Here is a 72,089-nt window from a genome sequence, read left to right as displayed (position 1 = left end):
CTGGGCATAGGAGTTGCATTGTCAGACTGTACTTAGTTTTCGAAAGTGTGGTTTGGCGGAGGTGTATTGACCATGTTATCACGGCAATATTTTTTATGTAAGTAGCTTATAGTCGCAATTACCTCAACATTATCTGGAATAGGATTAGGGGAAGCATATAAAGCCATAATTTCAAAAAGGGCAGGAACACATGACCATTGTCTTCCTTCAGGGAGTTTGCGCAGCCTTTCAGACATTGTATATGTGATATGATCCCAATGGTCCTCCGCATCTACCCTTTGAAGCATTGCTATTGCCTCCCTTTCTACTGTGATTGGTCGCCCCCTACCCTGAACGGCCACCTCTGCGACTGCTACCAGCATTAGTATTGTACCCATCATTTGCTGCTCGTCTACTTGCCAAGTCTACATTTGGCTCAGATGGTCCAGCAACATCTTCTTGACTTCTTTCTTGATCTTGTGTGGACCCTGATGATTGTTGGCTTTCGTTGTCTGGTTCCAACGTCCGAGGATTTGCAATGTTGCCACTAGAACTAAAAAGAAAAAATAACAATCTCAACATCGTTGACATGATAATTTTCAACATAACAATCAATATTACTTTTAATTTTTTTGATTAAATAATACTTAAAATTCTCAAAAAAATTTCATGTTAAAATTTAAAACATTACATAACCCCCCCAAAAAAACATGGACAAGAAATAACTTACACATGTATGTTTGAAAACAAAACAAAAAGTAGACATACCGTATTTATCGGCGTACAACACGCACTGGCGTATAACACGCAGCACCATTTTAACCGTGAAATTTAAGGGAAAAAAAAATAATTAAATGACTTGGACTAAATGCCACATCATCCCTCCAACTTTGTTTTCTTCTGCACCTCAGTTTGGACCCATCCCCTCCAGTGCCACATTATTCCTTCCCTTTTATCAGTCCCTGTGCCACATTTACCCATTTCATCGCCACCCCCAATGTCTAATCATCCCCCCATGTCTCATCATTTCCCTCTGTCATAGACCACCACTAGCCATACAGACATTAAGCCTTTAGTGCCTCCCCCACCATCATTTCACCCTGTCTCATCATCCCCCCACCCTGTCTCATCATGTCCCCCATCATTGCCCCCTTCATCATCCCCCCACCCTTTCTCATCATGTCCCCCATCATTCCCCCCTAATCATCCCCCCACCCTTTCTCATCATCCACCCCCAACCTGTCTCATCATGTCCCCATCATGTTCTTCCTATGCCAGTGGTCTTCAACCTGCAGACCTCCAGATGTTGCAAAACTACAACTCCCAGCATGCCCGGACAGCTGTTGCTGTACGGGCATGCTGGGAGTTGTAGCTTTGCAACATCTGGAGGTCAGCAGGTTGAAGGCCACTGTCACCTATGCTATTCTTCCCCTCCCTCATCATTCCCCCTTTTCCACTGCTTTTCATAGTTTTTTTTTTTTTTTTCCTTACCTGGCTGCGCTTTGGCTGTCTTGTGGGCTGCAGTCAGTGAAGCAGATGAGTGACGTCCTCTCCTGGCTTCTCTGCGCGTCATCAGTGAGGTCACTTTTCATTTCCTGTAACCGCCGCTAGTCAGAGTTCAGACAGGAAATGAAAAGTGACTTCTCTGATGCTGCGCAGAGAAGCTGGGAGAGGACGTCATTCATTTGCTTCACTGACCGCAGCCCGCGAGACAGCCAAAGCGCAGCCAGGTAAGGGAAAAAAATCATGGGAAAGGGGGAATGATGAGGGAGGGGGAGGTAAGAAAAATTACAAGTAAAACTGTAACTTGTGTTCTCCCGCACTATCCACCAGTAGCTGTGGATAGTGCGGGAGAAAACAAGTGACAGTTTTCAAGAGCGGGGAGTAGACGCCACTGTTCACTCATTTAAAGTGGCCGCGGCTGTGCTGCTAATACTTAACAAGCAGACGCTGCTGCGGCCGCTTTAAATCAGTGACCAGAATCTTTATCGGCGTATAACACGCAGGCAGGCTTTTTGGCTTAAATTGAAGTTTTAAAAGTGCGTGTTATACGCCAATAAATATGGTATATTATTTTTAAACAGGATAATAAAGATAGTACACAAAGAAATACTCACTTGCGAACAATGTGGCTGGTTAGAAGAAACTGTAGTTGCTCAAAATGGGCAACTTTTTTTATAGGCGCAGCAGACCCACTTTTGCCAACATCATTCATATATTTTCTAAAATGATCTTTGGTTGACCGCCAACGGTTCTTGACATCTTGCACTGCAAAATACATTGAATTTGTGTTATCAAAACAATATAAAACATTATGTTAACTCAAAAAAATACTGTCACGATGCCGGCTGGCAGGTAGTGGATCCTCTGTGCCAGAGAGGGATGGCGAGGGCCGCGCTAGTGGACCGGTTCTAAGCCACTACTGGTTTTCACCAGAGCCCGCCGCAAGGCGGGATGGTCTTGCTGCGGCGGTAGTGACCAGGTCGTATCCACTAGCAACGGCTCACCTCTCTGGCTGCTGAAGATAGGCGAGGTACAAGGGAGTAGGCAGAAGCAAAGTCGGACGTAGCAGAAGGTCGGGGGCAGGCGGCAAGGTTCGTAGTCAGGGGAGATAGCAGAAGTTCTGGTACACAGGCTTTAAACACACAAAACGCTTTCACTAGGCACAAGGGCAACAAGATCCGGCAAGGAAGTGCATGGGAGGAGGATAGATATAGTCAGGGACCAGGTGGAAGCCAATTAAGCTAATTGGGCCAGGCACCAATCATTGGTGCACTGGCCCTTTAAGTCTCAGGGAGCTGGCGCGCGCGCGCCCTAGAGAGCGGAGCCGCGCGCGCCAGCACATGACAGCAGGGGACGGGAACGGGTAAGTGACCTGGGATGCGATTCGCGAGCGGGCGCGTCCCGCTGTGCGGATCGCATCCCCAACGGCCATGACAGAGCAGCGCTCCCGGTCAGCGGGACTGACCGGGGAGCTGCAGGGAGAAAGACGCTGTGAGCGCTCCGGGGAGGAGCGGGGGCCCGGAGCGCTAGGCGTAACAGTACCCCCCCCCTTAGGTCTCCCCTTCTCTTTATCCGGTAACTGCCTCCCCTGGGATGAGGACACCGGGAAAGGATGGAGGGATTCCTCAACGGCAGGCAGAACAGCAGGAGTAGGAATGGGGAGAGAGGGCAGAGGGCGAGACCTGGCACGGGGCAGTGTGACACCAGGACGAGGGCCATGAGGGGACACAGGGGCTTGCCTGATGGGACTGGGAGGGGGGGAGAGGCATTTCCTGTGGCAGGCAGAGTCCTTAATGACCTTAGGGAGACCGGATACAGGAGGAACCACAGGGTCACGGCAGGGAGTACTGGGAACCGGTTGAAGGCAGTCCTTGGAACAAGAGGGACCCCAACTCTTGATCTCCCCAGTGGACCAATCCAGGGTTGGGGAATGGTGTTGAAGCCAGGGTAGTCCAAGGAGAACTTCAGAAGTGCAATTAGGAAGGACAAAAAATACAATTTCCTCGTGATGAGGTCCGATGCACATTAGGAGGGGCTCCGTGCGGAAACGCACGGTGCAATCCAACCTGGCTCCGTTGACCGCGGAAATGTGGAGTGGCTTGACAAGACGGGTCACCGGAATGCGGAATTTATTCACTAAGGACTCCCGAATAAAATTCCCAGAAGCTCCAGAGTCCAGGCAGGCCACGGCTGAGAGGGAAGAGCTGGCTGAAGTAGAAATCCGAACAGGCACCGTGAGACGTGGAGAAGCCGACTTAGCATCAAGAGACGCCACACCCACGAGAGCTGGGTGCGAGCGTGCGTTTCCCAGACGTGGAGGACGGATTGGGCAATCCACCAAAAAATGTTCAGTACTGGCACAGTACAGACAAAGATTCTCTTCCTTACGGCGATTCCTCTCTTCCAGGGTCAGGCGAGACCGATCCACTTGCATGGCCTCCTCGGCGGGAGGCCTAGGCGCAGATTGCAGTGGAGACTGTGGGAGAGGTGTCCAGAGATCTAAGTCTTTTTCCTGGCGGAGCTCTTGATGCCTCTCAGAAAAACGCATGTCAATGCGAGTGGCTAGATGAATGAGTTCATGCAGGTTAGCAGGAGTCTCTCGTGCGGCCAGAACATCTTTAATGTTGCTGGATAGGCCTTTTTTAAAGGTCGCGCAGAGAGCCTCATTATTCCAGGATAGTTCAGAAGCAAGAGTACGGAATTGTATGGCGTACTCGCCAACGGAGGAATTACCCTGGACCAGGTTCAGCAGGGCAGTCTCAGCAGAAGAGGCTCGGGCAGGTTCCTCAAAGACACTTCGAATTTCCGAGAAGAAGGAGTGTACAGAGGCAGTGACGGGGTCATTGCGGTCCCAGAGCGGTGTGGCCCATGACAGAGCTTTTCCAGACAGAAGGCTGACTACGAAAGCCACCTTAGACCTTTCAGTAGGAAACTGGTCCGACATCATCTCCAAGTGCAGGGAACATTGCGAAAGAAAGCCACGGCAAAACTTAGAGTCCCCATTAAATTTGTCCGGCAAGGACAGGCGGAGGCTAGGAGTGGCCACTCGCTGCGGAAGGGGTGCAGGAGCTGGCGGAGGAGATGGTTGTTGCTGCTGTAGCTGTGACTGTACTTGCTGTAGTTGTGACTGGAGTTGCTGTGTCATGGTGGTCAAGTACGACAGCTGGTGATCTTGTTGGGCGATCTGACGAGCTTGCTGGGCGACCAGCGTAGGGAGGTCAGCGACAACTGGCAGAGGAACTTCAGCGGGATCCATGGCCGGATCTACTGTCACGATGCCGGCTGGCAGGTAGTGGATCCTCTGTGCCAGAGAGGGATGGCGAGGGCCGCGCTAGTGGACCGGTTCTAAGCCACTACTGGTTTTCACCAGAGCCCGCCGCAAGGCGGGATGGTCTTGCTGCGGCGGTAGTGACCAGGTCGTATCCACTAGCAACGGCTCACCTCTCTGGCTGCTGAAGATAGGCGAGGTACAAGGGAGTAGGCAGAAGCAAAGTCGGACGTAGCAGAAGGTCGGGGGCAGGCGGCAAGGTTCGTAGTCAGGGGAGATAGCAGAAGTTCTGGTACACAGGCTTTAAACACACAAAACGCTTTCACTAGGCACAAGGGCAACAAGATCCGGCAAGGAAGTGCATGGGAGGAGGATAGATATAGTCAGGGACCAGGTGGAAGCCAATTAAGCTAATTGGGCCAGGCACCAATCATTGGTGCACTGGCCCTTTAAGTCTCAGGGAGCTGGCGCGCGCGCGCCCTAGAGAGCGGAGCCGCGCGCGCCAGCACATGACAGCAGGGGACGGGAACGGGTAAGTGACCTGGGATGCGATTCGCGAGCGGGCGCGTCCCGCTGTGCGAATCGCATCCCCAACGGCCATGACAGAGCAGCGCTCCCGGTCAGCGGGACTGACCGGGGAGCTGCAGGGAGAAAGACGCTGTGAGCGCTCCGGGGAGGAGCGGGGGCCCGGAGCGCTAGGCGTAACAAATACTTTAATAAATCATAATGTTTATCACGCTCACACACACTAAACACGAGACACATGTTTGTAGTGCATGAGACCAGAAGACTGATGCCTGCTGTTTCAGTGTTCAAAATACATGCAGTGTGACGGCTGGTCCCTCTGATGACGATTGTCTTCCTCATGGGCTGAATTGCGCACATGAGGTATTGTCCAGATTGGAATATTCACCAGAATGTGCAAAGTGAGTGCTTGTACATACTGAACACTCACATGACCATCACACAGGAATATCCAAATTTTAGACACTGGGAACACCTACAGCACGAAATTCAGCACAGGAGTAAGACAAGCAGCATTAGACGGTCCATCCGCCAGACTGCAGGGATGTATAACAGTCCAACACCAGACATCATACTCCTTTTCCTGTTACAACATTTTACCATTAACCCAAAAAAAAAAAAAAAATTGTGAGCCAAAACTTTCTAGATTGTTGTTATTAGACCAAAAAAAAGACAAATGTTAAAATAAGGAGAAAAATAACTTACATATGTAAGTAGCTTTTGGTCAAGCCCATCCCATTCGGGATATAATGTTCGACAAATTTTGGTCCAAATCTCGGATGTAACTTGACGATTCTTAAAATCATCACTAACAGGATCCCATAAAGCATGATTCTCTTTAACCTAGGTACACAACAAACTCTAAGTAAATGTTCTATCATATATGTTTAAACAATTCCTAAAAAATTTATGGCCACAACACACAAACACAAATTATGGCCAAAAATAGATTATATCACATAAAAAATACAATAGGCCACATGAAGAAATACTAACATGACTTAAAACATGAGGTAATCCAAAGGCCACACAAAAACATGATTAGTCATAGGAAAATAATACCTATACAAAGGGCACACAGCACAAACTGCAAAGGGCACACAGCACAAACTGCAAAGGGCACACAGCACAAACTGCAAAGGGCACACAGCACAAACTGCAAACGGCACACAGCACAAACTGCAAAGGGCACACAGCACAAACTGCAAAGGGCACACAGCACAAACTGCAAAGGGCACACAGCACAAACTGCAAAGGGCACACAGCACAAACTGCAAAGGGCACACAGCACAAACTGCAAAGGGCACACAGCACAAACTGAAAAGGGCACACAGCACAAACTGCAAAGGGCACACAGCACAAACTGCAAAGGGCACACAGCACAAACTGCAAAGGGCAAAAATGTAAACAAATGCAAACAAATTACTTACCAAGGAAAAGAGCCGCGAGACGTTTATACTCATCCTGCTGTAACCGGCCATGGTGCTGAAAATGACCGACCGCTCGGCGCTGTCCACTAGCTGAATCTTCCAGGAAGTGACTGAATTACATCACTTCCGGCAACGGCTGATGTAACTTTAACTACGCAGTAAAAGTTTAAAAACGCACTAAAATACGCAACAGAGAATAAACACATGCGGAATTCAAGAACACCCATCGACAACCATAGAAAAAGAAAGGAAGAAACACTCAACTCACTAAAGTTAAGCACGCAGCGGAAAATACGCAGTCCGTAAAAAAACACGCAAGACGACTAAGAAATACGCATATAAATTTACGCAAAACAAACACGCAAACATTTCTAAAATAAAATGACACTGCGGATTCACGGAAAACGAAATACGCAGAGGAAAATCCGCAAAAACAAATAGCGTGTGAACGCACCCTTATACAACAGCCCTGCACTTTGTAAGTAAGAGCAGTTTGTGCCGTAATCTTTCCAGAAAGCTTTTGTTCTCCATTGTAATTTCTTGCCAAAACACTTTGTTCACCATCAAGCAGATGCATTCTTTTAAAGGGGTACTCCGGTGGAAAAAATTATATATTTTTTTTAAATCAACTGGTGCCAGAAAATTAAACAGATTTGTAAATTACTTCTATGAAAAATTTTAATCCTTCCAGTACATTTTAGCAGCTGTATGCCACAGAGGAAATTCTTTTCTTTTTGCATTTCTTTTCTGTTTGGCCACAGTGCTCCCTGCTGACACCTGATGCCCGTATCAGGAACTGTCCAGGGCAGGAGAAAATCCCCATAGCAAACCTATGCTGCTGTGGACAGTTCCTGACACGGACAGAGGTATCAGCAGAGAGCACTGTGGACAAGGCAAAAAAGAAATTCAAAAAGCAAAGAATTTCCTCTGTAGCATACAGCTTCTAATAAGTACTAGAAGGATAAAGATTTTCTAATAGAAGTCATTTACAAATCTGTTTAACTTTCTGGCACCAGTTCATTTAAAAAAAAAGTTTTCCACCAGAGTACCACTTAAATTTAAGGGTGGATCTGTCCATTTGTTGGAGCTGTTTCTGTTGTATAGTATGCCTGGTCTAAGAAGATCCAATCTAGAACGTCAAGGATGACCTCAAAACCATTTAGCTGGAGGATGATTTGTAGTAGAATGATTTGCATTCTGATAAGCGAATAAAAAATAGTAAGCTTCTAATACAGTGACCCCCTGACCTACGATGGCCCTGACATACGATAATTTCAACATGCGATGGCCTCTCAGAGACCATCGCATGTTGAAGGCAGCATCGACATACGATGCTTTTGTATGTCGGGGCCATCTCATAAACGGCTATCCGGCAGCGCAGACTGCTTCAGCTGCCACCGGATAGCCATTTATGGTGCCCCATGTGGTCCGCTGATGATCACTTACCTGTCCTCGGGGCTCCGGAGCGTCCTCTTCGGGATCCCCTCCATCGCCGGCGCTCTCCATCGTAGTCATCACTTCGCCGCCGTGAGATCGACGTTCCTGGCCAGCAGAGATGTTCCAGATCGGCGGGGACATCACGGGGACGCGGCGACAGCGATAGAGGGCGACATTCAGGGGAGCTGTGACGAGCGGTGACAGGTCCGGAGCGGCGGGGACAGGTGAGTACAACTTCCTATACTTTACATTGCACGGATCCCTCAACATACGATGGTTTCAACAAACGATGGTTCATTTGGAACGGATTACCATCGTATGTTGAGGGACCACTGTACAAAGTAAGACTGTCCCTTGTCATAGCTTGTAAGACCTTTTTCATACTTTGGATAAATCTTTCAGCTGAACCATTGGTAGCTGGATGATGTGATGCAGATGTAATATGCCGTATTCCCTTTAAAGGGGTACTCTGGTGGAAAACACTTTTTTTTTTTTTTTTTTTTTATCAACAGGTGCCAAGAAGTCAAACAGATTTGAAAATTACTTCTATTGAAAAATCTTAATCCCTCCAGTAGTTATTAGCTGCTGTATACTACAGAGGAAGTTGTGTAGTTATTTCCAGTCTGACCACAGTGCTCTCTGCTGACACCTCTGTCCATGTCAGGAACTGTCCAGAGCAGGAGCAAATCCCAATAGCAAACCTCTGCTGCTCTGGACAGTTCCTGACATGGACAGAGGTGTCAGCAGAGAGCACTGTGGTCAGCCTGGAAATAACTACACAACTTCCTCTGTAGTATAAAGCAGCTGATAAGTACTGGAAGGATTTATATTTTTAAATATAAATCATTTACAAATCTTTTAAATCTTCTGGCACCAGTTGATTAGAATTTTTTTTCTACTGGTGTACCCCTTTAACCTTCAAAACTTTTGAAATGGTGCTAACACAAACTGTGGGAAATTGAGAGGAATTTATCAAACAATTTAGACAGCTTTTTTGTCTACATTTGTCACAGGAAAAGTTGCAGACTGGTCCCGTGCGACTTTTCCTGCATCATTTCCTTTACACAGTTTAATTTGATCTGATTTAGATCACTTTGTGCAGTGGTCACTAATTTATCATGTACAAATTTTCAGCGAAAAGTTGCAAAAAGGTCTCACGGACCAGAAATAGAAGAAATCACAGGGTAGTTCAACCCTGGCCTATATCACTCCATGCAACAATTATATTAAGGTCCGTGAGACTTTTAATACAATTGTCACACGGGTCTACGACAATTAATCAGAGCATCTAAAGTGAACAAAAAACAAGTTCACTTTTGATAAATGCCCCTCATTGTCACTGACAAGCTGTTCAGGAACACCCGTTCTAACAAAAAGTTCCCTTAGTACATGAACTGTGTGTGCTGCTGTGGTAGAGGAACCCCTGAAACACTTCTGGCCATTTGGAATGGGCATCATTCCCGTGAAGGTCCTGCACAGTCAACACAAATTCTTTGCCATGGTGCAGTTGCCCGTTCTCAGGGAGGCAGTGTTACTGTTTCTGGCATGTTTTGTAATGTGCAGGCTCTGCAGGCAGAGAATAAGTTGTAGCAATTCTGGCACAAATTTTGGAACTACAGCTCTTGCTATGCACATGAAGGGGCATTGTTAGGTCACAAGACAAAACAGAAGTGGCCACAGCTGCGAGAAAGACCGTCCTTATCCTCATCCCAATTATCATTCTAGTATTCAGGCCAAATCCACATGTAGTTCATGGACACTGTTGTCATCATCATCTACTGATTCTCTTGCTTCCCCTCCTACTCCTCCTCCATTGATTAAAAAAACCATTGCTTCCTCCCTTTTCAGGAAGATCAAGAATACTCCACTGGGACATGTACTCATGGTGGTATAAGTGCTTGATAATATCTATATATTTTTTCTTTAAAGGGGTTCTCTGCCCCTGGACATCTTATCCCCTATCCAAAGGATAGGGGATAAGATGTGTGATTGCGGGGGTCTCGCAGCTGGGGACCCCCACGATCTTGGCTGCGGCACCCCAGATGACTGGTGATGCGGGGCGGGGGCTCATGACGTCACGGTCACGCCACGATCGTGATGTCAAGGCCACACCCCCTTAATGCAAGTCTAATGGAGAGGGCGGGGCCGTGACGTTACAAGCGGGGCATGGCCGTGTTTTAACCAGTTCCCAGCACTGCACCTGACGCTCCTAACAAACACCGGGGGCAGCATGGAGATCACGGGGACCCCTGGGATAAGATGTATGGGGGCAGAGTACCCCTTTAATAAAACCAAACCTGTTAGACGCTCTCCAAAAGGGATAGTTTTTGATGACTTGTTTATATGCCGTTGCCTCTTCTGAAGACATTTGGCCTCCAAAAAATAATAATCATTTTGGGCGGTTTTTATTTTCTTTTATTTTAAAGAAATTTCCTAAACAAATCTGAAAGTACATATATGTTGCTGTCACTCTGACATTACTAATAATGTATTGCCATCAAGGAACTTTAAAAGGGGAAAGGGGTTCTCAACAGTCCCAGGAGACCTCAGAGTGTCATTAGCAACTTTCCTGATCAATTGGGAATCTGGACCAAAATGGATAGGCAGTAAGACAGAAATAGGCTCGAAATGAATTTTTTAGAAATCCGCCCATCGGTTACTATAGATGTTAGGGAGCTTTGGATTAGGCACAGCTCTGGTGAGGTACATGCCCTCAAGCCATGAGAGCTCTCAGAAACTTTATTCGTTTTTATAGCAGTTTTACTGCTTTGTTGAATCAGCTCCGTCTATTGAGTTGAAGATAATCTTGTGTAAGAAGACTGAAGTCATTTAGTGCTATGTAAGTGAAGAGACTTTAGATGTACTCTCCTGTTTTTTAACCTATTACCTTCTTGAACCAGAGTTTTACAGCGGTATGGAGATTGTGCCGCTGCATGAGTGGAGATCTTTTAAAAAGAGGTATAACAAAGTGGAAATCTCCCCAAAGGGTATTTTACCTGGGGGGGGGGGGGGGGGGGGGGGGTTGCTATATGTAAAAAAAAAAAAAAAGAACAAAATGTTTATCTGCACTGAAAGTTCCCAGGAGCACAGTGACCTCCATAATTCTTAAATGAGAGACGTTTGGAACAACCAGGACCATTTCCAGAGCTGGCCCCCAACCAAACTTAATAATCATGGGAGAAAGGCCTTAGTAAAAAAAAAGTAAGAACACAATAGATCAAACAACACAATAGAACATAATAGTCTGGCAGAGCTTTATAAGAATTACTGTAATTGAAAGCAACTTTTGACATGTCGACCAGACATGTCAAAAGTTATTGATGGCACGAGTCAAACTCAGACAGTTTACAGTGTTTATATAAACCTACAATACGCTAGAGAAACCGTAACCCTTATACCCCAATAATGAAATACAAGTAATGTAAAAATATATATGTAAATTTTATTATATGCAAAGACATAAATTTCAAAATATATATGCATATAAGATGGGAAAAGAAAATTCATACACAGTCAATATAAATCCGTAGATATTATTTGATAAAAATTCATCTCAGTTTACAACATACAGGGATTAATAATAATAAAAGCAGGATAAAGAATATATGTATAAAGGGAGAGTCAAGTCCAGTAGGTAGATTGTAAAGATATATATCTATATATAGCGTAAAAGGTGTATATATATATATATATATATATATATATATATATATATAGTAAAAAAAAATCTATATATATATATATAATAATATATCTATATGTATATATGTACAAAAAGTAGGATTAAGTATACAGGGGTAAATGTATACAAAAACGTATTGCAATAGTATGGCCCAGACTGCAAAACTAAAGATAAAGTGCAAGTGCTAAAAACTATAAACACTTACTGAGCAAACTATAAACTATATAACTGAGCAAAGTGCTACGTGCTAAAATAACAGTGATATTAAAAAACATAACATGTGATTTGCTTAATACAAGAAACAAAAGTGCACAAAAGAAGTGGCAGTTGAGCAAAATAGAAGACAAAGGACATATAGATACCGGACTGAACCCTACGCCTGCTTTGAATCTCCGACGCGTTTCGCCCGCAGCCGGGCTTTCTCGTGGAGTGTGGTTTGTGGTCAAAAACTAGAATATTTATATGGATGTAGACCAATAAGAGCAGAGTAACGCACCTGTCTTGTGTAAAGGAAAAGTAACGTGGAGCGGAAATAAGGTAGGACGCCGCGGCACTAATGGTGTTGAAAGCGAGGCTGGTAGTCTAAGTGCTAGAGTGTAGGGCTACATATAGATGGCGCCTATGTCAAATATGGCATAGGATAATAAACTCCCCCAAAATGGCTGCCTCGGCGCATACGCGTGCGCACAAGCGATTTCGGCACTAGAGGGAAATGAGACTACACAAAAATGGCCACGATCGTTACTAAACAAAACGGGGAAACACAAGTATATATATATATATATATATATATATATATATATAAAAGGAACTGCCCACTTGTATATATAGAAGAATACAAGGCTGATTAAAGTAAATAAACTGTGTGAGTGAAAGAATGGATGTAGGTGAATGTGAGGACAATATGGGACATAGAGGGGTATACATAATAGGACAGGGGACGGTGTGAACAGCAGGGGAGATAGAAATGGTGGAAATGCTGACAGGTGAAATACAGGTGAAATACAGGTGAAATACAGGTGAAATAATGTAGTAACATAATAGGACAGTGTAAATCCACCATTATTGAAGGTGATATACCACAGTGAATGTGTGGATAATTAGACATAGTGTGTGATATAATATATAAGTGCACATACAATAACAACACCTGTACAAACAAATACATATATATAAAATTATGCATACATAGGCGAGATGGGGGACCCCCCCAATAGAATACATAAAATAATAATAGTAACGTAGCACATGCATGTGTGCAAAAATCATTGCACACAAGACAAAGCATAATATATATATAGGTGAAAGACGTGGATAAAAATAATAATAAAATATTGATAATGAACATAAGTTGAAACTGGGGGGGGGGGGGGGTCGGGGGAAAAGGGGGGGAGGGGGAAGTGGGGGGGGGGGGGGGGGAGAAGGGGTGTGAGCCGGAAGAAGTGAATAGACATCAATCAGCCTGGACAGTGGTTCCGAATACCTAAAAAGACAAAAAATAGTGAAAGTATCCTTACATGAATATGTACTGGATATCAAAGCGGCAAAAGAGGGCCCTGACCCCTTTTACCAGAAATCTCTGGCTAGGCATTTTAAGGAGTACCCCAATAGTGATCTATCTCTGTTACTTTTTAGGGGCATAGACAGAGCGTACACAAACACACGAGGAGGAGATTGGAAGAAGCGTTTAGCACAAAAAGAATGCAAATGGGTTGAGATATTAGGAACAAAAGCATCGGCGGGATTGAAAGAAATCAATAGCTTTGCATCTTTCTTGTAAGTATCTATTTATTCCTCTGTATGTTCTGTGTGTTTTGCATGTTTTATATGCTTTGTATGTTATTACTTAATTTTTCCTTTTTTTTTCCTTCCCCCCCCCCTTTCTTTTCCCTTCCACCCACCCTCTTTTTCTTTCTTCCCCCCTCCTCTCCTTCCCCCCCTCCTCTCCTTCCCCCCCCTTTTTCCCTTTCCCCCCTTCCCCTTCCCCTTTTTTTCTTTTCCCTCCCCTTTTTCTTCCCCCCCCCCTCCCCAGACCCAACCACCCTTTCCCACCACCTCTTCACCCCCCTACCATCCCCCTTCCCCTTTTTTTTATTATTTATTTTTTACTTTGAGCCCATATTTGCCCTACACATTTATTATGTATATTCTTTTCTCCTTTTTGTTTGGTATATCTGCATCCCAACCACTTAATTGTTTATTATAGTGTATACTTGCATTATCAATCATTGATTTAGGTATATTTGTACAATCATTTTTTGTGTTCGCTCCCTTACTGCTATTCTATATACCCTCTTTATTCCTACACTTACACATCATGTGTTGTACATACACTTTATATTGCCTGTGTTTTCAATATCTTTATTTCCTATATGTATTTATATACACTATTCTTTCCACACTTCTCATTTTTTCCACTTTCATGTCTTGGTTCTTTTTTTCATTATTCATTCCTTTCATATCTCTTTCATCTCTTGTTACGTTGTGGTCTGTTTTTTCTCTCTTTTTTTCTCTCTATTCATTGTACTAATCTATCATTTATTCTTTACAATGCTGTATCTATACATTTCTTGTCTCTGTCTTTCACAATTTTTTGTCTTTTTAGGTATTCGGAACTACTGCCCAGGCTGATGGATGTCTATTCACTTCTTCCGGCCCACACCCCTTCTCTCTCCCCTCCCCCTCCCTGTTTCAACTTATGTTCATTATCATTATTTTATTATTATTATTATTATTATTTTTATCCACGTCTTTCACCTATATATATATTATGCTTTGTCTTGTATGCCTAGTCATGCGTGCAATGATTTTTGCACACATGCATGTGCTACGTTACTATTATTATTTTATGTATTCTATTGGGGGGCCCTCCATCTCACCTATGTATGCATAATGTTTTATATATATATATATATATATATATATATATATTTGTTTTTTACACAGGTGTTGTTATTGTATGTGCACTTATATATTATATCACACACTATGTCTAATTATCCACACATTCACTGTGGTATATCACCTTCAATAATGGTGGATTTACACTGTCCTATTATGTTACTACATTATTTCACCTGTACGGATACCTGTCAGCATTTCCACCATTTCTATCTCCCCTGCTGTTCACACCGTCCCCTGTCCTATTACGTATACCTCACTATGTTCCATATTGTCCTCACATTCACCTACATCGTTTCTTTCACTCACACAGTTTATTTACTTTCATCAGCCTTGCGTTCTTCTATATATACAAGTGGGCAGTTCCTTTTATATGTATATATATGTATATATATATATATATATATATATATATATATATATATACACATACACTTGTATTTCCACGTTTTGTTTAGTAACGATCGCGGCCATTTTTGTGTAGTCTCATTTCCCTCTAGTGCCGAAATCGCTTGTGCGCATGTGCAGTATGCGCCGAGGCAGCCATTTTTGACATAGGCGCCATCTATATGTAGCCCTACACTCTAGCACTTAGACTACCAGCCTCGCTTTCAACACCATTAGTGCCGCGGCGTCCTACCTCATTTCCGCTCCACGGTACTTTTCCTTTACACACGACAGGTGCGTTACTCTGCTGTTATTGGTCTACATCCATATAAATATTCTAGTTTTTGACCACAAACCACACTCCTCGAGAAAGCCCGGCTGCGGGCGAAACGTGTCGGAGATTCAAAGCAGGCGTAGGGTTTAGTCTGGTATCTATGTGTCCTTTGTCTACTTTTTGTACATATATACATATAGATATATTATTTTTATATATATATATATATATATATATTTTTTTTTTACTATATATATATATATATATATATATATATATAATATATATATATATATATACGCGTCACTTCCTCCCTGTTACCTGTTGCCTCGTTGATGTGAATAAAGCCGTATCTTCCTGAGCTGAGCTAGAGTTCTTCTCTTTCTTCGTGATATATATATATATATATATATATATATATATGTATATATATATATATATATATATATATATATATATATATGTATATATATATGTATATATATATATATATATATATATATATATATATAGTTTTTACGCTATATATAGATATATATCTTTACAATCTAAATACCGGACTTGACTCTCCCTTTATAAATATATTTTTTATCCTGCTTTTATTATTATTAATCACTGTATGTTGTAAACTGAGATTAATTTTTATCAACTAATATCTACGGATTTATATTGACTGTGTATGAATTTTCTTTTCCCATCTTATATGCATATATATTTTTAAATTTATGTCTTTGCATTTGCATTGTCCTTTTGCATTGTCCTGTTAGAGGAAGTTGTACTCACCGGTCCCCACCGCTCCGGACCGTCACCGCTCTTCACCGCTGCCCGGGATGTCGCCGTCCATCACTGTCACCGCGTCCCCGACGCTCCGGCAAGGCCTCTGCTTCCCCGGCATCTGCGTGCTCCGTCGCCGCCATCACGTTGTTACGCACACTGCTCCTATTAGGTGACGGGACGGCGTGTGCAGCGACGTGATGACGTCGATGGAGAGCGACGACGATGGAGGGGATCCCGAACGGCTATCCGGTGGCAGCTGAAGCAGTCTGCGCTGTCGGATAGCTGTTTATGAGATGGCCCCGACATAAAAAAGCATCGTATGTTGATGCTGCCTCTGAGAGGCCATCGCATGTTGAAATTATCGTATGTCGGGGCCATCGTAGGTCGAGGGGGGTCACTGTATACAGTAATTGGGAAGGCAGGGAAACTGTTCTTGTTCACTGTTATTGAACTGTTCTTGTCCTGAGAGCTCGGCTGTCACTGACAGCAAGATCTCCACTCATGCAGCGGCACAATCTCCATACCGCCGCAAAACTCTTGTTCAAGAAGGTAATAGGTTAAAAAACAGGAGAGTACATCTAAAGTCTCTTCACTTACATAGCACTAAATGACTTCAGTCTTTTCACACAAGATTATCTTCAACTCAATAGACTGCTATAAAAACGAATAAAGTTTCTGAGAGCTCTGAGAGGTCTCCTGGGACTGTTGAGAACCCCTTTCCCCTTTTAAAGTTCCTTGATGGCAATACATTATTAGTAATGTCAGAGTGACAGCAACATATATGTACTTTCAGATTTGTTTATGAAATTTGTTTACAATAAAAAAAATATAAAAACAGCCCAAAATGATTAATATTTTTTGGAGGCCAAATGTCTTCCGGTGTTTATACACACATGATGGTATTAGAAGAGGCATCGACTTATAAACAAGTCATCAAAAACTATCCCTTTTGAAGAGTATCTAACAGGTTTGGTTTTATTAAAGGGGTACTCCGCCCCAAGACATCTTATCCCAGGGGTCCCCGTGATCTCCATGCTGCACCCTGTGTTTGTTAAGAGCGTCAGGTGCAGCGCTGGGAACTCATGACAACACGGCCATGCCCCGCACGTAACGTCACGGCCACGCCCTCTCCATTAGACTTGCATTAAGGGGGCGTGGCCTTGACATCACGATCGTGGCGTGACCGTGACGTCACGAGCCCCCGCCTCGCATCACCAGTCAACTGGGGTGCTGCAGCCAAGATCATGGGGGTCCCCAGCGGCGGGACCCCCACAATCACACATCTTATCCCCTATCCTTTGGATAGGCGATAAGATGTCTAGGGGCAGAGAACCCCTTTAAAGAAAAAATATATAGATATAATCAGGCACTTATCTAGCAAGAGAATCAGTAGATGATGATGACAACAGTGTCCATGAACTACATGTGGATTTGGCCTGAATACTAGAATGATAATTGGGATGAGGATAAGGACGGTCTTCCTCGCAGCTGTGACCACTTCTGTTTTGTCTTGTGACCTAACAATGCCACTTCATGTGCATAGCAAGAGCTGTAGTTCCAAAATTTGTGCCAGAATTGCTACAACTTATTCTCTGCCTGCAGAGCCTGCACATTACAAAACATGCCAGAAATCGTAACACTGCCTCCCTGAGAACGGGCAACTGCACCATGGCAAAGAATTCGTGTTGACTGTGCAGGACCTTCACGGGAATGATGCCTATTCCAAATGGCCAGAAGTGTTTCAGAGGTTCCTCTACCACAGCAGCACACACAGTTCATGTACTAAGGGAACTTTTTGTTAGAACGGGTGTTCCTGAACAGCTTGTCAGTGACAATGAGGGGCATTTATCAAAAGTGAACTTGTTTTTTGTTCACTTTAGATGCTCTGATTAATTGTCGTAGACCCGTGTGACAATTGTATTAAAAGTCTCACGGACCTTAATATAATTGTTGCATGGAGTGATATAGGCCAGGGTTGAACTACCCTGTGATTTCTTCTATTTCTGGTCCGTGAGACCTTTTTGCAACTTTTTGCAGAAAATTTGTACATGATAAATTAGTGACCACTGCACAAAGTGATCTAAATCAGATCAAATTAAACTGTGTAAAGGAAATGATGCAGGAAAAGTCGCACGGGACCAGTCTGCGACTTTTCCTGTGACTAATGTAGACAAAAAAGCTGTCTAAATTGTTTGATATATTCCTCTCAATTTCCAACAGTTTGTGTTAGCACCATTTCAAAAGTTTTGAAGGTTAAAGGGGTACACCAGTAGAAAAAAAATTCTAATCAACTGGTGCCAGAAGATTTAAAAGATTTGTAAATGATTAATATTAAAAAATATAAATCCTTCCAGTACTTATCATTATACTTAGCTTTATACTACAGAGGAAGTTGTGTAGTTATTTCCAGGCTGACCACAGTTCTCTCTGCTGACACCTCTGTCCATGTCAGGAACTGTCCAGAGCAGGAGAGGTTTGCTATGGGGATTTGCTCCTGCTCTGGACAGTTCCTGACATGGACAGAGGTGTCAGCAGAGAGCACTGTGGTCAGACTGGAAATAACTACACAACTTCCTCTGTAGTATACAGCAGCTAATAACTACTGGAAGGATTAAGATTTTTCAATAGAAGTAATTTTCAAATCTGTTTGACTTCTTGGCACCTGTTGATTTAAAAAAAAGAAAAATGTGTTTTCCGCCAGAGTACCCCTTTAAATGGAATATGGCATATTACATCTGCATCACATCATCCAGTTACCAATGGTTTGGCTGAAAGATTTATCCAAAGTATGAAAAAGGTCTTACAAGCTATGTCAAGGGATAGTCTTACTTTGTACAGTGGTCCCTCAACATACGATGGTAATCCGTTCCAAATGAACCATCGTTTGTTGAAACCATCGTATGTTGAGGGATCCGTGCAATGTAAAGTATAGGAAGTTATACTCACCTGTCCCCGCCGCTCCGGACCCATCACCACTCGTCACCGCTGCCCTGGATGTCGCCCTCCATCGCTGTCGCCGCGTCCCCGTGATGTCCCCGCCGCTCCGGAACATCTCTGCTGGCCGGGAACGTCGATCTCATGGCGGCGACGTGATGACGACGATGGAGAGCGCCGGCGATGGAGGGGATCCCGAAGAGGACGCTCCGGAGCCCCGAGGACAGGTAAGTGATCGTCAGCGGACCACATGGGGCACCGTAAACGGCTATCGGGTGGCAGCTGAAGCAGTCTGCGCTGCTGGATAGCCGTTTATGCGATGGCCCCGACATACAAAAGCATTGTATGTTGATACTGCCTTCAACATGCGATGGTCTCTGAGAGGCCATCTCATGTTGAAATTATAGTATGTCAGGGCCATCGTAGGTCAGGGGGTCACTGTATTAGAAGCTTACTATTTTTTATTCGCTTATCAGAATGCAAATCATTCTACTACAAATCATCCTCCAGCTAAATTGTTTTGAGGTCATCCTTGACGTTCTAGATTAGATCTTCTTAGACCAGGCATACTATACAACAGAAACAGCTCCAACAAATTGACAGATCCGCCCTTAAATTTAAGGGGTACTCCGGTGGAAAACTTTTTTTTTAAATGAACTGGTGCCAGAAAATTAAACAGATTTGTAAATGACTTTTATTAGAAAATCTTTATATATTTAGAGATCAAAGACCAGAGCTGATTAATTAACCTCTTAAGGACGCAGGGCGTATCCATACGCCCGTGGGAATTCCGGTTCCCACCGCTAGCCGGTTGGGGACCGGAGCCGGATGCCTGCTGAAATCATTCAGCAGGCATCCCGGCATATCGCCCAGGGGGGTCATTATGCCCCCCCCCCCATGTCGGTGATGGCCGCAGATCACTGGACAATTCAGTCCAGCGATCTGCGGCGATTCCGGGTCAATCGGGTCTCCAGTGACCCGGTGACCCGGAATTACTGACTCCGAACAGCCAGAGCCAGCAGGGGTGAGGTGGCACTGATTCGTCGGTCGGTTTACCGGCCGACCAATCAGGGCGCCTGCTGTGGGTGTCACTCTCCCTCCGCCCCTCTTCCGGAGGACGTGAGCGGGTGCGGGAAGAAGACCCCGGGTGCTGGGGACCCCGATCCCCGGCGTCCCTGTTGGGATCGGGGCCCCAGGAGTGACGGCGGCGAGGGACTGTCCTGCGACGGAGGAGCAGCAGGAGGTGAGTGACAGCCTCCTGCTGTTGCTTAACAACAGCTCCCAGCTTGCAAAAAGGGCATGCTGGGAGCTGTAGTTATGCAACAGCAGGAGGCAGACCACCACAACTCCCAGCATTCCCTTATGGGCATGCTGGGACTTATGGTTTTGCAACAGCTGGAGGCACATTTTTTCTATGGAAAAGTGTACCTTCAGCTGTTGTATAACTACAACTCCCAACTTGCAAAAACAGCTAAAGTGCATGCTGGGAGTTGCAGTGCTGCATCTGCTGGTTGCATAACTACAACTCCCAGCATGCCCATTGGCTGTGGGTGACTGCTGAGAGTTGTAGTTTTGCAACAGCTGAAGGCACACTGGTTGTGAAACTCAGTTTTTTTTACCTAACTTAGTGTTTCACGACCGGTGTGCCTCCAGCTGTTGCAAACTACAACTCCCAGCAGTCACCTTACACCATGCACCGTACATGCTGGGAGTTGTAGTTTTGCAACAGCTGGAGGCACACTGGTTTTGAAACACTGAGTAAGGTCACAAACTCAGTGATACATAACCAGTGTGCCTACAGCTGTTGCAAAACTAAAACTCTCAGCATGTACAGTCTGTCAGCGCATGCTGGGAGTTGTAGTTTTGCAACAGCTGGATGTCCCCCCCCCCCCCCATGTGAATGTACAGGGTACACTCACATGGGCGGAGGTTTACAGTAAATATTAGGCTGCAAGTTTGAGCTGCGGCAAATTTTCTGCCGCAGCTCAAACTGCCAGCGAGAAACTACTGTGATCCCCCGCCCGTGCGAATGTACCCTAAAAACACTACACTAACAAAAAATAAAATAAAAAGTAAAAAAACACTACATATACACATACCCCCTCCCCAGCCCCCCTCCCCTCCCCAATAAAAATGAAAAACGTCTGGTACGCCACGGTTTCCAAAACGGAGCCTCCAGCTGTTGCAAAACAACTACTCCCAGTATTACCAGACAGCCACTGACTGTCCAGGCATGCTGGGAGTTTTACAACAGCTGGAGGCACCCTGTTTGGGAATCACTGGTGTAGAATACCCCTATGTCCACCCCTATGCAATCCCTAATTTAGGCCTCAAATGCACATGGCGCTCTCACTTTGGAGCCCTGTCGTATTTATAATTTTTTTTACATATGCAAAAGTCGTGAATCACCTGTGGGGTATTAAGGTTTACTTTACCCCTTGTTATGTTCCCCGAGGGGTCTAGTTTCCAAAATGGTATGCCATGTGGGGGTTTTTGCTGTTCTGGCATCATAGGGGCTTCCTAAAGGTGACATGCCCCCCAAAAACCATTTGTCGCTCCTTCCCTTCTGAGCCCTCTATTGCGCCCGCCGAACAATTAACAAAGACATATGAGGTATGTGCTTACTCGAGAGAAATTGGGTTTCAAATACAAGTAAAAATTTTCTCCTTTTAACCCCTTGCAAAAATTCTAAAATTGGGTCTACAAGAACATGCGAGTGTATAAAATGAAGATTGTGAATTTTCTCCTTCACTTTGCTGCTATTCCTGTGAAACCCCTAAAGGGTTAAAACGCTTACTGAATGTCATTTTGAATACTTTGGGGGATGCAGTTTTTATAATGGGGTAATTTAGGGGGTATTTCTAATATGAAGACCCTTCAAATCCACTTCAAACCTGAACTGGTCCCTGAAAAAAAGCGAGTTTCAAAATTTTGTGAAAAATTGGAAAATTGCTGCTGAACTTTGAAGCCCTCTGGTGTCTTCCAAAAGTAAAAACACGTCAATTTTATGATGCAAACATAAATTAGACATATTGTATATATGAATTAAAAAAAATTATTTGGAATATCCATTTTCCTTACAAGCAGAGAGCTTCAATAAATTAGACATATTGTATATGTGAATTAAAAAAAATTATTTGGAATATCCATTTTCCTTACAAGCAGAGAGCTTCAAAGTTAGAAAAATGCAAAATTTTCAAATTTTTTCATCAAATTTTGGGATTTTTCAACAAGAAAGGATGCAAGTTACCACAAAAATGTACCTCTATGTTAAAGTAGAATATGTCACGAAAAAACAATCTCGAAATCAGAGTGATAACTAAAAGCATTCCAGAGTTATTAATGTTTAAAGTGACAGTGGTCAGATTTGCAAAAAATGGTGAGTCCTTAAGGTGAAAAAGGGCTCAGTCCTTAAGGGGTTAAACATTTAATATGATGAAAGGTATCACAGTGCTATGCATAAAAATAAAGAAATGGCATGCAGTTACAAAAATGTATAAAAGAGTTTAGCAAGGCAAGTTCAGAAAGCAAAAATGAAGTTCTTACAGCATGATAGTATCAGTCCATGAGAGCGAGAGTCCAGCTGTTCTTAGGATGGTCTTGTCAGCTTGTTCCACAGCATTGAACTCACAGAGTCTAGCATTGTTAAATATTATGTATGCCTTTTTTGGAGGGAGACTCCATTCCCCCCTCCCCTCTGATCCCACAAGGGGGTCTTCTCTCTTCCTGGCCCTCTTATCTGGTTGATTATATGATGGGACCAGAGTGCATGACTTCAAAGGAGATGTAAATACACAGCTAGACCCCCCCCCACCCCAATAAAATGCAATACACAAAAGGACACAACGTCTGAATGACCTCTCACCCATGTCCTGGACAATCCATCACACACAGTTATAATTTTAATACACATATAGGATTTTAATAATCAGGCCTTGGGCCTGACACCTCCCTCTTAAGATGGAGACAGAGAGATCTCGCCTCTTCCAGGCTGATAGATCTGTCTCCATTAACCGTCTATTTCTCCCTGACGTGATAATCTATCTGCATTTTGATGCAGGCTTCCTTTCCTGTGTTGGATAGTGAAATTATATTGTTGGAGGATAAGACTCCAGCGAAGCAGGTTGCCATTGTTACCTGACACTCTGTCCAACCAATGTAGAGGGTTGTGATCAGTTATGACAGTAAAATCCCTGCCGTACAGGTATGGCTGTAATTTTTGCAAAGCCCAGACCATAGCTAGACATTCCTTCTCTATGACCGCATAGGCCACTTCTCTAGGCAATAGCTTCCTACTCAGGTAGAGAATGGGGTGTTCTTCTCCATTGGAGTTTACTTGGCTAAGAACAGCCCCCAGACCAAAATTGAAAGCATCCGTTTGTACCACAAACCTCCTACTGAAATCTGGGGCCTGGAGGACCGGAGATTTGGACAGTGCAGTCTTTAGGGCAATGAAGGACTTATCACAATCCTCAGTCCAGGTAATTTGCTTGGACATCTTCTTTTTTGTCAAGTCTGTGAGAGGTTTTGCTATCTTACTATAATCTGGGACAAATCTACGATAATACTCTGCAGTCCCCAAAAAGGAAATGACCTGTTTTTTGGTCTTAGGAATTGGCCAGGCCATAATAGACTCCACCTTACTGGGCTCAGGGTGTAGGGACCCTCCTCCTACTCTATGTCCTAGATACTGCACTTCTGTCATGCCAACTTTACACTTTTCTGGTTTTATGGTAAGCCCTGTCTCAGCTATTTGCTTTACCACCTTGCCCAGGTGACTCAGGTGCTCCTCCCAGGTCTTGCTGAATATGGCAATATCATCTAAGTATGCCGCGGCATATTCCCTGTGGCCCTCTAGAAGCTGATCAACCAGTCGTTGGAAAGTGGCTGGGGCATTTTTCATCCCAAAGGGCATGACACAGCACTCAAACAACCCAAAGGGAGTGATCAAGGCTGACCGCACCTGGGCCTCTGGGGTCATAGGGATCTGCCAGTACCCTCGGCTTAAATCCATGATAGTCACATATTGGGAACCTGCTAGCTGATCAAGTAGTTGTCACGATGCCGGCTGGCAGGTAGTGGATCCTCTGTGCCGGAGAGGGATTGGCGTGGACCGTGCTAGTGGATCGGTTCTAAGTCACTACTGGTTTTCACCAGAGCCCGCCGCAAAGCGGGATGGTCTTGCTGCGGCGGTAGTGACCAGGTCGTATCCACTAGCAACGGCTCACCTCTCTGGCTGCTGAAGATAGGCGCGGTACAAGGGAGTAGACAGAAGCAAGGTCGGACGTAGCAGAAGGTCGGGGCAGGCAGCAAGGATCGTAGTCAGGGGCAACGGCAGGAGGTCTGGAACACAGGCTAGGAACACACAAGGAAACGCTTTCACTGGCACAATGGCAACAAGATCCGGCAAGGGAGTGCAGGGGAAGTGAGGTGATATAGGGAAGTGCACAGGTGAACACACTAATTGGAATCACTGCGCCAATCAGCGGCGCAGTGGCCCTTTAAATCGCAAAGACCCGGCGCGCGCGCGCCCTAGGGAGCGGGGCCGCGCGCGCCGGGACAGGACCGAGGGAGAGCGAGTCAGGTACGGGAGCCGGGGTGCGCATCGCGAGCGGGCGCTACCCGCATCGCGAATCGCACCCCAGCTGGAAGCGGAATCGCAGCGCCCCGGGTCAGTGGAACTGACCGGAGCGCTGCAGTGGGGAGAGTGTAGCGAGCGCTCCGGGGAGGAGCGGGGACCCGGAGCGCTCGGCGTAACAGTAGTTCATCTATTCTGGGCATAGGGTAAGCATCAAAGGTAGTCACAGCATTTAACCTTCGATAATCCACACAGAACCTAGTGGATTTGTCTTTTTTGGGCACCAGCACCACTGGGGAGGCCCAGGGGCTTTTTGACTTCTTAATTACCCCTAGCTCTAACATGTCCTCGATGTCCTTCTGTATATGGGCTTTTACCTCTGGGGATACCCGGTAGGCTACCTGTCTTAGTGGTGGCTGGGCCCCCGTATCAACATGGTGGGCAGCTAGAGTAGTTCGCCCGGGCCTCCTAGTAAAGGTGGCACTGAAGGGGCCTAGTACCTGATTAAGCTGCCTCCTCCTTTCATCTGAGAGCTGTGGATTGATCTCCACTAGATCAAGTAAGAGATCACTACCCAGCCCTTCCTCTGGTGCACTACATACACTGAGTACCACCTCCTCAGGGTCATAGTATGCCTTCAGCATATTAATGTGGTACTGTCTCTGCCTCTGACCTTTCTCATCAAGGGCTACTACATATGTGGTGGGTTCTAGGCACCGTAAAATTGTAAAGGGACCCTCCAAGGCAGCCTGCAACTTATTCTGCCTGATGGGGTTCAGAACCATTACCTTCTGTCCCACTTCATAGACCAGGTCCCTTGCATTGTGATCATACCAGTACTTCTACCTGAACTGTGCTGCTGTGAGGTTGTCATGTACCAGCCCAGTCAATGCCTGCATCCTGTCCCTTAATCTCAGAACATACTCCACCACAGAAGTCTCAGGGGCAGGTAGCCCCCCTTCACATTCTCCCCTAACTAAATCTAGGGGTCCCCGCACTTTGCGACCATATAATAACTCAAAGGACGAGAAACCTGTAGACTCTTGGGGTACCTCCCTGTAAGCAAATAACAGATGGGGTAAATACTTTTCCCAGTCTCTGCCCTCAAATTCTACAAATGTTTTTAGCATTTGTTTCAAGTTGCCATTGAACCTCTCACAAAGACCATTTGTTTGGGGGTGGTATGGGCTTGCTACCAAGTGCTGTACATTCACCTTCTTACAGAGACATTGCATGAGATTGGACAAGAACTGGGTGCCCTGATCAGTGAGCATTTCTCTGTGGAACCCCACCCTGCAGAATATACTGATCAGAGCATCTGCTACCTTATCTGCCCGGACAGAGGATAAGGCAACAGCTTCAGGGTACCTGGTTGCATAATCTACAACAGTAAGAATAAATTGTTTCCCTGTGCTGCTGGGTATAGCCAGAGGTCCCACAATATCCACTGCCACACGTTCAAAAGGTACAGATATAACTGGTAGTGGCACTAGGGGAACACGAGTAACATCCCCAGACTTACCCACCCTCTGGCAGACACGACAAGATCTACAATAATTGGCAACAGCAGCACCCATACCCGGCCAATAGAAATTGTGTGCCAACCTGGACTTTGTCTTGGCCACTCCCAAATGTCATGGGCCAACCTCAGCAGCTCTTTCCTGTACGGACTAGGAACCACTAACTGCCTTTCTCTCTCCTGGACCCCTAGCATGCCTTTGGAAAGGAACTCCCAGTACAAGATATCATTTTCCCAATATACCCGATGCCCATCTGTGTCAACACCTGTATGTTCAGCACGTTGTCTCAGCCCTTCAAGGGAAGGGTCACTGCGCAGAGCTTCCCAGAAATGCTCATTTCCCTCCCCCTTCTCGTGGTATCAGGGAGCACATTTCCCCCAGGTGAACTAGCATCTCCACCTTCCTCTGCTGTGGCTTGCAAGTCACACAGCTTGCCCCTTGCATCACCATCCTCCCTTCCTTTTAAAGCTGCAGCCCTGGCATGCTGCTGATGCGTTACCACTGCCACCATTGGAATGCCTCCCTGGGGTTTATCTTCCTCCCCCTCAGTTCCAGACATAACAATACAGGCATCATACACAGGGCAATCACTCCTTCCCTCCTCCTCCTTAGGCTCACAGGATTGGGACATATCACTCACTGCTGGTCCCTCATCCTTACATGTCACCAGGGGCACACCAACCCCTCCCCCTAGCCCATCTCCACTAGGTTTTGGCATTGGCAATGCATTGTCACCACATTTTACAATACACCCCATTTCACTTTTGGAAAACATTACTGGTTCAGTCACAGGTAAACAATTATCAATCCCCTGCACACCCTCCCAGTTACCACATTTCGCAGTGTCTCCCAAAGTCTCGCACAGTACCTAAGAATGAACAGGGCTCTCTCTTAGCCCATCCGGTCTGCAGGTAGTGTCCTCTGGAGCATAATGACAGAGCATCCGACCCAAATCATTCCCCAGCAGGACATTAACAGGGATGTCCTCAGAGACCCCCACCTCCCGCAAACCTTTGCCTGTACCCCAATCCAGGTACACACGGGCCATGGGCACAGCAGGCTGCACACCTCCAATTCCTTTTAAAGCCATGGTTCTTCCAGGGATGATGTCCTCTGTATCCACCACTTCAGGCCGCACCAAGGTAAATGAGGCTCCAGAATCTCGCAAACCCACTGTCACCCGGTCACCCACAGTTACACTCTGCAGGTTATCCGCTCCTTTCTCCACCACTCCGGACACCAGAAGAACTGCTGTGTGTCCTCCAGCTACTGGTGGAGAATTCTTTTTGTTGGGGCAAGTGGCACTCAGGTGCCCAATATTGTTGCATCAGTAACATCGGCGGGTGTCCCCCTGACCCAATGTGGCTCCTGTTGATTTTGGGAATGAGGGCATGAATTTCCCAGCTGACCTGGTGGTGCTTTGTGGTTGTGTGGCTCCCCTCCAGGTACTTGCTCCAGTTTGTGCAGATCCATGCTTTGCTGCTGGTGCCCGGTTAATGGCAAAGTCATCTCCTAGTTCTGCTGCTTCCATGGCTGCCTTGGGCTTGCAGTCCAAAATCCACTCTCTGGCTTCAAAGCTCCGTGTTTGGAGAAACTGATCCATTACCATCAAGTCCTCTAGGGCCTCATAGGTAGTGACTTGTAGGCCCCCAGTCCATTGCCTGAATGCAGTCCTTAGCTTACCTGCATGTTCAGTGCAGCTGTCTGTGGCGCTTTGTTGCAAAGTCCTAAATCTTTTTTGATAAGCCTCTGGAGTCAGATTAAAACTTTTTAGCAGGGCAGATTTTATTGCCTCATAGTCCAGATCACTTTCAGAGGGAAGCGAAGCAAACACATCCAGAGCTTTCCCTCACAGCCGTGGGGTTAGATATCATCCCCACTGTTCCTTAGGTAGATGGAACTGCCGGCAAACCTTTTCAAATCCCCTCAGGAACACATCCAGATCACCATCTTTCTCCAACATGGGGAAATGTTCCAAGCGGGGTTTGTGGTATCCTTGATCCTGCACATCACTGCGTGCAGATGAAGCATCCCCTCTCAGCCTCAGAACCTCCAGTTCATGCCTTCGCTGGGCCTCTCTTTCTGCTGTCTCTCTCTCTGCAGCTCGTATCTGTGCCTCTCTCTCTGCAGTTTGGTACTGGAGAAGCAGTTGGAGTTTCATATTGGCATCCACATTCCCAAGGGGCTGTAAGGCAGTCCGCATATAAGAGTCCAAGGCCTCATGTGGAGTACTGTCCTGATGGGGAGTAATGTTATATTCCCCAAGAGATATCAGTCCTTGGATGGCAGTTCCAGCTGCAGGACTTTGTCTCATGTCACTCAGCTCTTCTGCACGGGCATCATACTCCACAAGATCAGCAATAAGTTGTTCCTTGTTCTTTCCTGCAGTAGGGATGTCCTTTTCTTGGCACATTAGCTCCAGTGCAGGCTTTGACCTTTTTGGCAATATGCACGACATAGTACTGGATCTGTGAGAGATCATCATATACAATGGATCGTTCTTCATATAATTTGTAATTGTGCAGAGTTACTAATGTTCTAGTGACTAAGGTCCATTAATTGAAAAAGCAGAAAACCATTTAAGGGTATGTTCACACGGAAAATTTCCACCTGTACAAATTCAAGGGGGAGTTTCTCAGTGCATCAGGTACCACTGGCACTAGGATCGCACAGACCTGCACTGCACTGTTTGTTTTTTGTCATGAGTAGAGAAAAGATATGGGTGAGCAGACCATAGGCGCGCGCAGCCTATTGCATTAGGGTGTGCACCCTAAAGCACAAACTCACGCTGCGCGCATGCATATATATATATATATATATATATATATATATATATATATACAGTGGTCCCTCAACATACGATGGTAATTCGTTCCAAACGAGCCATCGTTTGTCGAATCCATCGTATGTTGAGGGATTCGTGCAATGTAAAATATAGGAAGCTGTTCTCACCTGTCCCCGCCGCTCGAGATGGTGTCCCCGCCGCTCCCAATGGTGACCCCGGGCCTCCGCTGGGCTCTCCGCTGTCTTCTCCGGTCCTCTGCTGTCTTCTCCGGTCCTCTTCAGTCTTCCGCAAGGCCTTACTGGGCCTGCGTAGCGACGTCATTACGCTGCTGCGTACGACATTCCTATTGGATGATGTGCGCAGCAGCGTATTGACGTCATCGGAGAGGGCCGAGAAGACACCGGAAGACCAGCGCTGGACCCGGAGGGCACCCCGGAGCATCGTGGAGGGGTAAGTAATACTTACCACACCACACGGGGAACATTAAGCTGCTATCCGGCAGCAGTTTAAGCATTTGGCGCTGCCGGATAGCACTTAATGCGATGGCCCCGACATAAAAAAGCATCGTATGTCGATGCTGACATCGACATGCGATGGCCTCTGAGAGGCCATCGTATGTCGATTTCATCATATGTCGGGGCCATCGTAGGTCGGGGGGTCACTGTACACACACACACACACACACAAATACACTCTTGCTTGCATGCACACATACATAAACATAAAAGTCCCTGCACATTAGTTTGGCAGTATAGTTCCCCCAAATTAGGTTGGCAGTATAGTTCCCCCACATTAGGTTGGCAGTATAGTTCCCCCAAATTAGGTTGCCAGTACAGTTCCCCCACATTAGGTTGGCAGTATAGTTCCCCCAAATTAGGTTGCCAGTACAGTTCCCCCACATTAGGTTGGAAGTACAGTTCCCCCATATTAGGTGCAGTACAGTTCCCCCATATTAGGTGCAGTACAGTTCCCCCACATTAGGTGTTGTACAGTTCCCCCCACATTAGGTGGAGTACAGTTCCCCCACATTAGGTGCAGTACAGTTCCCCCACATTAGGTGCAGTATACTTCCCCCACATTAGGTGCAGTATAATGTTCCCCCACATTAGGTGCAGTATAATGTTCCCCCACATTAGGTGCAGTATAGTTTTCCCACATTAGGTGCAGTACAGTTCCCCCACATTAGGTGCAGTGCAGTTCCCCCACATTAGGTGCAGTACAGTTCCCCCACATTAGGTGCAGTACAGTTCCCCCACATTAGGTGTAGTACAGTTCCCCCACATTAGGTGCAGTACAGTTCTCCCACATTAGGTGCAGCACAGTTCCCCCACATTAGGTGCAGTATAGTGCCCCCACATTAGGTGCAGTATACTTCCCCCACATTAGGTGCAGTATACTTCCTCCACATTAGGTGCAGTATAATGTTCCCCCACATTAGGTGCAGTATAGTTTCTCCACATTAGGTGCAGTACAGTTCCCCCACATTAGGTGCAGTATAGTTCCCCCACATTAGGTGCAGTATAGTCCCCCCACATTAGGTGCAGTACAGTTCCCCCACATTAGGTGTAGTACAGTTCCCCCATATTAGGCGCAGTACAGTTCTCCCACATTAGGTGCAGCACAGTTCCCCCACATTAGGTGCAGTATAATGTTCCCCCACATTAGGTGCAGTATAATGTTCCCCCACATTAGGTGCAGTATAGTTCCTCCACATTAGGTGCAGTACAGTTCCCCCACATTAGGTGCAGTACAGTTCCCCCACATTAAGTGCAGTACAGTTCCCCCACATTAGGTGTAATACAGTTCCCCCACATTAGGTGCAGTACAGTTCTCCCACATTAGGTGCAGCAAAGTTTCCCCACATTAGGTGCAGTATAGTTCCCCCACATTAGGTGCAGTATAGTTCCCCCACATTAGGTGCAGTATACTTCCCCCACATTAGGTGCAGTATACTTCCACCACATTAGGTGCAGTATAATGTTCCCCCACATTAGGTGCAGTATAATGTTCCCCCACATTAGGTGCAGTATAGTTTCTCCACATTAGGTGCAGTACAGTTCCCCCACATTAGGTGCAGTATAGTTCCCCCACATTAGGTGCAGTATAGTTCCCCACATTAGGTGCAGTATAGTTTCCCCACAGACATACAGCCTTCAGCCATATACAGTGTATGGCTGGAGGCTGTATGCCTATGTACTGCCCCACTTCAGCGTTCCGACCACTGCTCTTCCGGTCCGGCCTATAGACCATAGCAGTAGGTCCCGGGACTGGAGGAGCGGTGGTCGGAACACTGAAGATGAGGTGCTGCCATCTCGTTCTCCTCGTCGATGCTCCGCTCCTCCATTGCTATAGGCGCGCGCACGGGACGTCAGTGACATCCCTGCGTGCACTACCTCCCAGCGGCCCCTGCGTTTTTGAAGTTAATGCGGGGGCCGCCGCAGAAAGGTAACAGGGACATCCTTGCGTCCCGAAAAGATCTTTGTACAGGGGAATGTGACGGGGCCACCTGCGGGCCGTTCAGTGGCGGACGTGGATCCCCCCCTGGGCTTTATTAGGGTAGACCTATGATTGCAACAGTTGGAGAGCCGCAGGTTAGACACCCCGTGGTATATAGGATGAAAGGCAGCACTGGTCATTAAAGGGTTAACCACAATAGATGTTATAAACTATACACTGGTGTTTTCCAAGCAGGGTGCCTCCAGCTGTTGCAAAACTACAAATCCCAGCATGCCCGGACAGCCGAAGGCTGTCCGTGCATGCTGGGAGTTGTATTTTTGCAACAGCTGGAGGCACCCTGCTTGGCAAACACTGCTATACACATGGTGGGGAGCAGAAGGGCACACACTATTAGTTACCACTTGGTCAGCAGCTACCGGCTGCTTCTGTTATCCAAAAAGTTAAATGTCCGGTTCTCAAGGGGATGAAAAGTGAATTTAGCCCCAGACACGTCCTGCGCCATCTTCCTGCTTCTTCTATTCTATTCTATTGCCCATAGCAACCAATCAGATTGCTTCTTTCATTTTTAACAAGGCTTCTGCAAAATGAAAGAAGCCATCTGATTGGTTGCTATCGGCCACTCAGCAACCTTTCCTTTGGACAGGTTTTGATAAATCTCCCCCCTAGTCCCTATACACTCCTGCAATATAAATCATGGTGAAGCACTCCCTGCTCAAATCAAATGTCAGGCTTCCCTGTCTCTTCCCTGCAGCCGGTGCCTGCCACAGTGACACAATTCTGTGGGGCTGGTATGCAAATTTTTCCAGGGCTGGTTTTTAGCCCCAGTCCGGCCCTGCATGCCACACCTCCCTCAAATACAGGCTAACACATTAGCCTTTAAACTTATGCACAGAATAAAGACATGTCTTTTTTGTTTTTTTTACCGTAAAGTACACTGCAAAGAAACAAACAACCAGCCAAAAGTTGGACTACACCAATTTTTTTAAATTTCCACTCCACAATTTTTTTTTTTACATTCTGCCGTACATTTTGGGGTTAAATACATGACGTAATTACAAAGTAAAACTGGTCCTGCAAGAAACAAGCCATCACATGGGGACTGTAAATGAAAAAAGGAAAGACTTATGGCTATTGGAATGCGAGGAGCAAAAATTTAAATTGACTCAGTCATTAAGGCTTTAAAGGGTACTTCTCATCAAAAAAACTTTTTATATATTATAGATTAATGTATGTAGAGTAACTTCACAATTGCATGTTATTAAAAAATATGCTTCTTTCTATTTAATTTTCCACTTTGAAGAAATGACCACTAGGGGTCTCCCTACCAGTCCTGGCAGCAAGCATTTCAGACTCATGCTGGAGTCCTAAACACTACGAGCTGCCAGTCTGCTTTGTTCGCAAAGGAGAACACTCAGAGCTGCCAGCCTGCTTTGTTCACAGCCTGTTTGGCTGTGAACAAAGCAGGCTGGCAGCTTTGAGTGTTTAGGACTCCAGCATGAGTCAGAAATGCTTGCTGACAGGACTGATCGGGAAAAATACAATAGAAAGAAGCATATTTTTCATTAACATGCTATTGGAAAGTTATTCAACATTCATTAATCTAAAATATATCAAAAGTTTATTTGATGAGAGGTACCCTTTAACTAATTGATTGCTTTTAACTGGAATATCCCTTTAAGGCTGGACAGACTTTTTCATTAAAGGGAAAAGAAAAGATCAGATATAGGTAGATGAGCTTTCAGACTGTGCTCCTTTCTATCTGAATAATCTGGGTGCTGGTACACAACAGAAGGCGCCTCTCAATCACAGAAGCTAAGACACTTGTACATTTTTGTATACTGTATTCTATATACCGTATATACTCGATAGCCGACCCGAATGTAAGCCGAGGCCCCTAATTTCACCCCAAAAACCCAGGAAAAGTTATTGACTCGACTATAAGCCTAGGGTGGGAAATACATCATTTAGTTTTCTACTCACCTCCCCTCGGTGGGAAGGAAGGGTGAGCTGGTCCGGGCCATCTATGCTGCAGGGACCGTCCGGTGGGGAGGGTTAGTCATTCCAGGCTGTCCATCTTCACCGGGAGGCCCTCTTCTCCGCTCCGGGCCGGCCCCGGACTAGTAACGTTGCCTTGGCACAGGGACGTTCATGCGCAGGGACATCACGGATGTGAGTAGAAAACTAAAGGGGGTCTGGATGATGACGAAGGCCGCAGTGGTCTTCAGCCTGCAGACCTCCAGATGTTTCAAAACTACAACTCCCAGCATGCCCGGACAGCCGATGGCTGTCCGGGCATGCTGGGAGTTGTAGTTTTGCAACATCTGGAGGTCCGCAGGTTGAAGACCACTGAGAAGGGATTGACAGGTGGAGAGTTCACTCCAGTATAAGCCGAGGAGGGGCGTTTTCAGCACGAAAAATCATGCTGAAAAACTCGGCTTATACTCGAGTATATACGGTACTTGCTTTAGTTGCAATTTTCTTGTCATTTACTAAATAAACAGTTTCTATTCGCTTCGATGTTGTTTATTTGGACATTTTTGTTTATGAAATCTTTGAATCCACTGTAACAGTTATGTGCCCTTTTTCATGCATCCCCCGAGAGACTGTTTATTTAGCGCTTTCTTACTTATATGTTTACCTTTTAACTAAACTTTCCCTAATCCCCCTCCCCATCTGTCCCTGATGCTAACTATCTCTATCCCTGTATTTATTTAAATGTAAAACCCCGTTTAAATACCTTTTTAAAAGAATCTCAGGTAGCTCAGTGTTGAGCAGTGTGCGAGGGCAGGAAATGGGCGTGGCCCGGCAGGCGCGACGTCATCTGAAGCCTGGCTGGCCGGCTCCTGCCCATCTTCCTGTATGCTCGCGCGCTGCAATGATTGAGAAGGGGAGATGCAGGAGGTGGGGATATTTAAATTACGCGCACCGCGTGCGCACAAGCACTGTGCTCGCTCTCTACCTGTTTCATATACAGCTGAGGACGCGCATTCCGGACCACACTGGACCACGCTGCCAAGCCAGCAGTGGTCCGTACGTGCCCAACGTGAGGGGGGTAAATTATTCCTGGACCATGTAGGGTGGCACCTAGTGGCCAGGATTTCAAATGTAAATTAAAGTGTGAAAGAGAGATTTTTTTTTAAATGACATTAAAAAAATTATTAAATGACAATTAAAAAAATTATGTTTAATGAGAGTACCCATTTAAGCAATATTTTCTAGTTCCATGAAGAATGAGAGATCCCAGGATTGGTGGTAAACAAATTACCCAGAGCGCAAAGAGTCTGGCTTACAGTAATAAGATGCTTCATGGTCTTTGTCATTGTTATAATAACAACAGCACAATTGAGTTCCAAATAATAGTAGTTTAACGGTAGAATGGCCACTACACCATAGAGCTCCATGCAGACTCTCTAGGCAATTTTGGTCAAACACGTGTGTAGGGCAAACATATGCTGACCGCACGCCAAGTGAATGAATGAAAGTGAGTAAAAATTAGATCATAATACACGATTTCTTTGGAAAATTCTTCCGGATTTATTCCCTTTTTACATATTGCACTTCGAATCGTCTCGGAAAGACTTCATAATAGCATATTTAGCAGCAGAATTTGACAGCATAAACTGTAGTTCCACCAGTCATGGTACAACGTTTCAGGGGGGGACCCCCTTATTCAGGCGCAAACGGGTGATAAAGGGTTGTAAAAAAATCCCATTGACATCAATGGGATTATTTTACAGATGTTTGCAACCCCTTTAAAAATTATCAAACGAATTGCAGAATGGGCATTTATTAACGGGGCAGATGGCCGTGTGAACGATCCCTAAGAATACCACTGTATGTGCAGGGAGGGAGAAGGAGGTACGGCAGTTAGGTCTATGTATATGTGTGATCATGTGTATGCAGCAGAGCTGAGTGTGTGATTGTGTATGCAGCATAGCTGAGTGTGTGATTGTGTGTATGCAGCAGAGTTGAGTGTGTGATCAGGTGTATGAGGCAGAGCTGAGTGTGTGCGTGCTCATGCTTACACATAATCACACATTCAGCTCTGCTCCGTACACATGTCACACACTTATTTCTGCTACATGTACATGATCACACACTCTCTGGTACATGTACACAGTGTTTACTTACCAGGGTGCGTCCAGCTTTTGAAAAACTGCAACTCCCAGCATGCCAAGTTTTGCAACACTTGGTGGCATTCTCATTGGTAAACACAGATATAGAAGTAAGGGGACAGATTGTTCAGCAAAATTACATCTTTTTTTGAACACAGACATTCTGTGTACTTTATAAAGATTTATGATTTTACTATTGTGCAGAGTTTTGTTTGGCGCACACTGCTGCTCCGGCTATGTGAGCAGTGTACATGGGGAAACCCCACAGTTCTGTGGAGTGTGAGGTAGAGAAGGAGTGCACGGTAGAGCGAGGGGGGGGGGGCATTTCTATATTTGCACAAAATTTATCAAAGGACATGCACAACTTTTGTAAATTTTGAGCAACATCGTAAATTAGACAAGCAGTGTAAAGGGGTAGATCTGTGTCTACAATAGACACATAAGGATAAAATGTCCCCCAATGTCTTTTGCGGAACTATACAAAGGTTCTACAATTCTACCATATACTAAACCTCGCCTAGAAAACCCCTTTTTTTTTGTAAATCATGATGCTTCCCTTTAGCACATATATATTGGTCGGTGCATTGGTAGGTGCATTGAAACCCTGTACTCCCCACTCCCCCCCCCCCCCCCCCCATTTGATGCCTCATCTAAAAGTACAGCCAGCATAATGACAACAGCACAGGAGATGCTGAAGTGTTATAAATTAAAGGGGTACTCCGGTGCTTAGACATCTTATCCCCTACCGTGATCTTGCACCCCATTTGTAATCAGTCCCCGGAGTGTGTTCGCTCCGGGACTGATTACCGGCGACTACAGGGCGGGCAGCATGTGACGTCACGCTCCCGTGTGATGTCACGCTCCGCCCCTCAATGCAAGCCTACGGGAGGGGGCATGATAGCTGTCACGCCCCATCCCGTAGGCTTGCATTGAGGGGCGGAGTTTGACATCACACGGGGGCGTGAAGTCACACGCTGCCCGCCCTGTAGTCGCCGGTAATCAGTCCGGAAGCGAACATGCTGATTACAAACGGGGTGCCGCGTGCAAGATCACGGGGGTCCCCAGCGGCGGGACTCCCGCGATCAGGCATCTTATCCCCTATCCTTTGGATAGGGGATAAGATGTCTAAGCACCAGAGTACCCCTTTAAGAAACAATTACATGTAATTGTTTTTGTTGTTTTTGTAGTTTTTCTTCCTGTGGCACTCTACACAGTGGAGATTTTGCATGCAACATAGCAAACGAGTTGGTAAAAAAATCCCTATATTTATCATATTCCAATTATAGGTACAACTTACAACTTTACAGTTTGTTGGTCATCGGATTGGCCCCTCTGAAAGATTTGTATTCACCCAACTAAGCAGGTATAGGGAAGTATCTGATCTTATTTACCCTTCTTCACTTAGTATTGTGTGTCCTTTTTACAAATGGAGGCCTTATGTGTATGGGTTAGGTTAGGTGTAGAATGTCACACCTTAGCAAGACCTCCACCTTTAGCCAGATCCATGACAGCTTCCTATATGAGAAATAAACCTGGAATTATATTCTTAGTTGTTCCAAAAACATTTGAAATTCTTCCTTTTAGTATGTCTTTCATCCCAGCTACCGATCTGCTTAAACCCCAAGATACCAGTTACATCTAACAAAGGATTTATGGTAGAAGACAACTAGCTAAAGATAAACATTGAATATTTCCTCAGTAAAATTAACAAATATATGTTAGAAACATATCTATCTGACTCTGGATGACATGTTCTGGAGGATGAACATTGTGTGTATTGTAAGCAATGGTCATATCCCAAGCATCAACTACAGCAACAGGAAGATTTCTGAAAACGTCTTTCACTATTACATTTTGGATATAACCATAAAAGTCACTGAATCTCTCTACATCATTACTTTCCTCTCTAGTATTTTCGGTTTTGATGATGACTTTTGTATCGGGACTCCTCAAAAAGAGACGATTTAAAGCTTTCTGTACATTAAGAATTCTCTTAATGAAAAGCTGGACTGGGAAAAGTCTGAAGTGTTGACCCAAACAGATGGCAATGACAAAATTGGGGCCTCCGGATAGTCGGTCGATCTGCTCATGGACATAAGCATCATCTTTGATCAAGTAGGAAGAATGTGCAACAATTGGATGACTGTGCTTTTTCCACTGTAAATGAATATTTCTTTCTTGATCTACAGCTACCATCAGTGTCTCCATTCCAGCTCTGTGTAGATTGAAGGTCTTGAGACCTGTTGAAAGAGGTAGTACACAGAAATATTACTACAATACTGAAATACTACTGTCAAATTGGAAGAGAAGTATATTGGCTTCGGTACAATGTCAGGGATTTGCCAAAGGCCAAGCTGGATTATGATGAATGCAAAAGAAGCAAGTGCCTCAGGGCCTCTATTACACTTAAGCTTCCGCTATGCTTGTAGTGTATATTGTGGTGCTGTGTTTTTATTTTAAAGCTTAATAATTGAGTACTAAGACATCGTACCTGCATATAAATCATGTACTTTCCAACAAATGGGATGTGATATTTTTAGACATAGATGCAGTGAAGAAGGATGACGGATCAACAGCTCTCTGCTTCACGATTCCTCTTACAGTCATCACACAATTTTAGACCCACAGCCCATGGGCCACAAGGATGCTGCTATCTCTACAGTGGCCAGTGGGATCATAAGATGCCTGCCAGAAGCAGAGGAGACATTTTAACTGTATAGGAGCATGGGGGCACTATTACTTTATGGGGAAAAGAAGGCATAATAACTGCATAGGGGCACAAGGGGCACTATTACTATATGGAGTGCACAGGAGTAATTATTACTATTACCATTACTGGATAGGGGTTAAGGGGTCACTATTACTTTATGGAGAAAACAAGGCATTATAACTGTATCTATATATCATAATAGTGCCCTTGTTACCTTATACAGCAGCATTGTTAATGAGTGGGTATAATGTTGGGGCGTTTTTTGTAAATGAGATAAAAGTGGGGCATTATTATTGAGTGGGGGCACATTGGGTGCATTATTAGTGAGGACATCTGCAGAGACTAATCACATTTCGATAAAGTCTTCATGGCTATCTGAGTCAGAGAAGAGAAGAGAAAAAACTACTCTGAACAGAGAAGGCATAACCTCTGAGTCACTGGATGTACCGTATTTATCGGGGTTTACCACGCACCGGCATATAAGACGCACCCTCATTTTACCAAGGATATTTGGGTAAAATTTTTTTTTACCCAAATATCCTTGATAAAATGAGGGTGCATGTGCATGTGTGTATAACGCCGAGCGCTCCGGGTCCCTGCTCCTCCCCGGAGTGCTCGCGGCGTTCTCCTGTCTGCAGCGCCCCGGTCAGACCCGCTGACCGGGAGCGCTACACTGTTACTGCCGGCGGGAATGTGATCCGCTTGGCGGGATGCGCCTGCCCGCGGGTCACATCCCAATCTTCTCACCTGTCCCGTTCCCCGGCTGTCACGTCCCGACACGCGCGGCCCCGCTCTCTAGGGCGTGCGCGCGCCGGCTCTCTGAAATTTAAAGGGCCAGTGCACCACTAATTGGTGCCTGGCCCAATCAGTTGTCAATCACTCCCATTCTATACAAAACCACTTCCCCTTCCTGTCCTTGCCGGATCTTGTTGCCCTAGTGCCCTGAGAAAGCATTTTGTGTATCCCAAGCCTGTGTATCCAGACCCTTGCCGTTGCCCCTGACTACGACTCTTTGCTGCCTGCCCTGACCTTCTGCTACGTCCGACCTTGCTCTTGCCTTGTCCCTGTGTACTGCGCCTGTCTCAGCTGTCAGTGAGGTTGAGTCGCTATCGGGTGCAACGACCTGGGGGTTACCTGCTGCTGCAAGTCCATCCCGCTTTGCGGCGGGCTCTGGTGAAAACCAGTAACCCCTTAGATTCTGTTCCCCTGGTACGGCCCACGCCATCACCTCACTGACGCAGAGGATCCACCTCCAGTGTCCTCTCTGCATTCCAGTCCGGATCCTGACAGTAGATCCGGCCATGGATCCCGCTGAGGTCCCGCTGCCTAATGTCGCTGACCTAACCACCGTGGTCGCCCAGCAATCACAGCAGATTGCGCAACAAGGACAGCAGCTGACTCAACTGACCGTTACGCTGCAACAGCTTCTGCCGCAACTACAGCAACCATCCCCTCCGCCAGCTCCTGCATCTCCTATGCAGCGAGTGGCTGCTCCCAGCTTCCGCCTGTCTCTACCGGACAAGTTTAATGGGGACTCTAAACAGTGCCGTGAATTCCTGTCCCAGTGTTCCCTACACCTGGACCAATTCCCTACTGAACGGTCTAAGGTGGCTTTCGTGGTCAGTCCCTGTCTGGAAAGGCCTTGTCATGGGCCACACCGCTTTGGGACCGCAACGATCTCGCCACTGCTACTATCCAGTCCTTCTTCTCTGAAGTTCGTAGTGTTTTTGAGGAGCCAGCCCGGGCCTCCTCAGCCGAGACTGCTTTGCTGAACCTCGTCCAAGGGAGTTCTTCTGTGGGTGAATACGCCATCCAGTTCCGCACCCTCGCCTCAGAGCTATTCTGGAATAATGAGGCCCTCTGCGCGACCTTCAAGAAAGGCTTATCCAGTAACATAAAAGACGTCCTGGCCGCACGAGAAATTCCTGCTAATCTGTCAGAACTAATCCATTTGGCCACCCGCATCGACATGCGTTTCTTGGAAAGACGCCAGGAACTTCGTCAGGAAAAGGATCTTGTTCGCCTCCAGGCGTTTTTTCTCCCAGGCTCCTGTCTTCCAACGTCCTTTGCAATCTGTTCCTATGCCTTCCGCCGAGGAGGCTATGCAAGTGGATCGGTCTCGCTTGACCCTACAAGAGAGGATTCGCCGCCGAAACAAGAATTTGTGCCTGTACTGTGCTAGGACCGAACATTTCCTAAAAGACTGTCCTATCCGCCCTCTGTGTCAGGAGAAACGCACGCACCTAGTTCACAAGGGTGAAACAACACTTGGTGTGAATTCTGCCTCTCCACGTCTGACTGTACCTGTGCGGATTTCTCCTTCCGCCAACTCCTCCTTCTCAGCAGTGGCCTTCTTGGACTCAGGTTCTGCAGGAAACTTTATCTTGGCTTCTTTTGTTAATAGGTTCAGTATTCCAGTAACCCGTCTCGTCAAGCCGCTCTTTATCTCTTCTGTAAACAGAGAGAAATTGGACTGCACTGTGCGCTACCGCACTGAACCCCTGCCCATGAGCATTTAATTTTTCGTTCTGCCTAACTGCACCTTTGAAGTTCTTCTCGGCTTGCCGTGGCTCCAGCGTCAGGCTCCTACCCTCGACTGGACCACCGGGGAGATCAGAAGTTGGGGTCCTTCTTGTCACAAGGGATGTCTCACATCTGCTTCAACTAGTCAAACCCCTGTGGCTTCATCTTTACCAGGCCTTCCCAAGGCTTACCAGAACTATTCAAATGTATTCTGCAAAAAGCAAGCAGAGGTCTTACCTCCTCATCGACCTTATGATTGTCCCATTGACCTTCTTCCTGGTACCACTCCGCTCCGTGGCAGGATTTACCCTCTCTCAGCCCCAGAGACTCAAGCCATGTCGGAGTATACCCAGGAGAACCTAAAGAGAGGTTTTATTCAGAAATCCTCATCCCCTGCTGGAGCTGGGTTCTTCTTTGTTTCCAAAAAGGATGGATCCTTACGCCCATGTATTGACTACCGCGGTTTAAACAAGATTATCATCAAAAACCGCTATCCCCTGCCTTTGATCTCCGAACTCTTTGACCGTCTACGCGGAGCAAGTATCTTCACCAAACTGGACTTAAGGGGCGCGTATAATCTTATTCGCATCCGTAAAGGTGATGAGTGGGAAACCGCTTCCAATACCAGAGATGGACATTTTGAATATCTAGTTATGCCCTTTGGGCTCTGCAACGCCCCTGCAGTCTTTCAGGACTTTGTTAATGAGATCTTTCGGGACTTATTGTATACCTGTGTTGTGGTCTACTTGGATGACATCTTGATTTTTTCCTCTAACTTAGAGGAACACCGTAGTCATGTCCGACAAATGCTCCAAAGACTCAGTGAAAACAACCTGTACGCTAAATTTGAAAAATGTCTCTTTGAATGCAACAGTCTTCCTAGTCTCTGGCCAAGGGCTTCAAATGGATCCAGATAAACTGTCGGTGGTTTTGGATTGGCCACGCCCTTCCGGACTCCGTGCTATCCAACGCTTCCTGGGATTCGCCAACTATTATCGACAGTTTATTCCTGTCAGGGTCCGGACTAGCGGCTGGTGAAGACATTGGAGGTGGATCCCCTGTACCAGAGAGGCGATGACGCGGGCCGTACTGGGGAATCGGTTCTAAGCAGTTACTGGTGTTCACCAGAGCCCGCTGCAAAGCAGGATGGACTTGCTGCGGCAGTAACTACCAGGTCGTGTTCCCCAGTAGCGACTCGACCTCTCTGGCAGCTGAGACTGGCGCGGTACACAAGGACTAGACAGAGGCGAGGTCAGATGTAGCAGAAGGTCAGGGCAGGCATCGAGGTTCGTAGTCAGGGGCAACAGCAGAAGGTCTAGGTACACAGGCTTGGGACACACTTAAACGCTTTCTCAGGGCACAAGGCAACAAGATCCGGCAAGGAGAGGAAGGGGAAGTGGGTTTTTATAGGTTAGGGAGTGATTGGAAGTGATTGGGCCACTTTGAGCCGTGCCTCGGATCGCGTCCCCTCCTGGGACCAGAGAGCATCGCTCGCGGTCGGCAATGCCGACCGGAGTGTTGCAGTCAGAGGAACGCCATGAGCGCTCACTTCTCAACCATTGTGGCCCCTATTGTTGCTCTGACCAGGAAGAATGCTAATCCAAAGTCCTGGCCTCCACAAGCGGATGAGGCCTTCAATCGTCTCAAAGCTGCCTTCGCCTCTGCTCCAGTTCTGTTCAGAGCTGATCCGTTGAAACCATTCTTCTTGGAAGTTGACGCTTCCTCAGTCGGAGCTGGAGCCATACTTCCGCAAAAAAATGCTACCGGACGTAACATTACTTGTGTTTTTTTCTCAAAGACTTTCTCTCCGGCAGTAAAGAACTACTCTATTGGAGATCGTGAACTTCTGGCCATCAAGTTAGCACTCGAGGAGTGGAGACATCTATTGGAGGGTTCCAAACATCCCATTGTCATTTACATGGACCACAAGAATTTGTCTTACCTCCAGTCCGCTCAGAGTCTGAATCCTCGCCAGGCTAGATGGTCATTGTTTTTTGCCCGCTTCAACTTTGAGATACACTTCCGTCCCGCTGACAAGAATGTCAGAGCTGATGCCCTTTCTCGTTCCTCTGATGCCTCCGAGTATGAAGCCCCTCTGCTGCATATCTTTCCACCTGGGTGCCTGGTCTCCTCTGCTCCAGCCTCACTGGGGCAAACCCCCCCTGGAAAGACTTTTGTGCCTTCGCCTCAGGATCCTCAAATGGGGGCATTCTTCTCACCTGGCTGGTCATGCTGGCTTTAAAAAGTCCATTCAGCTAATCTCCCGTCTGTATTGGTGGCCTACACTGGAGGGTGACGTTACTGATTTTGTTCGGGCTTGTACTGTTTGTGCCCAGGATAAAACCCCTCGCCAGAAGCCTGCTGGACTCCTCCATCCATTGCCTGTCCCTGAGAAACCATGGTACCAAATTGCCATGGATTTCATTACAGATCTTCCCGTATCCCATGGCAACACCGTTATCTGGGTGGTCGTTGATCGTTTTTCCAAAATGGCCCACTTCATTCCGCTTCCAGGCCTTCCTTCTGCGCCCCAGTTGGCGAAGCAATTTTTTCTGCTGATTTTTCGTCTTCACGGGCTTCCCATGCATATCGTCTCGGATAGAGGCATTCAATTTGTGTCAAAATTTTGGAGAGCTCTCTATAATGAATTAAAGATCAAATTAAATTTCTCGTCCTCCTATCACCCCCAATCCAATGGACAAGTGGAAAGAGTAAACCAGATTCTTGGTGACTACTTGCGACATTTTGTCTCCTCCGGGCCAAGATGATTGGGTCGATCTTCTGCCCTGGGCTGAATTTTCGTACAATTTCAAAAATTCTGAATCCTCTGCCAAATCTCCATTCTTTGTGGTGTAGGGACGTCACTCTCTGCCCCCCCTCCCCATTCCCACTTCTTCTGTAGTTCCTGCCGTGGATGAAGTAACCCGGGACTTCTCCGCTATCTGGAAGAAGACTCAAAAGTCGCTCCTACTGGCCACGTCTCGAATGAAGAGACATGCAGACAAAAAGAGAAGAACTCCTCCTGTCTTTCTCCCTGGGGACAAAGTGTGGCTCTCTGACAAATACATACGCTTTTGTGTCCCTAGCTACAAGTTGTGTCCTCGCTACCTCGGTCCTTTTAAAATCAAGAATCAAATTAATTCTGTCTTACAAACTTCATCTTCCTTCTTCTCTTCGCATTCCTAACTCCTTCCATGTGTCTCTTCTCAAACCTCTTGTGCTTAACCGCTTTTCTCCCAAGGTTACTGTTCCCACTCCTGTTTCTAGCTCCTCTGATGTCTTCGCTGTTAAAGAGATCCTTGCCTCCAAGATCGTCTGAGGTAAAATATTTTTTTTTAATTGATTAGGAGAATTGTGGCCCTGAAGAGAGGTCCTGGGAACCTGAGGCCAACATTTTTGACAAGGAGCTTGTCCGCAGATTCCTGGGCTCCAAAAAGAGGGGGAGACCTAAGGGGGGTGGGGTACTGTTACGCCGAGTGCTCCGAGTCCCTGCTCCTCCCCGGAGCGCTCGCGGCATTCTCCTGTCTGCAGCGCCCCGGTCAGACCCGCTGCCCGGGAGCGCTGCACTGTTACTGCCGGCGGGTCGCATCCCAATCCTCTCACCTGTCCCGTTCCCCGGCTGTCACGTCCCGGAGCGCGCGGCCCCGCTCTCTAGGGCGCACGCACGCTGGCTCTCTGAAATTTAAAGGGCCAGTGCCTGGCCCAATCAGTTGTCAATCACTCCCATTCTATAAAAAACCACTTCCCCTTCCTGTCCTTGCCGGATCTTGTTGCCCTAGTGCCCTGAGAAAGCGTTTTGTGTATCCCAAGCCTGTGTATCCAGACCCTTGCCGTTGCCCCTGACTACGACCCTTTGCTGCCTGCCCTGACCTTCTGCTACAGCCGACCTTGCTCTTGCCTTGTCCCTGTGTACCGCGCCTGTCAGTGAGGTTGTCAGCTGTCAGTGAGGTTGAGTGGCTATCAGGTGGAACGACCTGGGGGCTACCTGCCGCTGCAAGTCCATCCCGCTTTGCGGCGGGCTCTGGTGAAAACCAGTAACCCCTTAGATTCCGTTCCCCTGGTACGGCCCATGCCATCACCTCACTGACACAGAGGATCCCCCTCCAGTGTCCTCTCTGCATTCCAGTCCGGATCCTGAAAATGTGTATACCCCCCCTGGCTATCGGCGCCGCTTCTCTCCCCCTGGCTATCGGCGCCGCTGCCCCATTGCCTCCCTCATCCCCAGTTTTATAATTACCTGTTGCGGGGGTCGGGTCTGCGCTGCTTCTGGCTCCGGTGTGTCGTCTCCTGTGTCGTTACTATGCACTGCGAGGCACAATGACGAGTGACGTATGTGACATCACTCGTCATTGCGTAGGGCAGCGCATAGCAACGACACAGGAGACGCCACACCGGAGCCAGAAGCAGCGCGGACCTGACCCCGGCAACAGGTAATTATAAAACCGGGGATGAGGGAGGCAATGGGGCAGCGGCGCCAGCAATGGGGGAGAGAAGCGGCGGCAGCAGGGCTCTAGACCCCAGGAAAGGCAGGGGCAGAGAAGCGGGCAGCGATGGCCTCTCTCCCCCTGTCTTTCCTGGGGGCTTCTGCAGGATTCAGAAAAACGGGAATGGGGGAGGCAATGGGGCAGCGGCGCCGGCAGTCTCTGGACCCCAGGATAGGCAGGGGTAGAGAATCGGGCAGCGACGGCAGGTCTCTGGGCCTGCAAAAGCAGCTGCAGTTCATTGATTTAAAGCGCCCGCTAAATACGGTAATTGTAATCACTTTTACGGGCTGCCAACCTTCTATATAATACAAGTATGTACAACTATATGGGCACTGTATGGGGGTAATAATGGTTATTTTGGCCTTTGAAGCATACTCAGTCTCGTGACCAAGATCTTTTTAGATTCTTGCAATGCACCTGCTCCAAACTGTACCTTTTAAAGTGTCAGTTTCCCTTTAATTGACAATTATATATACTATGCAAATCCATTGTGAAATTTATTATGACTCGGCAGTTACCTTTAAAGGTATGTACTAGATATGTACTCCATTGTCGTATGGTTGAATCTCCCATGAAGTAGATCATTTTGTCCCTTAAACATTTGTACTTGTGCTCAAGAGAACTAAAGTTGAAGATGCTACAAAACACAGGTTTCCATCTATTTTGTAGCACAAAACCGCTGGGAAAGGGAGACTCTATTCCAATCTTACAGTGTTCCAGAGTCAATGAAGAGGACACTAGTGGAATGATAAGACAAAAACATCAACGGGCATTCAACAAGACATTAACACCATAAAAATGCATTCATATTAGGATTTTACATATACATATATTTTTTTAGATACAGAAAATGTGGCCAGGCCATTAAAACAGGAAGCCCATTGGGTGTGACCAGTAGTCAAAGTAGCACCCAAAGGGTGCATTCCTCAGTTATAAGTTGAGAAAGAAGAATAAAAGACTGTGTCCACAAGGTGCTATCTCCAGATGAAGGAATAAAAAATGAGGAGAATCCTCTTACTTCAATAAAAACTTGTTTATTAAATAAACAAAAATAAAATAACAGACTACATCAAAGCAAGACGCGTTTCAGGTGTTGTACCACCCTTCCTCAGTTTCAGATGAGTTGAGTGTGATAGGCATAGGGGCCCTCTTTATAGTCCCAAACATAGGGTGCCAAAATTGGGGTGTGTGGTCACTGAGCAGCAGCTTGTCACATCCAAATATAGAAATGAAGGTGCAAAACGATACATACAATATGTTAAAAGTAAGCATATTATGCTAATAACCTAATGGATAAAAGAAAATAGTGTGAAAATCAATAATAAAAGGTTAAATGTTGCAGACCAGCGGTGGGTACATGCAAAAAAAAATCCGCGTCATGACTTGGAAGATAAAAACCATACTTCAATTGGGGACCAGACTTAAATCCGCCATGAATATAAAAAAGATTTAAAAAACATACAAGATGTAACACAATAAGTAGCATGAATAAAGAATCATGTCAGCAAAAAGTTTAGACAGATAGAACAATGCATTAATATTGATGTCCAGGATCGCGCTGTGTGATCTGAATTAGGTGAATGGCTGAGAGGGGATCACGTGGTGAGATAAGCCAGTCGGCTTAAAGCAAACACAGAGCACGTGTGGCGGCTCATAGTAAACACAAGCGTGTGTAGCGCTGATAGCGGAGATGCAGCTGTCTTTACTGTAAAAGTGAATGGTGTGTATCTGGTGCATACGGATGTTGCACCAGCGCCTGGTTACTATCGGAAACCACACATCGCTGCAGGTTGCCAGTGGACGGCCGCCAGGGGAGTTGAGCGACTCGTCACTTCTTCTGTGTACCATGGATCTAAAGTCTACTCATCTGTCTAAAAGGAACCTCATGTTCAAAGACCTTGTACTTAATCACAAAGTGGACACTGTACCCATTAAGAGGCCCGACAAAGGTTATACCCACCCATCTTTAGAATTAAAGAAGATGAAAGACCTTTTCTTTGAATTTGAGAATTTATCAAAAACTGAGATTCAACATCAACAAGACAGCTCTGTTTTGAATGTTTATCTGACTGAAAAGATATTACGTAGGGGCTTATGGCTTAGAATTATGCCTCTCCATTTGTTCTAATACCCTGATTGAGATTTTGCGGGAGAAAAGGGTAGAATTGGTGGAGAAAGTGTCCAATAAAATAGATGAGTGTATTACCAAACTCACTGATTATAAAACCCTCCCTGAGGACAAGGGGTGGGACAAGGGAATTAAACAAAAATTTAAAAAAGAGTTGTTAACCAACAAACTTCACAAACTAAACCGTGACAGAATTGATTATCAAACAGGGAATGTAAAATTTTGCCTTAAACAAGAAAACACCTCTTACAAATCAGGATCCACAGGAGGGGTATCACATACCCCAACCACTCACTCCAAAAACAGGAGACATACTAAGAGCTATAAACACAAGAGTCACAAGAATCAATACTTCAGAAGCATTCCTCAGCATACCCCTGTAGGGTCTCCTCCACACACCTCTCATCCTAACCCCCAGAGGTTCGCTACACATGCCACCAAGTCACCACATGACCATTATCCAAACCTCAACCCTCTCATGACCACAGTTACCAAGGCTGGACTCCCCCCTCCTGTCCAGACGGGGTCCCTCACCGAACAACTTCCTACAAGAACAGCAAAATATTCCATTACCACCACAGCGGAGATCCATTCGCTTCCACCTTCACCTGCAGATATTACCCACTCCACCATAACCAGGTCGGACATACCACAGGAACTTTTGGAATTTGTGAGAAATAACAATGAATCCTCTCTACCCGCAGGGAGATTCAGCGTGATAGAAGAATGAAATTAATCAATTGAAGATTCTCTCATCACGGTACAAAAGACTCTTTCACCTGTATCCTCCCATTCCAATTCTCCTACCATACAGGAACTATTCTCTACACCACATACTGGGCCTTCAGAACTTTCAGTCACCCGATCATCTCCCACTCACACCTCTTTCTGTGACAATGTATCTTTTTTTAGGGCTACCCCCGAGCATCGCATCCGTCCCTAGAAACCATACATGTTGCAGCACCACTGGGTTTAAAAAGAAAAGGAAGAGAGGATGCAGAGGAGGGTCACATAAGAAACTACAAGAACAAAAGAAGACAAATAACAGAATAGATACCGTCGCTTATTGCCTCAATACTGTTAACATTTTCAACCTGTCCAAACGCTCTCTATAACTAGTCAGTCTATTGGAGAAAGGTCTATCCTTTTACCAGTCTAACAGATCCAACAGCTTAGATCTGTTCTTAGACGCTAACAATTACATCCGTAAACTTACACTCCAGAGACATTTCAATATGTCTGCTAAATCTCTCACAACCACTACAAATACCACATCTGACAGTTCGAATTCAAAGGAATATACCACCACCTTGGATCCTCCCTCCTATGCCTTCTCACCTTAAACCCAAGTCTAATTTCTACCCTTTACACCATGGAGGTAACTGCTTAGAAACATTCTCCACAGCTATTATGTCTGACTTTGAAACATTATGTTCTACAAAAACCAATTACCCCCAAAATTTTACAAAATCCCTGTCAGATGACAAAAGCATTGTCATCAAGGCAGCAGACAAAAGGGGGTATTGTTCTGCTTAATAGAGAAGATTATATCACAGAGGCCGACCATTTATTATCAGAAAAATATATATATATACTATATACCTATAAATCTATATACCTTTAGGCCATAACCCTACCAATCAATATTATTCAGAACTAAAATTACTACTACAGGATGGTTTTGAAAAGGGGGTTTTAACCAAGCAAGAACTCAAATATATTTTGATCTTGGAACCCGATACACCCCTTTTATTATTACCATCCGAAGGTCTACAAAAATATTAAGAAACCTCCCGGACGTCCTATAATCTCAGGTATTGATTCATTGACTTCAAATTTATCCCAGTATATTGATATTATTCTTCAAAAATAAATCATTAATCTTCCGTCTTACACTAGAGATACCGCTGATTTCATCAACACTATCCTCAGTATCCCTTGGAAACCACACTATATATTTTAACCATGGACATCACTTCATTATATACGATCATTGACTATGAACTGGGTATTGCAGCCGTATCACACTTTCTCAACTCAGACCCCAATATGTCCCCTGCTCAACAATCCTTCATCTTAGATGGAATATGTTTCATCTTGCATCACAACTATTTCAAATTCATATATATAAACAGGAATGTGGTACAGCAATGGGTCTCATTTTGCGCCCAGTCTGGCAAATCTGTTCATGGGCCTGTATGAGGAGAATGCTATATATCCCCACCCATTATTTCCCAGATGTATTTCATATAACAGGTACATTGATGACATTTTTATCGTCTGGGATGGTTCTAGAGAAGAGCTTAATACCTTCAACGATGACCTGAAAACCAATGAATGGAGCTTGGAGTTCACCCATCACATTTTTAAAAACAATGCAGAATTCTTGGATGTCATTGTGTTTCACGAGGACAACCAAATATCCACAAAAACGTACTTCAAAAAGGTGGACAGTAATAGCTATTTGGACTATACAAGTTCACATTACAGCAAATGGATAAAAAATTTTCCTTTCAGTCAATTCAAAAGGATAAAGCATAATTGTACTAATAAAAAATACTTTATCACTCAAACTAACATTCTGGCAGACAGATTTAATAAGAAAGGTTATCCCAAGGCACTCATTTCCAATGGCCGCAAGAAAGCTCTGGCCCTAGGTCAAAAAGTCTGCCTATTGCCCAGTAACAAAGAGAACAAGGACACAACCTTTAAATGTAACTTTACTACCAATTACAGTAGCGACCATAAGTCTATCAAATCTATCCTGGCAAGACACTGGAATATTCTATTACTCGATCCATACCTCAAAAATGTTATTCCGACTAAACCAAATATTGCCTTTCGGAGATCAAAGACTGAAAAATATTATCACTCCAAGTAGACTGTCGGCCCCTTTGGGCGCTTTTAGGTGCAACGTCACAACATGCAAATGTTGCTCGAATATTGCACATGGCACAAAGCACTTTGAAATTGAAATTCAATTGAAATTGAACTTCATGGGGGATTCCTTCCCAATGCAATCTTTTATCAATTGTGGAACTATTTATGTTATATATTTGTTGAAGTGGCCCTGTGGCTCACAGTACGTAGGCCGCACAATACAAACGTTACGTTGCCGCATTAATAAACATTGTGCAAATGTTAACAGGCTCACAATTGTGATTTTAATGCCTTTAATCTGCTTCCCATTGAACACATATCAAAAGATACCAGTCAACGGTTCAGCTCTCTCAGGAAATGAGAGAACTATTGGATTCACCGTTTTAAAACATCAGTTCCATTGGGTTTAAATGAATCTATTGAAAATGTATTGTGATTCATTCAATATGTGTTATCAGGTTTCACCTTCTCGCTTCTTATTCTGTCCATCTACTTCTATCTATATTGTATATTTATTTATTATTTGTTTATTATTTATTTTTATTATTTTTATATTTATTTTTATATTTATTTTTATTTTTACTTTTCGTTTCATTTTATTTTTATTTTCATTTTTACTTTATTTTTTTCATTATTTTTTTATTTTTATTATTTTTTACATTTTTTTCTTGTTATTTTATTTATCCTTACATTTCCATCTGCATTTCCACCCTTTTCTCTGTCCGCTTTCCCATTCCCCCCTTTTTTCTCCCCCCTTTTTTCTCCCTCCCTTTCTCTCCCACTCCTGCTTATGGTTCACTTAAATTCAATCTATTCAGTCTGTTTCTCTGCTCTATATTCTAATTCCCTTTCAATGTACCTCACCAGCATCATCCTCATATACTAAGTGGCCCTCCCCCCCTCCTTCCCCCTCCATTCACTTTCACAGTAAAGACAACTGCATCTCCGCTATCAGCGCTACACACCCTTATGTTTACCATGAACTGGTTTACTTTAAAGGGGTACTCCAACCCTAGACATCTTATGCCCTATCCAAAGAATAGGGGATAAGATGTCTGATCGCGGGGGTCCCGCCGCTGGGAACCCCAGCATTATTGCATGTGGCACCCACCTGTTTTTTCACCGGAACCGCTGGAGGGTCTGAGTCGCGACTACGGGAATGGAAGTCCATGACGTCAGGACTCCACCCCGTGTGACATCACGCCCCCTCCCATAGACTTGCATTGAGGGGACAGAAGTGACGTCACACGAGGGCGGAGTCCTGACATCACAGACTTCCGTTCCTGTAGTCGCGACTCAGACCCTCCAGCGGTTCCGGTGAAAAAATAGGTGGGTACCGCATGCAATAATGCGGGGGTCCCCAGTGGCGGGACCCCCGCGATCAGACATCTTATCCCCTATCCTTTGGATAGGGGATAAGATGTCTAGGGTGGGAGTACCCCTTTAAGCCGACTGGCTCATCTCACCACATGATCCCCTCTCAATGCCGCTCACCTAATTCAGATCGCACAGCGCGATCCTGGACATCAATATTAGTGCATTGTTCTATCTGTCTAAACTTTCTGCTGACATGATTCTTTATTCATGCTATTTATTGTGTTACATCTTATATGTTTTATATATTTTTTTTTACATTCTGGGCGGATTTAAGCCTGGTCCCCAATTGAACTATGGTTTTTATGTTCCGAGTCATGACCCAGATGTTTTTTCCATGTACCCACTGCTGGTCTGCAACATTTAACTTTTTAGAATTGATTTTAACACTATTTTTTTTTTTTTACCATTAGGTTATTACCATTATATGCTTACTTTTAACATATTGTATGTATCGTTTTGCACCTTCATTTCTATATTTGGATGTGACAAGCTGCTGCTCAGTGACCACACCCCCCAATTTTGGCACCCTATGTTTGGGACTATGCCCCTATGCCTATCACACTCCACTCATCTGAAACTGAGGAAGGGTGGTACAACACCCGAAACACGTCTTGATTTGATGTAGTCTGTTATTTTTGTTTATTTAATAAACAAGTTTTTATTGAAGTAAGAGGATTCTTCTCATTTTTTATTCCTTCATCTGGAGATAGCGCCTAGTGGGGACAGTCTTTTATCCTTCTTTCTCTACTTATTCCTTACCGGTCCCATGCAGCTGTCACCGGTTGAATCCCAGATGGCTTGCAAGTCTCCTAGAGTACCCCAACTACAGGGGTGATACGCTTAACCTCAAGGCTACATCCAGGTGAGAGTCCCATCACAGACCCTCACAGACAGCCACTTGGATCCACAGAATTAGACGAGGCACTGTCCTCAGATTTTGTTTGTTCTTTCCTTTCAGTTATAAGTTGATAGTAAATGATGCTTTGGAATGCTAAATATTTGAAGGCATTGTGTAAGTGATTGTGTAAGTGTAAAAACATTAAATCAAAGTTAAATGACTAGTACAGTGTCATGGATAAGTTTTAGTGTCGCGGGAAGGTCCAAGCACTGGGCCCCCTGCGATCGTCTGCTTGGAGCCCCGGAGCTCTAGCAGAGGAGCGCATCATGACCCCCACCCGAAGTGGAGGCCGCCACACCCCCCTCCATAAAGCTCTATGGGAGAACCAAAGATTGCTGAACGACTCTCCCATAGAGCTATATGGAGGGGGGCATGGCGGCCTCCATTTCAGGCGGGGGTCATGATTCACTCCTGTGCTAGAGCTCCGGGGCTCCAAACAGGAGATCACAGGGGGCCCCAGCGCTTGGACCACCCCCCCCCCCCCCCCCCCCGCGCGATCTAAAACTCCTTCGGTTAGGGGATAGGATTTTATTCATGATACTATTCCATTAAGTGGTCCTTGATGGATTCTGGTCTTTTTTCAACCTTATGAACTATGTTACTATGCAAATTCAATGGTGGAAATTCAATGGTGGAACAACCAGTCTAAGGAGTGTTTCTTTTTTATTTATTTATTTTTTGTATATCAGCTGCTAGGTTAAAGAAGATGTCCAGTGGTAAGAAATGTCTGACTGTGAGGGGTCTGACCCCTGGGACCCCCGCAATCTCCCGTACGGGCCCCAACTCTCCGTTAGAGCAAGTTTCGTACCAAGCATGCCAGCTGGTTGAAACACGCCTCCTCCATTCATCTCTGTGGGAGATTTTTTTTTCAGTTAACACAACACAAAATGACATAGATATATACTTACTGCTACACTTCTGCACATCAATATATTGAGGGTTTGAGGGAATTTCTATGGCAACGTTTTCTCTGGGGAAAAAAATAAATAAGAAATAAAAATTATTCAATGAACGGAAAAACACCATCCCGCATTGTTGTTTCCCATATATCATTTACAGTTTGAGTATGTTCAAGTGAAAATTCATTTTAAAAATATACAAAAATAACATTATATATGTACTGATGAAGCAATAGACCACAGAGACAAGTAATTGGATAGAATCAGGGATAATAATAATAATAATGTTTAAAAATTATTTTAGATCTCAGTGGGAAAGATTTTCATAAACTGGCTTATTCTCAGGAAGTGTAAACTTAGACAGGAAGTCTAAGATTGTTCCAGAAATCTGTCAGAACAAGCTGTTTAACCCCTTGAGGGTGCAGGAATTTTTTATTTTTTCCTCTTTACCTTCTAATTATAACGCTTTAAAGTTTCCACTTACAAACCCATATTAGGGCTTGTTTTTTGCGCCACCAATTGTACTTTGTGACAACATAAATTATTTTACCATAAAATCTACAGCGAAATAAAAAATTTTAAAAAACAACCCTATTATGTAACTTTTGGGGGCTTCCGTTTCTCTTTATTCTGCAGGTCCATAAGGTTACAACACTACCAAATATATACAGTAACCCCCCGACCTACGATGGCCCCGACATATGATAAAATCGACATACGATGGCCTCTCAGAGGCCATCGCATGTCGATGTCAGCATCAACATACGATGCATTTATATGTCGGGGCCATCGCATTAACTGCTATCCAACAGGGCAAAATGCTTAAGCTGCTGTCGGATAGCAGTGTAATGTGCCCCAGCAGGTTCCCTCAACATACGATGGATTCGACAAACGATGGGTCGTTTGGAACGAATTACCATCGTATGTTGAGGGACCACTGTAAAAGGTTTTATCTAGTTTTACTACTTTCAAAATATTATAATTTTTTGGTTGGAAAATTAGCATGTTTAAAATTGTCCTCTTCTGACCCCTATGATTTTTTCATTTTTTCGTTTATTTATGAATTTTTTTTTTTTTACAAAGTGACTAGAAATACGCCATTTTGGACTTTTGGTGTTTTTTACATATATGCTATTAACTGTGTGCTGTTTAGTTAACATTATATTTTAATAGTTCGGACATTTACGCGATACCACATATGTTTATGTTTATTTTTGTTTACATCATTTTATTTAAAAAATGGGAAAAGGAGGGTGGTTCAAACTTTTATTAGGGAATGGGTTAGTTCACATTTATTAAAAACTTTTTCATGTTTTTTTATTTTACTATTTTTATTCCCCATAGGAGACTATTAAATGCAATCTTAATCTTGCAAACGTTAAACAATGCTATACTATAGCACAGCATTGATCAGAGTTATCGTCGCTCCATCTTTCCAGACTGCCATGGCTTCCTGCAGCATTGGAGCACCAATAAGACGGTGAGGGGGCAGGTTTCACTAAGGGTGTCCCAATCAGCACTGCTGAGAATCTGGAATTTTTTTTACATTTTAGATGCTACAATCAACTTTGATTGTGGCGTCTCACGGGTTAATGCTGGTTGGTGATGTCCGACATTAGCCATGGGTCCTGGCTGCCATGACCATACCACTTTTACGCACACTTAGCTCCTGAGAGTGAGTCATAGAACAGGTGCGCCCTGCATCCTTAAAGGGGTACTCCGCCCCTAGACATCTTATCCCCTATCGAAAGGATAGGGGATAAGATGTTTTATTGCGGGGATCGCGCCACGTTGGGTGCAGTGCTGGAGCTCTGGAGGCTTGTGACATCACGGCCGTGCCCTGCTCGTGACGTCACTGCCACGCCCCCTCAATACAAGTCTATGGGAGGGGCGTCACGCCCCCTCCCATAGACATGCATATAGGGCGCGTGGCCCTGACGTCACGAGCCTCCGCCCCGCATCGCCAGTCATCCGGCACAGAGCAAAGTTTGCTCCATGCACTGGATGTGTGGGGTGCTACAGCCGAGATGGGGGGTCTCCAGTGGTAGGACCCCCACGATCAGACATCTTATCCCCTATCCAGGATAGGTCAGGATATGGGGACGGGATGTGAGGACAGCATATGAGGTTGGCATATTAAGTTGGGATATTGAGACGGGATATGAGAACAGTATACGAGGTTGAGATATGAGGACAAAATATAAAAACAGGATATGAGGTCGGAATATGAGGAGGGGATTTGGGGTTGGGATATGAGGAGGGGATATGGGGTCAGGATTTAAGGACGGGATATGAGGACAAAAGCTTCCTCCTTTGTTGATTTTCTTCCCCTACAAGGATAAGGTAGGAAAAACCAGGCAGCGCCGGGTACTCAGCTAGTATATGTGTATATATAAAACTCAATGTGTGTGTGTATGTGTGTATGTATGTATGTGTGTGTGTCCCAGCATAAAGTCCAAACTGCTAAAGATATTAACATAAAACTTGGCTCACATGTTACTTATATGTCAACCTACAAACATAGGATAGGTAATTTAACCCTTACTCACCCCCATTTGCCAGGGGCGGGGTTTTTGTTTAAAGTCTCATAAATCTATCTATATATATAAAACTCAACATGTGTATGTGTGTGTGTGTGTATGTATGTTCCAGTATCACGTCCAAACGGCTAAAGATATTAACATGAAACTTGGCACACATGTTACTTATATGTCAACAACAAACATAGGATAGGTGATTTAACCCTTACTCACCCCCATTTGCCAGGGGCGGGGTTTATGTTTAAAGTCCCATACAAGTCAATGGGAAATATATGTTACTGCATAACTTCCAAACGGCTGGAGATATTTCCATAATACTTAGTCACATGTTACTTATATGTCCACTTAAAATATAGGATAGTTCATTTAACCCTTAACTACCCCCATTTGTGAGGGTCAGGGTTTTTGTTTAACCCCTTAAGGACCCAGGACGTACCTGTACGTCCTGAGTCCGCTCCCGATCTATAACACGGGGCCACGGCCGGGACCCGTGGCTAATAGCGCGTGGCAGTGATAGCGGTGCCGCGTGCTATTAACCCTTTAAATGCGGCGTTTAAAATGAAAGTGAAACAATGCCGGTTAACTCAGTGAGCTATTCGGGATAGCCGCCGCAAAATCGCGGCATCCCAAACAGCTTACAGGACAGCTGCAGGGTCCCTACCTGCCTCCTCGCTGTCCGATCGCCGAATGACTGCTCAGTGCCTGAGATCCAGGCATGATCAGTCAAGCGGCAGAATCATCGATCACTGGTTTCTTATGAGAAACCAGTGATCAATGTAAAAGATCAGTGGGTGCAGTGTTATAGGTCCCTATGGGAGCTATAACACTGCAAAAAAAAGTGGAAAAAAAAGTGAATAAAGATCATTTAACCCCTTCCCTATTAAAAGTTTGAATCACCCCCCTTTTCCCATAAAAAAAAACTGTGTAAATAAAAATAAACATATGTGGTATCGCCGTGTGCGGAAATGTCCGAATTATAAAAATATATTGCGTAGGCGCAAAAAAATTCCAAAGTCCAAAATAGTGCATTTTTGGTCACTTTTTATATCTTGAAAAAAATGAATAAAAAGTGATCAAAAAGTCCTATCAATGCAAAAATGGTACTGCTAAAAACTTTAGATCACGGCGCAAAAAATGAGCCCTCATACCGCCCCATACGCAGAAAAATAAAAAGTTATATGGGTCAGAAGATGACAATTTTAAACGTATAAATTTTCCTGCATGTAGTTTTGATTTTTTCCAGAAGTACGACAAAATCAAACCTATATAAGTAGGGGATCATTTTAACCGTATGGACCTACAGAATAAAGAGAAGGTGTCATTTTTACCGAAAAATGAGCTGCGTAGAAACGGAAGCCCCTAAAAGTTACAAAATGACGTTTTTTTTTTCCAATTTTCTCTCACAATTATTTTTTTTTCCGTTTCGCCGTAGATTTTTGGGTAAAATGACTGACGTCATTGCAAAGTAGAATTGGTGCCGCAAAAAATAAGCCATCATATGGATTTTTAGGTGAAAAATTGAAAGAGTTAAGATTTTTTAAAAGTAAGAAGGAAAAAACTAAAATGCAAAAACGGAAAAACCCCTGGTCCTTAAGGGGTTAAAGTCCCATGCAAATCAATGGGAAATGTATGTTCTCACATAACTTCCGTACGGCTGGAGATATTTCAATACCTGGTACACATATTATGGGTTGGATTAGGAGGTCGACATAGGAGGTCGGGATAGGAGGTCGGGATATGAGGACGGGGTATTAGGATGAAATATGAGGACGGGATAGGAGGTCGGGATAGGAGGACCAGGATAGGAGGACCGGGATAGGAGGTCGGGATAGGAGGTCGGGATAGGAGGTCGGGATAGGAGGTCGGGATAGGAGGTCGAGATAGGAGGTTGGGATAGGAGGTCGAGATAGGAGGACAGGATATGAGGATGGGATATGAGGATGGGATATGAGGACGGGATAGGAGGACGAGATAGGAGGACGGGATAGGAGGTCGGGATAGAAGGTTGAGATAGGAGGTCGGGATAGATGGACTGGATAGGAAGACGGGATAGGAGGTCGGGATAGGAGGTCAGGATAGGAGGTTGGGTCAGGAGGTCGAGATAAGAGGTCGGGATAAGAGGACAGGATAGGAGGTCGGGATAGGAGGTCGGGATAGGAGGACAGGATATGAAGATGGGATATGAGGACGGGATAGAAGTTCAGGATAGGAGGTCGAGATAGGAGGTCGGGATAGATGGACTGGATAGGAAGACGGGATAGGAGGTCGGAATAGGAGGTCAGGATAGGAGGTCAGGACAGGAGGTCGAGATAGGAGGTCGGGATAAGAGGACAGGATAGGAGGTCGGGATAGGAGGTTTGGGAAAGGAGGTCGGGGTAGGAGGACAGGATAGGAGGTTGGGAAAGATGGACTGGATAGGAGGACGGGATAGGAGATCGGGATAGGTCGGGATAGGAGGTCGAGATAGGAGGACGGGATAGGAGGACGGGATAGGAGGTCAGGATAGGAGGTTGAGATAGGAGGTCGAGATAGGAGGTCGAGATAGGAGGATGGGATATGAGGACGGGATAGGAGGTCAGGATAGGAGGTTGAGATAGGAGGTCGGGATAGGAGGTCAAGATAGGAGGTCGGGATATGAGGACGGGATATGAGGACGAGATGTGAGGATGGGATATGTTGTTGAGATATGATGACGGGATAGGAGGTCTGGATATGAGGACGGGATATGGGGTTGGGATATGACAACAATATATGAGGACGGGATATGAAGTCAAAAGCTTCTTCCTTTGTTTATTTTCCTCCCCAACAAGGATTAGGAAGGAAAAACTGGGCAACGCCGGGTACTCAGCTAGTAGGAAATATAAGTTACTGCATAACTTCCAAACGGCTGGAGATATTTCTATAATACTTGGTCACATGTTACTTATATGTCCACTTAAAATATAGGATAGTTAATTTAACCCTTAACTACCCCCATTTGTGAGGGTCACGGTTTTTGTTTACAGTTCCATGAAAATCTATGGGAAATGTATGTTCCCACATAACTTCCGTACAGCTGGAGATATTTCAATAATACCTGGTCACATATTACTTATATGTCAAATAGAAACATATGATAGTTAAATTAACCCTTACCTACACCCTTATATAAAAGATGGGTTTTTGTTTCAAGTCTCATGCAAGTATATGGGACTTCCAGTACCTTACTCCACAAGCTCCGCATCTCCTGGTGAATGGGTCAGTCCGGCTTGCAAGCCACACCCCATCTGACAAAGACACGCCCACTGTTTAAGCCCCACCCCCTTTATTCTCTACCCTTTTTGTGCATCGGTCTGGCTTGCAAATCACGCCCAGTCCCACAAAGCCACGTCCCCTTCTATTTTCAGCTTGCAATATCTTCATCACAAATCAGTCCCAACTGAAGACAGGATATGAGGATGGGACATAAGGACGGGATATGAGGTTGGGATATGAGGACAGGATATGAGGATGGGATATGAGGATGGGATGTGAGGATGGGATATGAGGCCAGGATATGAGGATGGGATGTGAGGACGGAATATGAGGCCGGGATATGAGGATAGCATATGAGGTTGGAATAGGAGATCGGCATATGAGGATGGGATATGAAGACAGCATATAAGGGTTAGGATATGAGGACTGGATATGAGGACAGGATATGGGGTTGGGATTCCTCTTTTGTTGATTTTCCTCCCCAACAAGGATTGGGAAGGGAAAACCGGGCAACGCAAGGTACTCAGCTAGTATATATATAACGGTACTAAATTTGTCAGGAGCTCCTATTGGGAATTCTGTGGATATATTTTTATTTATGACAAATAAGGTAGCAAAGGATCGGCAACTATGCTAAATGTGCACTAATGTTGATGTATTGATATGCATAGGCCATGGCCCCTTTCTCTGCAGATGAAAGTTGGATGATCTATATAATAAACATACTACAATGTCTAAATGGAGATTTCATATATCTATTCGCTGTCTCAATTGCCATAATGACATCCACTTCTTAACTCTGATTCTTACCATCTAAGAAGTTAACTTGTTGTTACCAGTTGCATGTAACAAAATAGCTATTGTATATAGAAATATAGAATGTATTGGCAGGTAAGAACCATTTGGCCCATCTAGTCTGCCCAATAATCTGAAAACTATGAATAGTCCCTGGCCCTATCTTATATGAAGGATAGCCTTATGCTTATCCCATTCATGTTTAAACTCCTTCACTGTATTTGCAGCTACCACTTCTGCAGGAAGGCTATTCCATGCATCCACTACTCTCTCAGTAAAGTAATACTTCCTGATATTACTTTTTAACCTTTTCCCCTCTAATTTAAAACTACGTCCTCTTGTGGTAGTTTTTCTTCTTATAAATCTCCTCTCCTCCTTTACCGTGTTGATTCCCTTTATGTATTTAAAAGTCTCTATCATATTCCCTCTGTCTCTTCTTTCTTCCAAGCTATACATGTTCAGTTCCTTTAACCTTTCCTGGTAAGTGTTATCCTGCAATCCATGTACTAGTTTAGTATCTTCTCTGAACTCTCTAGAGTATCTATATCCTTCTGGAGATACGGCCTCCAGTACTGCGCACAATACTCCAAGTGAAGCCTCACCAGTGTTCTGTACAGCAGCATGAGCACTTCTCTCTCTACTGCTTATACCTCTCCCTATACATCCAAGCATTCTGCTAGCGTTTCCTGCTGCTCTATTACATTGTCTTCCCACCTTTAAGTCTTCTGAAATAATTACTCCTAAATCCCTTTCCTCAGATACTGAGGTCAGGGCTGTGTCAAATAATCTATTTTCTGCCTGAGATTGTATATAGAAACAAAGAAAAGAGGAAAAGACATAACATGTAGCTATAATGTTACCAGTATCTATCCATGACACACTGCAGCACCTGGGATGGTCTCTCAGGGCCTTCATCTTGGCATGCGCCCCCCCCTTGGGTGGGTAGAGACGTCTCACTACCTCATGACATCTTCTGGTGTCCTCTGTTCCCATCAACCGCCCTTACTTTCTGTTCCTAGGTTTTATGATCTCTCTGTCAATCAAGTAGACCCCGTGATAGGGACATCTTAACCAATGGGAATAAATGGCCTCCCAAGGACAGAGAAAGCGCCCCCCCCCCCCTTGACAGCACTGGGCAAATTCCCCTGCAGATGGCGCTATGCAGTACCCATCTACAGGAAAATTACCAGTGACAACATAGGTATAATGAGACGTGTGATCTCCACCAGTATGTCAACAACAGTCATATATTTTGGCTTTGTTAGACAATAGCGGCCACCTGGTCTCATTTACCGTGAATTTTGGCTGTAACCTTTAAATTGTTTTGGAACTTATTATCAGCCTTTTGTTATTGTAGAATTAGGAACATGCTAGAATTGATGTCAGCATATTTCAAGTAACTCTATTTAATGTACAGGGTGGGTCATTTCTATGGATAAACCTTAATAAAATGGGAATGGTTGGTGATATTAACTTCCTGTTTGTGGCACATTAGTATATGTGAGGGGGGAAACTTTTCAAGATGGGATGTGACCATGGCGTCCATTTTGAAGTCAGACATTTTGAATCCAACTTTTGCTTTTTCAATAGGAAGAGGGTCATGTGACACATCAAACCTATTGGGAATTTCACAAGAAAAACAATGATGTGCTTGGTTTTAACGTAACTTTATTCTTCCATGAGTTATTTACAAGTTTCTGACCACTTATAAAATGTGTTCAATGTGCTGCCCATTTTGTTGGATTGTCAATGCAACCCTCTTCTCCCACTCTTCACACACTGATAGCAACACCGCAGGAGAAATGCTAGCACAGGCTTCCAGTATCCGTATACACTGCTATATAATACTATATACACCGCAGGAGAAATGCTAGCACAGGCTTCCAGTATCCGTATACACTGCTATATACTACTATATACACCGCAGGAAAAATGCTAGCACAGGCTTCCAGTATCCGTATACACTGCTATATACTACTATATACACCGCAGGAGAAATGCTAGCACAGGCTTCCAGTATCCGCATACACTGCTATATACTACTATATACACCGCAGGAGAAATGCTAGCACAGGCTTCCAGTATCCGTAGTTTCTCATGCTGCAGAATGGGCAAAACAAAAATTGGAACAGGACCCTCAGTTTACGCAGAAGATTTTGTTCAGTGATGAGGAAACCTTTATGTGAATGGTGAAATTAACAAACAAAACCACCGCTATTGGTCTGACACTAACCCACATTGTATAGATCCCTCCAAGACTGTTGGAACACAAAAATTGATGGTATGGTGTGGTATATGGGGTAAAAAGATAGTGGGGCCATTCTTCATCAATGGAAACCTCAAGGCCACTGGATATGCAAAATTGCTACATGATGAGGTTTCCCTCTTTATGCACTGAAACTGCACGTTTCCTGAGTTTTTCCAGCAAGATGGTGACCACCACATTATGGGTGCCAGGTCCGAGCATTCCTAGATGAACCATTTCCTGGAAAGTGGATTGGTCGTCGTGGGTCAGTTGAATGGCCCCCAAGGTCTCCCGATTTGACCCCATCAGACTTTTATCTTTGGGGTCATCTGAAGGCAATTGTCTATGCTGTGAAGATATGAGATGTGCAGCACCTGAAACTACGGATACTGGAAGCCTGTGCTAGCATTTCTCCTGCGGTGTATATAGTAGTATATAGCAGTATATAGAGAAGAGGGTTGCATTGACAATCCAACACAATGGACAGCACATTGAACACATTTTATAAGTGGTCAGAAACTTGTAAATAACTCATGGAAGAATAAAGTTACGTTACAACCAAGCAAATCATTGTTTTTCTTGTGAAATTTCCAATAAGATTGATGTGTCACATGACCCTCTTCCTATTGAAAAAACAAAAGTTGGATTCAAAAGGGCCAAATTCAAAATGGCCACCATGGTCACCACCCATCTTGAAAAGTTTCCCCCCTCACATATACTAATGTGCCAAAAACAGAAAGTTAATATCACCAACCATTCCCATTTTATTAAGGTGTATCCATATAAATGGCCCACCCTGTATTTTAAAGCTAATCTTTGAATGAAGCAGTTTACACTTCATATAAAGATGGCTTGTTGGAGGCAACATGGAGTCTTACATGTTGGACTTAGCCCATCATGTCTGACAGGATTTGGGCTTGAGGTGAATCGCTGCTGTAAAAAAGCTTTTTTGTGCAACACACTGCTCTCTGTCCCTTTCTATCTCTGTAATAGAACGCTGATGTGATTGGCCGCAAGATGGATGCAGATTATATAGGACTGTGACATCAGAGAGGTGACTGGCTGCTGATAGGCTGCATGCTGCATGTGATTCAGGGTCATCCTGCCCACCCTTGTTCCCGCCTTCCCAGGATTCCTTGCCCCATGTTCTCACATTTTAGATGCTCGGCCCCTGGAGCCTGGACCGCACTAAATGGAGTTTAATGAAGCAATTTGCACAATGGAATCGCAGCAATATTCGCATTAGTTGCAAATCAAATTTTTCCTGAAATTCGTAACGAATACGGATTTGTCAGATTCGATTCGGTCATCCCTTTTTTGCATAAGAGAAGGGGAATCAGATGGCAAAAAAAAGTTATTCTGCAGTAATTTTCCACTTTTGGTCACCATTCATAATGTTTGTTATTGTTAATTTAATTGCTTGGTTCATTAAAGTCAAAGAATTCATATATATATATATATATATATATATATATATATATATATGTATTTTATAATTATATTTTTATAGCTTTTTGGCTGTTTAATTTAGTTGTTTCTATAACTTTATTTAACTATATTTTCTCAGTCCTAGGGGACTTTACTGTGTGATCATTTCATATAAAGATTTTGTATACAAAAGCATTAATGTCTTCCAGTGTTAGAATAAGTTTCCATCTGTTATTTATGTATTTATTTTTATTTTTTTCGCAAAAATGCCAACAAAAACACCCAAACAGCCGCACAGTGAAAAAATGCTGCAGCCAGAAGTTAGCTGCAAGTCAATAAGGATTTATGAAATTCCATACCCACTTGCCATTTTTGTCTTTAGCGTTTTTTCACTCCTTATTGCAATTTTTCTGCATTTTTGGGCTCAGTGCAGTTTTTCAAAATCCCAGCATGTTAAAACTATGGTATATTTTCTGTGAAATCTTGGCTTTTCTCTCCCATAGAAGTCTATGGGAAAGAAAAAATGCCATTAAAAACGCAATATGAGTTTGCATTGACTTTTTTTCTGGCTTATTAAACTTTCTTTTTTTCTTTTCTTTAATTAAGAATTAAAAAAAAAGGAGGGGGTGGGCACTGGAACAGGAAAAATTGCCAAATGAAAAAAAAAAAAATAAATAAATAAAATTCCACACAAAGGAAAAAGCACCAGAAAAAAAATACAAAAATGCTGGAAGATGCAGTGGCTATTTTTTAGGAAAACTTCCCTAAGACTTGGCCTCCCCCTTTTTTGTGGCAGAAATGACAAAAAACTAAACAAAAGCACCATATTCACTGCATGGCTCTTTTTTTTTTTGGGGGGGGGGGGGGGGGGGACACTGTGGCCAGAGGTTAGCTGGGAGTCAGTAGGGAACTGTGACATGCCAAACCCACTTTAGCTCTGGCATTTTTTCACTCCTTTTGTTATTGGGCTCAATTTGAAAAAAAAAGAAAAGAAAAGAAACAAAACATGTTTAGACTGGCGTTTTTTCACTGAATTTTTGGTGTTTTCTTTTACCTTCCATAGACATCTATCGGAGGAAAAGACAAACAAACAAAAACCGACTATTTAAAAACGAAAATGCCGCAAAGACTGCATCTTGGAACTGCAAAAGGAGAGTACAGTTTTTTTTTGTGGCAAAAATGCAAGAAATAAGTTGTATGAATACTTAGTCTTTCATTGACAGGCAATGTATTAGGTCATGCCTCTGACACAACCCAATACTCAAACAGCTATAGCAGGCCTGGGGTCCACAACAACCAGTGGCACCCATGATCGCATTAGTGGGGAGCAGATGGTAATAGAGGGCACTCTCTCCTTTGTCAAAATCCCTTACATGCCGTGGTTGCTTTTGACTGAGGCATTTAAGGGGTTAAACTTTCAGGAACTGACAGTCAACATAGATCCTAGAACTAGGGAGGAAAAAATATTGGAAGAAAAACAACACATTGTTACCTTTTAAGTAGAATCTTTTCAAGTGGTGTAAGGAATGAGAGATCCCTATTGGAGGACTGTAGAAAAGCTAATGACTCACAACTCACAGAATCGGGTTTGTAGCAGTAAAAGGCTTCACGGTCTTTCTTATTGCCATATTCACATATGTTTTTATCAAAATTCAGCTTGAATCCACATTCACTTTTGACTTGTTGATCTCCATTCACAAAGGTCCCAGTGAAGTATACAAGACCGTAGTCCTTGTTCCTCGCTCTCCACAGAGCGGCAACCCCTTCACTTGGGTGGTAGAGCACAATAGAAATATAAACTCTCCCCTCCCAAAACAAGGTGAAATGGACATGATAAGTTCCATTGTTAAAATCTTCAACTTTTCCTGATGCTGCTGCTTTGAGATGGGGTGTGAAGATTCTTGCTGTCATGAAGTCTCCTCCATAGGTTTTCTTGTTACCCAAATAGTCAAACATGTCAATCTGGACAATTAAATTGTCTCCAATACAGTAGCCGGGCTTTGGATGGATTATGGTTCCTCTGCTACTCCTGGCACTAGATGCTTTGTCAATGTCAGTCAAGATCAAGTTAGGAATCATGGCAGATATTCTCTGGAAGATTTCTGAAAGTTGAACGTCATCTTTTGAAGGAGTTATGGTGGTCGTAGGAAAATCGACAGGTCCGTAGCTACACAGATTGTGACCTTGACATAATGCTATTTTAATCTGAAAAACATCAATGTTGAAGTCATCAGAAAAGTACTGTGTGATATAGATTATTCCCAACTATTTTATGGCTTTACATTTTCTAATTTGTATGGGATTGTGATGGGCCAACCATAGATATCTCCGTCCCTACTGAACCTATCTGAGATTTCGTCATGTTCACAGGTCATATTATTAATGTTGCTTCTAGTAATCCTAGTAAAAAAAAAAAAGGCTGTACTCACCTTTCTTTTTTTATTAATAGTAGAAAGGTATTAGCATTAATGAATATAAATGGTACACTAAAAATGTATGAAAAGCAAAATACAATATATCGGCAAATTCAGCATGAGAGTATCCGATAAGAAGGATGCCAATGATTCCCAGGTACAAATTAGCAGTAACAAATTCAAAACATATCATAAAGAAGCATCTCCACTAACTGTAGGTTATAAAAAGGCAGGAATCAGGAGCACGGAGAGTGGGGAATAGAGAAAGAGGAAAGGAGAGATGAAGAAGAGAAAAAGGGGGTGGAAGTAAGAAAGACGGGAGGGGAAGGGGGAGAACTGTGAAACCACAAAAACCTGGGCACCTCGCAGGTTGGAACACTCCTGTGGGAGAAAGTTCCTCTCAAATTGTCCAGGGCAGAAGAAGGGGGTGGGGCAGCAGCTTCAAGGAAAAGAGGGGGACTAGGCAGGGTGGCACAGGGACCTGAAGCCATCATAGGAAAGGAAGTCGAGCCACGGGGCCCACAGCTTAAAATGTCTATCTGGCCAGTCTTTATAATCCACCATAAGTTCTTGCACTCACCTTTCTTATCCTGTGGTACCCTGCTGCAACCATGTCCCCTGCAGCTGACAACTGGCCTCATAAGTAAAAAAAAAATGTTGGCCTCCCTTATGTCACCAATGTGGTCAATGATTGACTGCAGTGGTCACATCCTATGATGAGATATTACCATATTGTGGGCAACATACAGACCCATCACTTTTCTACAGATCCTACGCTCATCTTATTTAGAGGCAGAAGAGCCACTGAAGGTCTGTCAGGATCCGGGCTGGCGGATGATGAGGACACTGGAGGTGGATCCTCTGTGCCAGAGAGGTGATGGCGTGGGCCGTACCAGGGGAAAGGAGTCTAAGGGGTTACTGGTATTCACCAGAGCCCGCCGCAAGGCGGGATGGACTTGCTGTGGCAGGTAACCTCCAGGTCGTTCAACCCGGTAGCGACTCAACCTTTCTGGCAGCTGAGATGGCGCGGTGCAAAAGGACAAGGCTAGGCGAGGTCAGACGTAGCAGAAGGTCAAGGCAGGCGGCAAGGTTCGTAGTCAGGGGCAACGGCAAGGGGTCTTGATACACAGGCTAGGGAACACACAGAAACACTTTCTCAGGGCACAAGGCAACAAGATCCGGCGAGGACAGGAAGGGGAAGTGGGATTATATAGTGTAGGGAGTGATTGGAACTGATTGGACCAGGCACCAATTAATGGTGCACTTTAAATATGAGAGACCCGGCGCGTGCGCTCCCTAGAGAGCGGGGCCGTGCGCGCCGGGACTGGGCAGGAGGACGGGACAGGGGAGTGGAACGGGATGCGACCCGCGTGCAGGCACGTCCCGCCGCGCGGATCGCATCCCCGCCGGGGGACACAGAGCAGCTGCAAGCAAGATCAGAACGGTCTCCCTCTATTTTTGGAACCAAGAAATTTGTGGATAAGCTTCTTGTCCAAAATATTGGCCTCCGGCTCCCAGGACCTCTCTTCAGGACCACAATTCTCCCAATCAGCAAGAATTTTTTTTTTTTACCTCGGACGACCTTGAAGGCGAGGATCTCCTTGACAGCGAAGACATCAGAGGAGCCAGAGACAGGAGCAGGGACAGTCACCCTGGGAGAAAAGCGGTTAAGTATAAGAGGTTTGAGAAGAGAAATATGGAAAGAGTTAGGAATGCGAAGAGAAGAAGGAAGATGGAGCTTGTAGGAGACAGAGTTGATTTGGTTTTTGATTTTAAATGGCCGAGGTAACGAGGACCCAGCTTGTAGGGACACGAAACCGTATGTGAGAGCCACACTTTGTCACCGGGGGCAAAGACAGGAGGAGTTCTTTTCTTTTTATCCGCATGCTTCTTCATGCAAGAGGCCAGTAAGAGTGACTTTTGAGCCTCCTTCCAGATAGAGGAAAAGTCCCGGGTTAATTCATCCACGGCCGGAACTCCAGACGAAGTGGGGATGGGGAGGGGGGAAGCGGGTGACGGCCGTACACCACAAAAAATGGATATTTGAAGGAAGATTCAGAATTTTTGAAATTGTTTGAGAATTCAGCCCAGGGCAGAAGGTCCACCCAGTCATCTTGACGGGCGGAGACAAAATTACGCAAGTAGTCACCGAGAATTTGATTAACTCTTTCCACTTGACCGTTGGACTGAGGGTGGTAAGCAGAAGAGAAATTTAATTTGATTTTTAATTGACTACATAGGGCTCTCCAGAACTTGGAAACAAATTGCACACCTCTGTCAGAGACGATGTGTGTGGGAAGCCCATGGAGGCGATAAATATGAAGAAAAAATTGTTTCGCCAATTGAGGCGCAGTAGGCAGACCAGGCAGAGGGACAAAATGAGCCATTTTAGAAAAACGATCAACAACTACCCAAATGACAATGTTGCCATGAGATGAGGGAAGGTCAGTGATGAAATCCATAGCTATATGGGACCATGGTTGTTCTGGCACAGGCAGAGGAAGGAGAAGACCAGCAGGCTTCTGGCATGGAGTCTTGTCACGTGCACACACTGTACAGGCCCGTAGAAAATCCGTCACATCTTTCTCCAGGGAGGACCACCAATAGTGTCTGGCAATTAACTGAATTGACTTTTTGATTCCAGCATGACCAGCCAGGTGGGAGGAATGACCCCATTTGAGAGTTTGGAGGCGAAGATGTGGAGGGACATAAGTTTTTTCTGGAGGAATTGGCACCAGAGAAGCAGGCGCAGAGGAGATAAGACACTCTGGAGGTATGATGTGCTGAGGAAGAGCTTCGGATTCTGAGGCATCGGTGGTACGTGATAGAGCATCTGCCCTGACATTCTTGTCCGCAGGGCGAAAATGAATCTGAAAATTTAAACGGGCAAAAAACAAGGACCATCTAACCTGGCGAGGATTTAACCGCTGGGCGGACTGAAGATAAGACAAATTTTTGTGGTCCGTGGAGATGGTGATGGAATGAAGGGACCCTTCCAGAAGATGTCTCCACTCTTCAAGTGCCAACTTAATGGCCAATAATTCACGGTCACCTATAGAATAGTGTTTTTCAGGAGGAGAAAAAGTTTTGGAGAAAAATCCACAAGTGATGTATTTTCCCTTAGCGTTTTTTGAAGAAGGACAGCTCCGGCTCCGACTGAGGAGGCATCAACCTCAAGGAAGAAAGGCTTGAGAGGATCTGGCCTGGACAAGACTGGTGCAGAGGCAAAGGCGGCTTTGAGGAGATTGAAAGCTTCATCCGCTTGGGGAGACCAGGACCTTGGATTCGCGTTTTTCTTGTCAATGCCACAATAGGAGAAACGATGGTAGAAAAGTGAGGAATGAATTGACGATAGTAATTGGCGAATCCGAGGAAGCGCTGGATAGCACGAAGACCAGAGGGGCGAGGCCAATCTAATACCGCGGAGAGTTTGTCAGGATCCATTTGAAGACCCTGAGCGGAGACTAGGTATCCCAGAAAAGGTAGACAGTTGCGTTCAAAAAGAAATTTTTCAATTTTGGCATAAAGATGATTTTCCCGAAGGCGCTGGAGAACTTGATGGACATAGAGCCGAAGTTTCTCTAGGTTGGAGGAAAAGATTAGGATGTCATCTAGATAGACAACAACGCAGGTATAAAGTAAGACTGCAGCGGCGTTGCAAAGTCCAAACGGCATGACAAGATATTTAAAGTGTCCATCTCTGGTGTTAAAAGCAGTTTTCCACTTGTCACCCTCACGGATACGAATGAGGTTATATGCGCCACTTAGATCAAGTTTGGTAAAAATGTTTGCTCCACGCAGTCTGTCAAAGAGTTCAGAGATGAGTGGCAGAGGATAGCGGTTTTTCACTGTTATTATTTTAAGACCGCGGTAGTCTATACAAGGGCGTAGAGATCCGTCTTTTTTTAGCAACGAAGAAGAATCCAGCTCCGGCAGAAGAAGATGTTACGCCGAGCGCTCCGGGTCCCCGCTCCTCCCCGGAGCGCTCACAGCGTTCTCCTGTTCGCAGCGCCCCGGTCAGACCCGCTGACCGGGTGCGCTGCGATGATGTCCCTAGCCGGGATGCGATTCGCGATGCGGGACGCGCCCGCTCGCGGTGCACATCCCGACCCGCTTACCAGACTCGCTCCCTGTCTGTGCTGTCCCGACGCGCGCGACCCCGCTCCCTAGGGTGCGCGCGCGCCGTTTTTTTGCGATTTAAAGGGCCGGTGCGCCACAGATTGGCGCATGGCTTTTAATTAGTGTGTTCACCTGTGCACTTCCCTATATTACCTCACTTCCCCTGCACTTCCTTGCCGGATCTTGTTGCCATAGTGCCAGTGAAAGCGTTCCTTGTGTATCCCTAGCCAGTGTTCCAGACCTCTTGCCTTCACCCCTGACTACGATCCTTGCTGCCTGCCCTGACCTTCTGCAACGTCTGACCTTGCTCTTGTTTAATCCCTTGTACCGCGCCTATCTGAGCAGTCAGAGAGGTTGAGCCGTTGCCGGTGGATACGACCTGGTTGCTACCACCGCTGCAAGACCATCCCGCTTTGCGGCGGGCTCTGGTGAAAACCAGTAGCAACTTAGAACCGGTCCACCGACACGGTCCACGCCAATCCCTCTCTGACACAGAGGATCCACCTCCAGCCTGCCGAATCCTGACAGTAGATCCGGCCATGGATCCCGCTGAGGTCCCGCTGCCAGTTGTCGCTGACCTTACCACGGTGGTCGCCCAGCAGTCGCAACAGAAAGCGCAACAAGGCCACTAGCTGTCTCAATTGACTGTGATGCTACAGCAGCTTCTACCACAGCTTCAGCAACCATCTCCTCCGCCAGCTCCTGCACCTCCTCCGCAGCGAGTGGCCGCATCCAGCCTCCGTTTATCATTGCCGGACAAGTTTGATGGGGACTCTAAACTTTGCTGTGGTTTTCTCTCGCAATGTTCCCTGCATTTGGAGATGATGTCGGACCAATTTCCAACTGAAAGGTCAAAGGTGGCTTTCGTGGTCAGCCTTCTGTCTGGGAAAGCCCTGTCATGGGCCACACTGCTCTGGGACCGCAATAATCCTGTCACTGACTGTGTAAACTCTTTCTTTGCGGAGATTCGAAGTGTCTTCGAGGAACCAGCCCGAGCCTCTTCTGCCGAGACTGCCCTGCTGAACCTGGTCCAGGATAATTCTTCAGTAGGCGAGTACGCCATCCAATTCCGTACTCTCGCCTCCGAATGGTCCTGGAATAACGAGGCCCTCTGCGCGACCTTCAAAAAAGGCCTATCCAGTAACATCAAAGATGTGCTGGCCGCACGAGAAATCCCTGCTAACCTGCAGGAACTTATTCATCTGGCCACCCGCATTGACATGCGTTTTTCCGAAAGACGTCAGGAGCTCCGCCAGGATATGGACTTTGTTCGCACGAGGCGGTTTCTCTCCCCGGCTCCTCTCTTCTCTGGTCCGCTGCAATCTGTTCCTGTGCCTTCCGCCGTGGAGGCTATGAAAGTAGACCGGTCTCGCCTGACACCTCAAGAGAGGACACGCCGCCGCAATGAGAACCTATGCCTGTACCGTGCCAGTACCGAACACTTCTTGAAGGATTGTCCTATCCGACTTCCACGTCAGGAAAGACGAACTCCGATTCCGCACAAAGGTGAGACAGCTCTAGGTGTGAACTCTGCTTCTCCACGTCTTACTGTGCCTGTGCGGATTTCTTCTTCTAACTTCTCCTTCTCAGCTGTGGCCTTCTTGGATTCCGGATCTGCAGGAAATTTTATTTTGGCCTCTTTCGTTAACAGGTTCAACATCCCAGTGACCAGTCTCGCCAGACCCCTCTACATCGCCTCTGTTAATGGTGAAAGATTGGACTGTACTGTGCATTACCGCACAGAACCCCTCTTAATGTGCATTGGACCCCATCACGAAAAGATTGAATTTCTGGTACTTTCTAACTGGACCTCTGAAATTCTTCTTGGACTACCTTGGCTGCAACGCCATTCCCCTACCCTTG

The 72,089-nt window shown here is 45.2% G+C and overlaps 1 protein-coding gene across 1 annotated transcript; it reads right to left on the bottom strand.

The window, feature by feature from the left end:
* Nucleotides 1-36,886: 36,886 nt before the first annotated feature.
* Nucleotides 36,887-65,892, bottom strand: LOC130296690 (NXPE family member 1-like). Its single transcript, XM_056548514.1, has 4 exons — nt 65,186-65,892; nt 53,461-53,522; nt 45,788-46,006; nt 36,887-37,792 (listed from the first exon to the last, which is right to left on the bottom strand). Exons 1-4 carry the CDS (start codon nt 65,770-65,772, stop codon nt 37,257-37,259), a joined length of 1,404 nt encoding a protein of 467 aa, XP_056404489.1. The 5' UTR covers nt 65,773-65,892; the 3' UTR covers nt 36,887-37,256.
* Nucleotides 65,893-72,089: the final 6,197 nt, after the last annotated feature.

Source organism: Hyla sarda, chromosome 12, assembly GCF_029499605.1.
Source record: "Hyla sarda isolate aHylSar1 chromosome 12, aHylSar1.hap1, whole genome shotgun sequence".
NCBI lineage: Eukaryota > Metazoa > Chordata > Amphibia > Anura > Hylidae > Hyla > Hyla sarda.
The sequence above is the reverse complement of the archived record's forward strand: the minus strand, read 5'-3'. Positions and strand labels throughout refer to the sequence as shown.

What these genes read in the sequence shown, in the direction of transcription:
- LOC130296690 (XM_056548514.1), bottom strand. Translation starts at nt 65,772, where the DNA reads ATGATTCCTAACTTGATCTTGACTGACATTGACAAAGCATCTAGTGCC. An exon ending in GAAAAGATTCTACTTAAAAG is followed by an intron (nt 53,523 to 65,185) that starts GTAACAATGTGT and finishes TTTTTTCCCCAG; the next exon opens with AGAAAACGTTGCCATAGAAA. An exon ending in TGATGTGCAGAAGTGTAGCA is followed by an intron (nt 46,007 to 53,460) that starts GTAAGTATATAT and finishes TCATTCCACTAG; the next exon opens with TGTCCTCTTCATTGACTCTG.